This window comes from Somniosus microcephalus, unplaced genomic scaffold (assembly GCF_052327205.1).
Source record: "Somniosus microcephalus isolate GS21.2 unplaced genomic scaffold, FLI_Smic_1.0 unresolved_chr4, whole genome shotgun sequence".
NCBI lineage: Eukaryota > Metazoa > Chordata > Chondrichthyes > Squaliformes > Somniosidae > Somniosus > Somniosus microcephalus.
Window position 1 is genome coordinate 13,471,088 of NW_028225182.1, and position 72,089 is coordinate 13,543,176.

The 72,089-nt window shown below is 43.0% G+C and overlaps 2 protein-coding genes across 2 annotated transcripts; both read left to right on the forward strand.

Moving 5' to 3' along the window:
• The first annotated feature begins 17,033 nt into the window (after positions 1-17,033).
• On the forward strand, positions 17,034-35,307 carry LOC147089683 (hepatic lectin-like). The gene is made up of 4 exons (XM_085977014.1): positions 17,034-17,148; positions 17,645-17,796; positions 29,601-29,707; positions 35,142-35,307. Exons 1-4 carry the CDS (start codon positions 17,034-17,036, stop codon positions 35,305-35,307), a joined length of 540 nt encoding a protein of 179 aa, XP_085833140.1.
• A 19,183-nt stretch (positions 35,308-54,490) lies between these two features.
• On the forward strand, positions 54,491-58,385 carry LOC147089684 (putative G protein-coupled receptor 139). The gene is made up of 2 exons (XM_085977096.1): positions 54,491-54,609; positions 56,300-58,385. The coding sequence occupies exons 1-2, from the start codon at positions 54,528-54,530 to the stop codon at positions 57,202-57,204; spliced, it is 987 nt and encodes a 328-aa protein (XP_085833222.1). The 5' UTR covers positions 54,491-54,527; the 3' UTR covers positions 57,205-58,385.
• Positions 58,386-72,089: the final 13,704 nt, after the last annotated feature.

The window sequence follows — 72,089 nt, forward strand, 5'->3', positions numbered from 1 at the left end:
GCCAAGACATTTATAGAGAGAAAATAGAATATGAGAGTAAACAAGCAAGAGACATAAAAAGCGATTGAAGAAACTTCAATAGGTATGTAAGTAGGAAGAGATTTGAGAAAGCAAATGTGGGTCCCTTACATCCAGATTCAAAATAAATTATAATGGGGAATAGCGAAATGCCAGAGTCATTAAACAGACACTTTGTATTTGTCATTATGGGGCAGGACACAGAAAACATTCCGGAAATAATGGGGAACCAAGTGTCTACTGAGAATGAGGATCTTAACGAAATTAACATTAGTAAAGAAATAGAACTGGAGAAATTAATGGGACTAAATGCCACAAATCCCCTGGAACTACATCGGTGGCTTTTAAAAGAGGTAGCTGCAGAGATAATAGAGGCATTGATTTGGATCTTCCAGAATTCTCTAAACTCTAGAATATTCCCGACATATTGGAAGGTAGCAAATGTAACCCCGCTATTCAAGAAAGGAGGGGGAGAGAAAAGAGCATGATCACCCAGTTAGCATGACAACAAAAGTAGGGAAAATGTTAGAACCTATTATTGGGGACTTGGTAAGAGGGCACTTAGAAATTCATAATATGAGTGGGCAGAGTCAACACGGATTTCTGAAAGGGCGATCATGGTGGACAAAATGATTTTAACTAGCGAGGTAGACAAGTGGAAAACAGTAGATGTAGTGTAATTGGATTCTCATAAAATATACAATAAGATGCCACAGAAGATGTTATTAGACAAAATGAAGGCTCATGGGATTGGGGTAATATAATAGCATGGATTGAGGATTGGTTAACGGATAGAAAACAGAGAGTAGGAACAAAATCTTCAGTTTGTTGTTGGCAGGCTGTAACTAGTTGGATACCGCAAGGATCAGTTCTGGTCTCTCAGCTATTAACAATCTGAATGATTTCGACGAGGGGAGCGAGTGTAATTTATCTAAAATTAAAACAGAAAATGCTGGAAATACTCAGCAGGTCAGGCACCATCTGTAGAGAGAGAAACAGAGTTAACGTATTAGGTCGATGATCCTTCGCCAGTTCTGACAAAGGGTCATCGACCTTAAACGTTAACTTTGTTTATCTCTGTACAGTTCTCTGCCTGACATGCTGAGTATTTCCAGCATTTTCTGTTTTTAGTACAGGTTTGCAGCATCCGCAGTATTTTGCTTTTGTGTGTAATGGAAATTACCGCACTGTCTGTAGTTACAAACTGAATTAACAGCTGCATTTCGAAAGCATAGATAGATATCTAAAAATAAATGATTAAATCTGGATGTGGGCATTGGTACATCTCAGTGCCTTGCTAGGCCAATTCAGTTGGCATTTACGAGCTAACCAGGACAGTCTAGTACTGGAGTCAGATATACACCAGACAGTGTAAGGGCAACGTGTTTCCCTTCTTAAAGGACATCAATGAACGAGTTGGGTTGTTACCACAATTCAACAGCTTTTGTTCACTTTTACTGAAAACAGCCTTTGATTAGCATATATTTTTAAAACTGAATCCAAATTGTGAAACTGTCATGGTGGAATCTGTACTGACATTCTCTGGATTATCGATCTAGACCTTTGAATTATTAGTCTTGTTACATAACTCTCAAATTGCCGCACCATATACATCTAAACCACCATATCCTACAAACTGACCACTATCATACCACATAACTCATACACTACCGTAAACTATAACACTGATACTACCACACCCTTTAACGCCTAAACTGACGTACTCTAAAACCATCCACAATCATACTCTTAAACACCAAAACTAACATTCCACATAACCCGTATACTGACTTAACCTATAGCTCCAATTGTACGGTTCATGATATCCTATGCACAACCATAACCTATAATCCATGCACTTCTTTACTTTATAACCCATACATTAATATACCCAATAACCCTTACACTGCCTACATTATAAGCCCAACATGGTTGCACCCTATAAATGTACATTAGCATACCCTATAATCGCTACACTATCATACATTCTACCTGCTACATCACCGTAGCCTATAACACCTAGAATACCATACTTGGTAAACCCCTGAACTACCGTTCACTGTAACTGCTAAAGTGCAGCGCTCTATAACAGCTACACTATGGTGCTCTATAACGCAGACATTACTTTACCATATAACTTCTGCACATCCGTACCTTATAAACCCTCATTACTGCATCCTATATCAGCAACATTAATGTACCCTATAACGACTACATTATTCACACTACAACCACTGTGCAACCATAGCTATAACAACTACACCACCGTTCATTGTAATCCTTACATTTCCGTACCTGTAACCATTACAATACATTACCTTATAACCCCTACTCTACCGTTCCCTATAACCGCTACACTATCATAGTCAATAACTCCTGCACTACCATACCATATAATCACTAGTCTACCATAAACAATAACCCCTACATTAGCATACCCTATAAAACCTACACTACCATACCCTGTAACCCTTACACAACCGTACCTATAACCCCTACACTGCTGTACTCATTAACACCTACACTAACATATACTATAACCACCACACTGCCATACCCTATAACTACCACACTACCATACCCAATAACCACTACACTACCGTACCATTTAATCCCTACATAACCATACCCTATAAACTTTACACTGCCGTACCCTGTAACCTAAACATTATCGTACACTATAACCCCTACAAAACCATACCCTGCTGTACTCTATAGTTGCTACAACACCATAGCCTACAACACCGCAGCCCACATTATCGTACTCCATAACCCATACAGAACTGTACTATCATACCCTATAACTGATACACCATTGTTCCCTATAACCCCTACACTCTCGTACCCTATAACCCCTACACAACCGTACACTATATCCAGTACACTACCATACACTATAACCTCTACACTACCATACCCTATATCCCCTGCACAAATGTACCATGTATCCCCTACGCTATCGTATAACCACTACACAACCATGCCTATATAACACATACTGCTACATCAACATAGCCTACAGTACTGTACTCAATAACCTGTACCTAACGTTAATCTATAACACGTAAACTACCATATATTATGACTCCTAAAGTAGAGCACCCTATTACCAATTCACTACCGTACCCTATAACCCTTGCAATAGCATACCCTATAAACCATCCACTGCCATACCTTATAAGACTTACAACGGCATGCCTATAACCATTAAAATGCCAGCTGTACCCAATAAATACTGAACTATCGTACCCTATAACCAGTACATTCCGTACCATATAAGCCCTACTCTATCCTACCTATAACCATTCCACTGTCATGTTTTAATAATTCTAATACAGTACACTATGTCCCTCACACTACCGTACACTATAACCCCACACACCACCATGCCCTAAAAGGCCGGCACTACTGTACCAAGAGGAAATGGTAGCTCATATTTGCCGATAATTTATTTTGGGCTTCTACCCATTGGCCTCCAGTAATGTTGGTACAAGTTCGGCAGGAAGCCCCAGATATACGGTAATTGCTCGGAGCTGCTCATGCTTTGCTTCCAGTCATTTTGTGCTACTGTCAATTACGCATTTATATCCCAATGAGATTTGGCAGGATCTGCCCATATGGCACATCAATGAAGGTCCTCTCCTCACCTGTTACATGGCTCACTGACATGTGAGGCTGAAGTTCCTCCTGTCCTGTCCTGCTCTTAACTTTTTGCCATAACTTTGGTGAACGTTCGTTTACTCACTTAGATGGGGTTTCCATCGAAATTCCACGGAAGTTCTGGCAGCGCAGTAGAAGAACCCCGAGAACATTCACCTCAATAGTTTGCAGTAGAGCTCACGTGGCAGCGGTTAGGTTTGTGTTAGGGGTCTGAATCCATTCTGTGCTTAGGAATTATTGAGGCCAAATCCATCAGCTACCACCAACCCTTTCGAATCCGCTAACTTCAGACAAGCCAGCAGTGAAACCCATGGCTTGCTGTGACTGTGCAACATATTAGTGCCTAACAGCCTGAACCTCCTATAGCGCCCAATGACCGGGTTCAGGAGGAGATAAAATTCAATAACTAAGGAATGCTTATGACCCGGATCCCAATCGAAACCAACACATATTAACTATATTTAACTAAAAGGAGCATTTCCCACACACACGTATGCTGATATTAGTTTGACCTGTAAAGATTTTGGAGAAACAAACAACCAGACAATGACAGCGAGTTCAGTGCCCAATGTCAGGTTGAGAACTGCGCTACCGTCAGTTTTGGGGGGGATGGAGTGATGTTTGCTGCGCTACGGATCCGAAGTGGATTTGCGAATGGAAATCAATGGCTTCTGCTGTGCAGTGTTAGATTTGCAGACTTCGCTCTGATTTGAACAAAGTCAGACAAAGAGAAGAACAGCGGAAGTGACTGACTCGCCTGATGATTTTTATACTTTTCTGCATTAATCCCGAAACTGCAAGAAATCTACAGCAGTTCAATCAGGGAGTGAAATATTACTGGAGAGACGGTTCTGCAACATCCTGAGTCAGTCCCTGTCTCCCGCAGACACCGACTGATAAACTCCACATTCTCAAGACACTCTTTTTATGTTATGATGCACAATTCCAAAGCTTTCCCATTGATCGTTTATTTTAGTCACTAGAAACTTTCGATTTTATTAAACCAGATAGGCCCAAAGCCTTCTCCTTATTAGTTGAACATAGAGTGGATGTGAAACATTAATGGAACAAATTTTTAGTTACCATCAGCCTACCCAACGCCCTAGATGATGAATATCAACTGAGCTGGCTTTAATTATCAATGTTTAGAAAAGTGTCTCAGCCTCACATCTTTCAACAATTGAAGCGGTATTGCCAGAACAACATAGCATTGACAGAGTTTCAATAAAACTTTGTTTAATTACTTTAAATCTGAGAGGTTTGTATTTCAAAAAGCATAACGTGCAGCATGCTGTCTGATATAATATGGGTTACTTTATTTTTCTTTTCATTCATGTGATGTGGCTCTGCTGGCAAGGCCAGCATTTATTGCCCATTCCTAGTTGCTCTTGAGAGTGGTGAAAGGCCTTCCCAAGCTGCTGCAGTCCGTGTGGTGAGGGTACTCCCACAGTGTTGTTAGGGAGGGGTTCCATAATTTTGATCCAGCAACGATGAAGGAACGGCGATATGTGTCCAAGTCAGGATGGTGTGTGACCTGGAGTGGAACTTGGAGGTGGTGGCCTTCCCATGCATCTGCTGCCCTTGTCCTTCTAGGTGTTAGAGTTCGCAGGTTTGGGAGGTGCTGCTGAAGAAGCCATGGCAAGCTGCTATGATGCATGTTGTAGATGGTACATACTGCAGCCACGGTATGCCGATGATGTAGGGAGTGAATGTTTAAGTTGGTTGATGGGGTGCCAATCAAGTGGACTGCTTTGTCCTGGATGGTGTTGAGCTTCTTGAGTGTTGTTGGAGCTGCACTCATCCAGTTAAGTGGAGACTATGCCATCACACTCCTTACTTGTGCCTAATGTCCTTTAGGGAAGGAAATCTGCTGTCGTTTACTGATCTGGCCTATATGTGACTCCAGACACAGAGCAATCTGGCTGACTCTTAACTGTGCTCCTCAGTGGCATAGCAAGACACTCAGTTGTAACCAACCGCTACAAGAAACAATAATAGAATAAAATCGGACGGAGCACCCGGCACCAAACTCGGCAAAGGCTATGGACAAGACGTCGACACACCCAGCCCAGTCGACACTGCAAATTCCTCCTCACCAACATCTGGTAACTTTTGCGAAAATTGGAGAGCTCTCCCACTGATTTGTCAAGCAACAACCTGACATAGTCATAACCGCAGAATAATGCTTTTCTGCCAGTGTCCCAATCTCCTCTATCACCATCCCTGGGTACGTCCTGTCCCACGGGCAGGACAGAGCCAGCAGGGGTAGCGGCACAGTGGTATGCAGTCGGGAAGGAGTGGCCCTGGGAGAACTCACATTTGAATCCAGACCCCATGATGTAGCATGGCTTCAGGTCAAGCATGGACAAGGAATCCTCCTGCTGATTAGCACCTTCCGCCCTCCATCAGCTGATGAATCACTATTCCTCCATGTTAAACACAATTTGGAAGAAGCACTGAGAATAGCAAGGACACATCATTTACAGAGGGTGGGGGACTTCAATGTCCATTAACAAGAGTGGCTCGGTAGTACGAATACTGAACGAGCTGGCTGAGTTCTGAACGACATAGCTGGCAGTCTGGGAGAGAACCAACACGAGGGGAAAATCTAATGGACCTCGTCCTCACCAATCTACCTGTCGCGAATGCATCTGTCTATGACAGCATTGTAAAAAGTGACCACAGCACAGTCATTGTTGAGACGAAGTCCCGTCTTCACACTGAGGACAACCTCCATTTTGTTGTTTGGCACTACCACCGTGCTAAATGGGACAGATTCAGAATAGATCTAGCTGCTCAAAACTGGGCATCCATGAAGCGCTGTGAGCCACCAGCAGCAGCAGAAATATATTCCAAATAAAACCGGTAACCTGATGGCCAGGCATAACCTTAACTCTACCATTACCATCAAGCCAGGGGACAAATCCTGGTTCAAAAAGGAGTGTAGAAAATCATGCCAGGTGCAGCACCAGACGTACATAACAAAGAGGTGCCAAAGTGGGGAAGCTGCAACACAGGACTACATGCATTTTAAATAACAGAAGCAGCATTATATTGACAGGGCTATGCGAACCCACGATCAACGAATTAGATCAAAGCTCTGCAGTCCTGCCACATAGAGTTGTGAATGGTGCTGGACCATTAAGCGGCTCACAGGAGGAGGAGGCTGCATGAATATCCCCATCCTCAATGATGGTGGAGCCCAGCACGTAAGTGGAAAAGACAAGCCTGAAGTGTTTGCAAATATCTTCAGCCAGAAACACCAAGTGGATGAAAACATGTGCTCCAGAAGTAGCCGCGCATCTGGCCAAGCTGTCCCAGATCAGCTACAACACTGGCATCTATCCAACAATGTGGAAAACTGCCCAGGTATGTCCTAACATAAGAACATAAGAAACATAAGAAATAGGAGCAGGAGTAGGCCATACGGACCCTCGGGCCTGCTCCGCCATTCATTAGGATTATGGCTGATCTGAATCTAGCCTCACGTCCACTTCCCTGCCCTCTCCCCGTAACCCCTAATTCCCTTATCTGCTGGGAAAATGTCTTTCTCCATTTTAAATGTATTTAATGTAGCAGCTTCCTCAGCTCTCTGGGGTAGCAAATTCGATAGATTTACTACCCTCTGAGTGAAGAAGTTTCTCCTCATCTCAGTTTTGAAAGGGCAGCCCCTTATTCTAAGATTATGCCCCCTCGTTCTAGTCTCACCCATCAGTGGAAACATCCTCACCGCATCCACCCGATCAAGCCCCCTCACAATCTTATATGTTTCGATAAGATCGCCTCTCATTCTTCTGAACTCCAATGAGTAGAGTCCCAACCTACTCAACCTTTCCTTATACATCAACCCCCTCATCTCTGGAATCAACCGAGTGAGCCTTCTCTGAACCGCCTCGAGAGCAAATATATCTTTTCTTAAATATGGAAACCAAAACTGCACGCAGTATTCCAGGTGTGGCCTCACCAATACCCTATATAACTGCAGCAAGACTCCCCTGTTTTTATACTCCATCCCCCTTGCAATAAAAGCCAAGACTCCATTGGCCTTCCTGATCACCTGCTGCACCTGCAGACTAACTTTTTGTGTTGCATGCACCAGGACCCCCCGATCCCTTTGTACTGTAGCACTTTGCAGTTTCTCTCCATTTAGATAATAACTTGCTCTTTGATTATTTTCTGCCAAAGTGCATAACCTCACACTTTCCAACATTATATTGCATCTGCCAAATCTCTGCCCACTCACTTAGCCTGTCTATGTCCTTTTGCAGGTTTGTTATGTCCTCCTCACTCACTGCTGTCCCTCCCATTTTTGTAGCATTGGCAAACTTGGATATTTGCACTAGGTCCCTTCCTCCAAACCGTTAATATAGATTGTAAAGTGTTGGTGTCCCAGCACCGACCCCTGTGGAACACCACTACTTACTGATTGCCAGCCCGAGAATGAACCATTTATCCCAACTCTTTGTTTTCTGTTAGATAGCCAATCATCCACCCATGCCAGTATATTACCCCCAACCCCGTGATTTTTTTATCTTGATCAGTAATCTTTTGTGTGGAATCTTGTCAAATGCATTTTGGAAGTCCAAATACACTACATCTACTGGTTCCCCTTTATCCACCCTGTATGTTACATCCTCAAAGCATTCGAGCAAATTTGTCAAACATGACTTCCCCTTCGTAAAACCATGCTCACTCTGTCCTATTAAATTATGTTTATCCAAATTCTCTGTTACTGTTTCCTTAATAATGGACTCCAACATTTTGCCAACCACAGCTGTTAGGCTAACTGGTCTATAGTTTCCAGAGTTTTGTCTACTTCCCTTCTTAAATAAGGGTGTTACATTAGCAGTTTTCCAATCTACCGGGACCTTTCCTGAATCCAGGGAGTTCTGGAAAATGATCACCAATGCATCCACAATCCCTACCGCCACTTCTCTCAAGACCCTAGGATGTAGGCCATCAGGTCCGGGGGATTTATCCACCTTAAGTCCCATTATTTTACTGAGTACCATCTCCTTAGTGATTTTAATCGTGTTTAGCTCCTCGACCCCCTTTGCCCCCTGTTTGTCCAGTGTTGGGATATTTTTAGTGTCCTCTACTGTAAAGGCTGATACAAAATATTTGTTCAGCATCTTTGCCATCTCCATGATCCCCACCACTAGTTTCCCGGTCCCATGCTCTGAGGGACCAACGTTCACTTTAGCCACCCTTTTTCTTTTTATATAGCTGGAGAAACTCTTGCTATCTGTTTTTATATATTTTGCTAGTTTACTTTCATAATCTATCTTCCCTTTCTTAATTAATCTTTTAGTTATTGTTTGCTGGTTTTTAAATGCTTCCCAATCTTCTATCCTCCCACTAGATTTGGTTATTTATATGCCCTTGTTTTCAGTCGAACACTATCCTTTATTACTTTACTAAGCCACGGATGGCTGTATTTTATTTTACTCCCCTTTGTCCTCAGTGGAATATATTTATCTTGAAAGATGTGAAATATCTCCTTGAATGTAGACCACAGCTCTTGTACCGTCTTACACTTTAATCTGTTTTCCCAGTCCACTTTAGTCAATTCTACTCTCATACCTTCATAGTCTCCTTTATTTAAGCTTAGTACGCTGGTTTGAGATCCAACTCTCTCACCTTCAAACTGAGTTTGGAATTCAACCATATTATGGTCACTCATTCCAAGGGGATCCTTTACTAGGACATTTTTTATTAATCCTGTCTCATTACACAGGACCAGATCTAAGATTGCCTGCCCCCTGGTTGGTTCAGTTACAGACTGCTCAAGGAACCCGTCCCTAATACTCTATGAACTCTTCCTCAATGCTGCCATGCCCAATTTGATCGGTCCAGTCAATATGAAAGTTAAAATCCCCCATGATTATAGCTGTTCACTTATTGCAAGCCCCAACTATTTCCTGATTTATACTCCGACCAACAGAGTTGCAACTGTTAGGAGGCCTATAGACTACGCCCACTAGTGTCTTTTCCCCCTTATTGTTCCTCATCTCCACCCAAACTGTTTCACTATTCTGATCCTTTGACCCAGTATCATATCTGGCTATTGCAGTGATTCCATCCTTGATTAACATAGGAAGCCCACCTCCCTTTCATTCCTGTCTGTCCTTCCTAATTGTCAAATACCCTTGTATGTTTAGGTCCCAATCATTATTATCTTGCAGCCATGTTTCCGTAATGACCACCAGATCATACCCATGTGTAGTTATTTGCACCGTCAACTCTTCAATTTTGTTACAAATGCTGCGTGCATTCAGATAAAGAACTTTCAAATATGTTTTCTGACAATTTATTCCTGCTTTTACCCCTTTTACTACTTTACCTTTATCATTATACATTCTGTCCCTTCCTGACACGCTCTGGTTTTTAATTCCCCCACTGCTACCTTGCTCTATTGCCTTCTCCGCTGTCATTTTTATTTTTCCCTCTCTAAAAACCTCCCCCCCACTAATTAGTTTAAAGCCCCCTCTACAGCCCTAGTTATTCGATTCGCCAGGATTCTAGTCCCAGCACTGTCCAAGTGAAGTCCGTCCCAATGGAACAGCTCTCTCCTGTCCCAATACTGATGCCAGTGTCCCAGGAAGGAAAACCCATTTCTCCCACACCAATCTTTGAGCCACGCATTTAACTCACTAATTTTATTTACCCTAACCAAATTTGCACGTGGCTCAGGTAGTAATCCAGAGGTTATAACCCTTGTGGCTCAGCTTTTTAATTTGGCCCCTAGCACTCAAACTCCCTCAGCAGAACCTCCTTCCTTGTCCAATTTATGTCGTTGGTACCAACATGGACCGCGACAACTGGATCCTCCCCCTCCCACTCCAAGTTTCTCTCCAGCCCAGAGGAGATGTCCTTAACCCTGGCACCGGGCAGGCAACACAACCTTCGGGACTCTCGCTCTCGGCTGCAAAGAACTCTATCTATCCCCCTAACGATACTATCATCTACCACTACAACATTTCTTTTAACTCCCCCCACTTGAATTGCCCCCCACTTGAATTGCCCCCCGCTCCACGTTGCTGTGGCCAGGTTGCTCATCCTCCCCACAGTCCCTTTTCCCATCCTCACAGTAAGTAAGAGCCTCAAACCTGTTGGACAAGAGCAAGGGCTGCGGCTCCTCCAACACTACCTCCTGGATCCCCGTACCTGTCTCACTTCTAGTCACACCATCCTGACCCTGGCCACGGAATACATCTGAATTAATTAATTTAATTGGTGTGACTACCTCCTGATACACAGAGTCTAGGTAACTCTTCCCCTCCCTGAAGTGTCTCCGTGTTTGAAGCTCGGACTCCAGCTCTTCAACACAGAGCCGGAATTCCTCGAGCAGCCAAAACTTACTGCAAATGTGATCACCGTGAGCATCAATGGTGTCCACCGGCCCCCACATATTGCAGCAGCAACACATCACCTGATCTCCCATTCTATGTAATTAATTAAATTTATTAATATTATTTTTAAATACCCTCTGCCCCGATTCTCGATGATGAATATCGCACCTTAGAAACTATAATCCACAGAGTTTAAGCTTAAAAAAGAGAGAAATACTTACCAACCAATCAATTACCCACTTTCTGGTGACGTCACACTTGGATTACTTTTTACCTCTCTCCTTCCCTCAGAGTTCTGAGTTCGGAGACTGGTAGGCCTTACCTGGGTCTCTGGGGCCAATTATAGCCCTGCTCTGCCGCTCGAGTTTCCCACCAATGCTGAGGCCTTACCTGCTCTCTGGGGCCTTTTATGGCCCCGCTCTGCCGCTCCAGATTCCCGCCGATGCTGTGAGGCCTTACCTGGCCTCTGGTGCCTTATATAGCCCCGCTCTGCCGCTCGAGTTTCCCATCGATGCTGTGAGGCCTTACCTGGTCTCTGGGGCCTTTTATAGCCCCGCTCTGCCGCTCGAGTTTACCACCGACGCTGTGAGGCCTTACCTGGTCTCCGGGGCCTTTTATAGCCCCGCTCTGCCGCTCGAGTTTCCCGCCGACGCTGTGAGGCCTTACCTGGTCTCTGGGGCCTTTTATAACCCCGCTCTGCTGCTCGAGTTTCCCGCCGACGCTGTCCACAAAAAGCAGGAGAAATCCAATACAGCTAAGTTCTGCCCCATCAGTCTACTCTCAATCATCAGCAAAGTGATGGAAGGTGTCGACGACAGTGCTATGAAGTGGCACTTATTGACCAATAACCTGCTCACTGATGCACAGTTTGGGTTCTGCCAGGTCCACTTTCTGCAAATGCCGTGTAAGAATATCCTAAACACTCATCAATGTTCTTCTGTAAATGGTTCATCGTCAAATTAGCTGGGAATATTTAATCCACAAACTGGATGATTAATGCTACCGATTGTGAATGAGTGATAGGTAGAGAGAGATAGCCGCAGAGGGTAATAGCGAGAGATATAATTGTGTGGAGCTTGCTTAGAGAGAGAAACTAACAGAGGGAGAAAGAGAGTTATAATTGAGTAGAGTGAGTGAAACAGAGATAGACAGGCTCTGAATTTTAAATCCAGGTGGATTCGCCGCTCAGACCTGAGTTAAAATTACATTCAAATCTCAACGATATCATTGAGCCGCAACATGTATATGTTAAGAAGGACACTGTTGGCTCCGGACACGTGTCTTTGCTGCTTGCTTAGGAGAGCAGCTGAAAATGAATGATGTTGTGATCATGGTGGCTTTCGGACAGGTAGGAGTCAGGGCGCCTTTAACTGCCCTCCTGCCAGGTTTCTGCTGAGCTAGTTGGTTAAAATGACCCCCACGATAACTGAGGGAGATATAGGGAAAAGTAACAGAGTGCAGTGAGTACAGATGGACAATAACAGAGCGAGACAGAGCGTGGTCTAACTGAGTATAATGAGTGAGACAAAGTGACGTGTAAAGTTGAAAATAGAGAAAGCTGTAACTGTGTTGCAACAAGTGTAACTCGAATTACAGCACCTTCAATCACAGATTTAGACAGCGTAATACAAACTCATTCTGTCAGAGGCTGTTCAAAATCTTTTTGAAATTGGGAATAAAGGCAATCTTCCCTCCAGTTGTATTTTGACGCCAACGCACACGGACCAGAGCATTTTCTCCCATGGTGTGAAAATGTAACGCTGGGTATATTGTATTCTGTTTAACCCATAACCTTCAATTCTACATTCCACAAATCAGCAAAGCACGGGAGAAGTCTCCGATTGCCTAAGAGAGGGATCAGTGTATGGCTGGTGGAGGGGCGGTGGCAGTGATGGAGGTCGGCAATTTTGGGGTGTTCACACTGCGCCATTTAACTGCAGAATCCAGTGTGGGGCTGAAGTTTGTTTCACAGCAGATCTTCACAGTCAGCAGAGAGAAGAATTTATCACCCACCAGTCTGATGTGTGTCCATAAACAGGACTCAGATCTCACAAGGTTGTACACTGACCCAGTGATCCAGAGTCTCCGTCAGGACAGGTCCACATTTAGAGAACTAGTACCTGGGATTGGGTGTACACAATTTCAATGCTTGCAGATGAAACGAAACGTGAACAAGTGATAAACAATGGGAAAGATTTCAGACTTCAGGAGGAAATAGGCAGACTGCTGAAATGGGCAGAGCCATGGCAGATGAAACTAAACGTAAAAAAGTGTAACATGAAGCATTTTGGAAAGAGGAATGAGGGGAGACATTATATAATAAATGGTACAATTTTAAAGAGGCGCAGGAACAGGGAGACCTGGGGTGTCCATACAAAATCCTTCCAAGGCGCCAGGGCAAGCAGAAAATGCTGTTACCAATTCATGCACGATTCTTGGCTTGATAATTAGAGTCGTAGAGTAAAACATCAAGAAATGATGCAAAATATTTTCAAATCAGTGGTTAGGCCTCAACTGGAGTATTGTGTCCAACTCTGGGCACCTTACATAAGGAAGAATCTCAAAGCCTTGGTGAGGTTGCAGAAGGCTTTCACTGGAATGGTATGAGGGAGCAGGGAATTCAGTTAGGTGGAGAGAATGTCTTTCATGTTATTAGATCAGAGAAAGTTAAGGGGAAATTTGCTAGATGCTTTCAAAATCATTAATTGCTTTGATAGATTAAATAAGGGAAAAAATCCTGAGGGACAAAATTTGTCTCCACTTGGAGAGGCAAGGATTAATCAGGGATAGTCAACATGGCTTTGTCAAGGGAAGATCATGTCTGACTAATTTGATTGAATTTTTTGAGGGGGTGACTAGGTGTGTGGATGAGGGTAACGCAGTGGATGTGGTATACATGGATTTCAGTAAGGCCTTCGATAAAGTCCCGCACAGGAGACTGGTCAAGAAGGTAAGAGCCCATGGAATCCAGGGTGCCTTGGCACATTGGATACAAAACTGGCTTAGTGGCAGAAGGCAGAGGGTGATGGTCGAAGGTTGTTTTTGTGACTGGAAGCCTGTGGCCAGTGGGGTACCACAGGGATCGGTGCTGGGTCCCTTGCTGTTTGTGGTCTACATTAATGACTTGGATATGAATGTAAAGGGTATGATCAGTAAGTTCGCGGATGATACAAAAATTGGTAGGGTGGTAAATAGCGAGGAGGGTAGCCTCAGTCTGCAGGACGATATAGATGGGTTGGTCAGATGGGCGGAACAGTGGCAAATGGAATTTAACCCGGAAAAGTGCGAGGTGATGCACTTTGGGGGGACTAACAAGGCAAAGGAATACACAATGAATGGAAAGACCCTAGGCAAGACGGAGGGTCAGAGGGATCTGGGTGTGCAAGTACACAGATCCCTGAAGGCGGCGGAACAGGTGGATAAGGTGGTAAAAAAGGCATATGGGATACTTGCCTTCATTAGCCGAGGCATTGAATATAAGAGCAAGGAGGTTATGATGGAGCTGTATAAAACACTGGTTAGGCCACAGCTGGAATATTGTGTGCAGTTCTGGTCGCCACACTACAGGAAGGATGTGATCGCGTTAGAGAGGGTGCAGAGGAGGTTCACCAGGATGTTACCAGGGCTGGAGCGCTTCAGCTATGAAGAGAGACTGGGCAGGTTGGGTTTGTTTTCCTTGGAGCTGAGGAGGCTGAGGGCGGACATGATTGAGGTGTACAAAATTATGAGGGGCATAGATAGGATGGATGCTGAGGAGCTTTTTCCCTTAGTAGAGGGGTCGATAACTAGGGGGCATAGATTCAAGGTAAAGGGCGGGAGGTTTAGAGGGGATTTGAGAAAGAACTTTTTCACCCAGAGGGTGGTTGGAGTCTGGAACTCACTGCCTGAAAGGGTTGTGGAGGCAGAAACCCTCACAACATTTAAGAAGCATTTGGATGTGCACTTGAAATGCCATAGCATACAAGGCTACGGGCCAAATGCTGGAATATGGGATTAGATTAGACAGGGCTTGATGGCCGGCGCGGACACGATGGGCCGAAGGGCCTCTATCCGTGCTGTATTACTCTATGACTCTATGACACTTTCCACTGACAGGATTGCCGGTAATCAGTGGACACCGATTTAAGATAATTGGGCAAAGTGTCAGAAGGGAGTTGGGGGTATAAAAAAATTAAGGAGTGAGTTTTTATGATCTGTAATGGATTGCCTGAAACGATAGTGGATGCAGATTAATAAGTAATTTTCAAAAGTGAATTGGATAAATACAGGAAATGGAGATAGTTGCAGGGCTCGGCTGAAAGAGCAGGATTTGGGTTTACATGAATAGCCTTTTCAAAGAGACTTCACAGGCACGATGGGCAGAATTAGTTATTAAGGAGCTTAGTCATTAGAGATCTTAATGTAGCTTCACCTGAACCCTTCCTATCACCGCCCCCAATTTTTTTAGTTTAATGCCCTCTCTGCAGCCCTCATGATTCGATTCGCCAGGACGCTTTCCCAGCCCTGTTTAAGTGGAGCCAGTCCCGATGGAACAGCTCCCTCTTTCCCCAGTCATGCTGCCAGTGCCCCATGAATTTTCACCTCGTTTCCCACACCACTCTTTGAGCCACGCATTTAGCTCTCTGATCTGCTTGACCCTATGCCAATTTGCACGTGGCTCAGGTAGTAATCTAGAGATTATTACCCTTGCGGCTCTGCTGATTAATTTAGACCCTAGCTCCTCAAACTCCCTCAGCCGAACCTCATTATTAGTTTTACCTATGCCGTTGGTTCCTACATGGACCACGGCAACTGGATCCTCCCCCTTGCAATCTAAGTTCTTCTCCAGCCGTGAGGAGATATCCTTAACCCTGGCACCAGGCAGGCAACACAGCCTTCGGGACTCTCTTTCGCGGTTGCAGAGAACAGTATCTATCCCCACGACTATACTGCTCCCTACTCCTACCACATTCCTTCCATCTCCCCCCACTTGGATGCCCTCTGTAAGGGAGTGCCGTGGTAAGTTTGCCCATCCTTCCTTCAGTCATTTTCTGCATTCATAGAGGTATAAAGTACCTCATACCTTTTGCCAAGGTCGGGGACTGAGTCTCCTCCATCATAAGATCTTGACTCGCAGTCAGAGAGTAAAGCTGCTCCACACTGTCACGTCAAAATTTCTCAGGTAGGTACAACACGGGTAAGGTACTGAGTAAATCCTCATGTGAACAGTCGCCTACGGCAGGTACATCAAAAGTTATATCGAGAATAAAGCTCCTAATAAGCTGTACCCTCAAAAACTCCCGAGGCAAGTACAGCACGGGTTAGAGACAGTTTAAAGCTCTCCATACACTGTCCCATCAAACATCCCTACAGCGCACTTGAGTTGCAAATGCTCCCAGTGGAGCACGTTCCAGATTGATTCACTTCAGATTTAATGTGGAATAAATTTCCTCAACAATATTTGTAAATTATGATGTTTTTGCATGTGCATTACAGTATCCCATAAAGCAGTTTGGATGCAACGTAAAGACTAAATGTCCGTTGTCCCCACAATACTTTCCAACTGTATTGCTATTGCATTATTGATATTCAGAAACAACTATCAATATTTGTGATTTTATATAATTTTCAAAGGATTTCAGAAGCAGTGAAGCAATATATCTTAGAAACAAAGAAACATAGAAGATAGGAGCTGGAGTATGCCATTTGGCCCCTCGTGCCTGCGATATCCATGACGTCCTCAGCATTGCGAATGCTCAAGTATGTATCGATTTGCAGCTCCAGTGCCGCAATGCGGTCTGTCAGTAGTTACAGCTGGATACACTTCCCACACACATGATCGTCATGGACACAGGAAGTGTCCCTCATTTCCCACATAGTGCAGGAGGAGTATGCCACGGGGTTGAGCTGTGCTGACAGGACTTACCCTTCAATTAGTTTCAGCCGTGATTGATAGTTTGTCTTAATTTATCAGATTAATTGATTTTGTAAAAGTTTCACGTATTTTAAGGATATTTTCTTCACATGGAAAATGATGAGCAACTTACGACCCTGGAGAAACTGCACCGTAATGTTACACATCTCCAGGAAAAATACATGGAAGTCTGGAGACGATTTTGTGATCAATGGGTCGCTCCTGGTATGTATAATAAAGATTAAAATTTCAGGAAGATATCCATCCAACCAATTGTTAACATAGCCACCCACTCATACATGTCACAAGCAATTAATTCTGAGATCCATTCGTACACATCTATATCTATCTATCTAGCTATCTATCTAGCTATATATTGATCAATCGATTGATCTATCAGGTAAACTGGCTGTAGCGGATTGGCCGCCAGCCCCTTATTGAAGTGCATTGAAGGACAATTGGGTGGCCGATCATCTGCCGTCAGTTTTGCGGACATGTCAAATTTGAGTTTTAAACCATATGTATCTATATTCTATCTCTAATTATCATGTTTTCTATCCAGTGTCTCATTTATATCTCCATCCATGCACCAAATTATTTATTATTCTCTCTGTTATCTTTCTAGCTGACCATCTATTTAACTATCTATCCATCGATCTACATAATAAATTTATTTCTGTATTTCTACTGAATTATGTGAACAATCCCTTTTGTCTTTCAGAGTGTGATGCTATAATGTGTTCAAACGAATGGAAGTATTTTAATGGAAGTTGTTACTTTTTTTCAACTGTTAAACTGAATTGGACTTCAAGTGCGAACTATTGCATTGGGAAAGAATCCCATCTTGTGGTGATCACTAGTAAACATGAAGAGGTGAGATTTCATACTAGTGTCAAAATCTAAACTCGATATCAATTTAATAAGAGCAAAGAGTATGGGGATAAAATGTCCAACCTGCACTCGTCAGTCAGTGATTTTTGCTCCCATTAAATACATGGAAATAGAATGTTGTGCAGTCGAGCAAAGAAGTGTTTTTAAGGCATGTTCGATCTACACCATAGAATCCCTCGGCATGTTTTTATTCGGTCATGGGGTGAGGGCATCTCTGGCATGGCCAGCATTTATTGCCCATCCCTAATTGCCCTTGAGAAGGTGGTGGTGAGCTGCTTTCTTGAACCACTGCATTCCCTGTAGTGATGGTACCACTACAATGCTGTTAGAGAGGGATTCCCAGGCTTTTGAAACATCGACGATTAATGAACGGCGATAAAGTGCCAAGTCAGGATGGTGTGTGATTTGGAGGGGTAGTTGGAGGTGACCGTGTTCCCAGGCGCCTGCTGCCCTTGTCTGTCTATCTCACGGATTTGTGAGGTGCTGTCGAAGAAGCCTTGGCGATTTTATGCAGTGCATCTTCTAGATGGTACACAGTGCAGCCACGGTGCGTTGCAAGTGTCGGGAGTGAATGTTTAAGGTGGTTTATAGGGTGCCAACCAAGTGGGCTGCTTTGTTCTGGATTGTGTCGAGCTTCTTGAGTGTTGTTGGAGCAAGTGAAGAGCATTGCAGCAAACTCCTAACCTGTGCCTTGTAGATGGTGGAAAGGCTGTGCTGAGTCAGGAGGTGAGATTCCTGCCCCAGAATACCCAGCATCTGACCTGCTCTTGTAGCCACAATATTAACGTGGCTGGTCCAGTTAAGTTTCTCAAAATGCTGACAACCCAGGATGTTGATGGTGCAGGATTCAGTGATGGTAATGCCATTCAATGACTAGCGGCGGTGGTTAGACTCTGTTGTGGGAGAAATTCATTGACTGGTAATTGTGTGGCGGGATTGTTACTTGCCACTTATCAGCCAATGCCTGGATGTTGTCCAGGTTTTGCTGCATTCGGGCATGGACTATATCATTATCTGAGGAATTGCAAATGGAACTGAACACTGTCCAATCATCAGCGAACATCCACACGTCTGCCCTTATGATGGAGGGAAGTTCATTAATGAAGCAGCTGAAGTTGTTTGTGCCTTGAACACTGCCCTTAAGATCTACAGCAGCGTTGTCCTGGGGCTGTGATCATTGGCACATAGTCACAGTCACACACACACTCGCAGTCTCACACAGACATACAAAGACAGAGATGCACAGTCACAGTCACTGTAGTGCATGTACCCGTCTACCTTTAAGAGAACTATTGTATGTAACCGTTCACCTTTAAGAGAACTACTTTAGGTGTGGCACTACTTGTTTGGCTTCTGTATACTGTAATACTGACGGTGACCACACCGGTATATAAGTGTTGTGGCATGATTCCTTGGGCAGATTCGCCCTGACCTTCGATTAGTAAAGACCTGTTTGTTTGTTATTCCTGAGGTCTGTGTCGTTATTAGCTGTACAACCCACAGACTTTACAGTGGCGGCGAGTCTGATCGTACCCTGCGGCAAGACTACCAAAGCAACTAAAGAGCATCGAAGAGAGGCAACCGCCCTCGTCGTTCTGCTGGAAGAAAACACGAGGCTGCAGCAATAGAAAGGAGGAAGACTTAGCAACAAAAGCTTCCATCAGCAACAGGCACTGACTACCCTTCTACCACGGTGCAGAGTGAGCAGATCAGCAGGAAACAAGGCGGCCGCAGAGACTGTGAGTAGGGAAAAGTGTAACGAAATCCGGAGGATAAGGGCTGTGCACTCGGCCACGGTCGAGGGGGAGCAGAGCTGGTCAGGAAGGCGGGTCCAACAGCATCGTGAGATAGCCGGACCGCGATTGGCGGGAAAAGCCGGGCAGCGACCGAAGCCACGAAGCGCTGAGGCCGGTAGCAGGCGCGGGAAGAGAGAAACTCAGCCGCAGCCGGGGAGGGAAGCACCAGACTGCGTGAGGGCTGGGAGGCGAACGGGAGCCGGGTGTGTGGGAGAGGCAGAGCCGACCAAAGGAGGCTGCGTGAGAGCCAGTCCAGTGGCTGAACTGTTCTCCGTGAATGGGGTACCCAGCGCCGGTAGAGCCGTGCGAGCGGGAGAGAAAGACGGAGCCGAGTAAGGGGAGCTGTGCGGAAGCCAGCCAGCGGCTGAACCTGTCCGCTGTGGGGAAAGCGTACCCCTCCCACCAGGGAAGAAACGCGGGAAGCCGCCATTAGGCGGAGAAGACGACAGACGCGGGAGACCGCCATTGAAGGGGCGGGGAGAGAAGGAAAGAGCGGGAAACCGCCATTTTCGCGGGAAAAACCGCCATCTTAGAAATAAATAAATAATAAATAAGAATTTAAAGAAATACTTGTGCTGCTCCCAAGGAAAGGAAGATGCCTAAGCGAGGGAATAGTAACGATTTTAATTCTGAGATGGAAGACTGGGCCACGTACGTGTTGTACGCATCGAGATCTATTGTGAAGCCAACAAAATAGAGGAAGACGACAAAGCGATAACATTGCTAAACTCGATGGGCACAAAGACATACGGGCTCTTGAAGCATCTACTAGCACCAGCTAAACCGGCGGATCAGGCTTTCGAAGGGATTGTGGCTGTTCTGAAGGACCACTTGAACCCCACACCGTTGATGTTGGCTGAACGATTCAAATTCTATGCAAGAACGCAACGGAAAGACGAAAGCAACGCGGAATATTTGGTCGAACTGCGTAGGCTAGCGAAATGCTGCCAGTTCGGAGGGAATCTGACAGAGGCACTGCGAGACAAGTTCGTATGCGGATTGTCCAAGGAAGGGACACAAAAGCGACTACTCGAAGAGAACGACCTCATACTTGACAGGGCTGTCCTTATAGCCGCATCGCACGAAGCCGCAGCGAAAGGAACAGCGGAAATGCAGCTAAAGGCGGCGGCACTCGGGTGGACCAAATTACCTCAAGTACAACAAAATGCTATCGTTGTGGGAAGACAACACACGACCAGAATCAATGCTGGTTTAAGAACCAAGAATGTAGGAAATGTGGCAAACTGGGTCACATCGCTAAGGTATGCCGGTCAGGGAAGAGGACCAACAACCAAAGGAAGCCACCACAAGAAAAGTACAACAAGGTACACAAGGTGGCTGAGAAGATTTCAGACGAACAGAATTCAGACTCAGACCCAAACAGCCAGGAGCTGGGTAGTCTGAGAATTCACAATGTGAGTAAGGAAGCTGACCTACAAACTATCTGGGTCATACTAAAAATAGCTGGAGTCCAAGTAAGAATGGAGTTGGACACTGGATCAGCTCTATCAGTCATAAATCGAAGGGACTACCACCGGCTATTCTCTCACATACCCTTAAGAAATACCAAGTTCGTATTGCAGACATACACGGGGCATAAGGTATACCCCATGGGGAAGTTAAGAGTCAAGGTGAGAGATAGGGGTAAAGAACACCCAAGAATGAACTTGTACGCATTATCTGAGGGAGGACCACCACTTCTAGGACGAGAGTGGATCAAGAAAATAGACATGGAATGGCACTTTCTAAAAGTCATAATGAGTGAGGACTCGGTGCAAGCTATCAGCTCAGATTCTGAAATGGATGACGATAAGACCAACTCAAATATGGAAGACAAGGCTAAAATGAACTTACCGAATATGGTGGAGAAAACGAAGACATGCATAAAGGCTTATGCTACCGAGAAGAATAAAGCTTCAGAGCAGAACTCCAGTTTGACAGAGAATTCTGAGCCTGTTCAAGTTAAGGACTTATCCACGACGGAAGAACACCGAACTCGGACTCAAACTTATTTCAAAGTACGACAACAATTAGAACAGTTGAGTTACCGTCTCGTACAAGAGATGAAAACAATGGAAAAGTTCTGGGACACCGAATGGGAGAACCTGGAAAAACAGCAGAGGCAGCTAGCTCAAGCAAAGAGCGACCATAGAGCCATCGTGACCAATTACCGATCACATCTCCCTTATGATGTTCAGGAGTTAGAATATTTGCATGATCTAGAGATACAGCATAAAGGCAAACCACGCTACACTGAGGATTTTGTTCTGCAATTGGAGACGGAGCTAGTGCAAGCAAGGTTAAGAGAAGCTGAATCGCAGTGTGCACTTAAAGATATGCAGAAAAAAATCTTGGACATGGAAAAGAGAAACGCTTCTTTACCTGATGTGAATAATGTGGCCATGTTGCAAGAGGAGCTTATAGGGGCGAAACTGAAAGAAGCTAAGCAAAGGATGTTGGAACTTGAAACACAGAACCAAATCAGCAGTAACCAGCTATGTCGAGCAGAGAAGGAGTGCTATGGTCTACATGAGAAGGTGCAATATCTCTCAGCCCAGAATAAGGGACTACTCACTCAGTTAAATGAAAGTAATCGGAAAATGGCTGAGATAGACTGCAGGAATAAAGAAGATTTGATGGCAGTGAGACTTCGAGAGGCAGATAGCATAGCAGCCTTGGCTGAACTCCAACAGGAAATTGCGAAAGAAGCAAAGGAAGAGGAATCTTCAGGAAGCCAGGATGTTATTCCAGTTCTTCTCTACGACTCCTTACAAGCAGAGTGTGAGAAGTTGAAAGAACAGTATGAACAGGCCCAGGCTACAATTCTGGAGGGGGTTAACTCGGCAAACTCCGAAAAGCTAGTTTCAGTAGAAGCATATGAACAACTAAAGGTTGAACATGAGCAAGAAGTCCACAGGCTGCAGGAAATTCTTGATGAGCTCAAGGCCAAGACAGACTCATCGGTAGAAGTTCCATCCATAGATGAGAAATTAGAGGTGAAAGACATGGCAGAACATGAAAGACAAGATGTCCAAGAACTCATAAAAATATTGAAGGAAACCCAAGAGAAATATGAGGCGTCAATGTCCGAGGTTCAACAACTTAAAGAACAGATTCAACTGGGAATCCTTTCAGTGGAAGAAAAGGAAACTGTAAGAAACACAGAGACTGTAAGAATGGTCCCTGAACATGAGCTAGAGAGCATCAGGGTGCAACTTTTCCAAGCGCTGAAAGCCAAAGTACAAGAGGAACAGAAGGTGGAAGCATTGGAGGAAAAGGTGGATGAAATGGAGAAGACTCTGATCCACAGTGTTCCCGTGGAAGAGTTAACAGTCAGCCAACTCCTTCATATGCTGAGGGAAAAGACTCTGCAATGGGAACAATCTGAACACGAGCTTCAATCTTCAACGGGAAGGAGTTCGGAGCTCTCAAAAGTTTGGGAAATAGCTGAGGTTGCAAAACAGACTTTACTGGGATGCCAAAAGTACGCTGAATCGCGTCTATGTGAACAACAGAATGTTGAAACAGCTGCTCCAGTAGAAGGATTGAATAGCCCGATCAATCAATCCCCGAGGGAAGGGGAAGTGTTGAAATCACAAATGAGGTCATTAGTGAAGGATTTGCAGGAAACCCAGGAAGAGCGGGATGAAGATGAATGCATGAAGAAGTCTTTTCAAGGAAGATGTCTAGGGAAGGAACCACAGTCAGCTAACGTCCAGATGGGTAAGGAGGAAGTAGAAGGCCCTCTCGCTGGCCTAACTCAGGACGAACCCGAATATTACCATGACCTGTTGAGTGACACTGAATATTACGAGGATGTGGTCTGCCCAGTTTGTGATGAAAACTCCCAAAGTGCCGAAATCAGGATGAAGCACTTAAAGTCGAAGGAACATAGAGAGTTGGTGGCGCTACAGCTGGCAGCTGATAAGGGAGCCCCGAGAGTCTCCAAAAAGCAGAAAAGAAAAAGAAGAAGCAGAAGATGATAACTATCGCAAATATTATCACTTCTACCAGATCATGCGTGGACCCTACGAAAGGAGTTAAATCAGTTGGGAAGTAGGAAAATATCAAGGCAACCCAGTTGTTGTAAAAGTCAGCACTGCTGGTTCAGCAGGATGAAAGTTCAAGCTGTTACGTCAAGAAAAGGATATGGAGGAATCACGCTAGCAATGTGAACCATCTACACCAAAGTGATGTTGTTCGGACTGAGTCAAGATCAGAGACTGAATCTGTGAACTGTTCCCGCAGAGACTGAACCTGTGAACTGTTTCCCACCGAGACTATGTCTGTAAATTGTTTTATATGAAGTTGAAGATATGTTATGTTTAATGGGGACTCTGTATGTAATAAGCTAAAAAGGGAGGATTGTAGTGTATGTACCCGTCTACCTTTAAGAGAATTTTGTATGTAACCGTTCACCTTTAAGAGAATTACTTTAGGTGTGGCACTACTTGTTTGGCTTCTGTATACTGTAATACCGACGGTGACCACACCGGTATATAAGTGTTGTGGCATGATTCCTTGGGCAGATTCGCCCTGACCTTCGAATAGTAAAGACCTGTTTGTTTGTTATTCCTGAAGTCTGTGTCGTTATTAACTGTACAACCCACAGACTTTACAGTCACCAACAAACACACATGCACATGGTGAGAAACAATGTCACAGACAAAACCCACATAGACACAGACACAGACACACACACACTCGCAGACACACAGAAGAATCTCAGAGACAGACAGGCACAGAGACACATGGCTGAATGTAAGCAGCCCCACTGCGTTGGAGTCTGATTAGGAATGAAAATTTAACAATCTGAAACCCCACCACATCCTGCCTCCAACCTACTCACTTCTGTTTTTATCAGAGGCAGGACAAGCGGTGGGAGTTAAGCCCATCTGAGGAGACGGGTACACAATTCAAATATATTAATGAGGTTGCCAACCTGTTTTAACCTACTTTGCAGGTTTTATAAGTGGCTGGCCGGGTTTCCCAGGCCTCGGTAAACCAAGCAGCTGAAGCAGGTGTGGAGAGTTTCTGCCAGTTATGTGCCTTTACAGCACTGCTTGTGGGCCAAGCAGAGCCGGAGTGCTTCCCCGGAGCCCAGGCTGCCCCACCATCAAGACCCCCCCCATAAAATACACACGAGACCAGACACCCTGGAGTCGAATACCCTCAGCGATCGAACTCCACCCACCCAGATTCTCGCTGCCCCTGCGGCCTGCGACAGTGTCCTCCCCGCCCGAATGCAAGCCAATTCGGTCAATCAGGCTGACCTCCTGGTGGGGAACCTGTCAAATACAAAAAACTCACGCTGTGGAGATAATACGCAACATCATGCTGGGAAACCCGGTCTTACGGATTTCCCAACCGATTCTTTCCCCCCGCGATATGTAACCCACCCCAGTTCATGTCCAGGTTATAGAGACATGCCCAGACGCAGGCAAACAGAGGCACTCAGGCACACATACATACAGTCACAGACAATAGTGCAAGTGTCAAGCCCGGAATGACAGATGCAAGTAAAGTGTACAGCAATGTTCATATTCAACTACAAAGCATGTAACAACTTTCACTTGACATTCAATGGCATAACCTTTACCGAATCCCCCACCTTCAATATCTTAGTATCACCACTGACCAGAAAATCTACTGAACAAGCCATATAGATGCCGTGGCGAATAGGGCAGGACATAAACAAGGTATTCTGTGGCGTGTGGCTCACCTCCTAACTCCCCAAGCCTGCATACAAACTGCAAGGCACAAGTCAGGAATGTGTTGTGATTCTCTCCACTCTCTGGGATGGGTGTAGCTCGAACAACGCTCCTAAAGTTCGAAACTGTCGAGGTAAACGTAGCCCATTGACCGGCACCCCATCCATTAGAATATAGATTAACTCCCTCCTCCTCCACCAGCCCACCATGCCTGCAGTGTGTGCACTATCCACAGGAGGCACTGCAGCAGGTCACCAATGTATCTTCAGAAGCATCTCCTGAACCCACGAACTCTACCACCTAGAAGGATCGGGTCAGCAGGCGCATGGGAGCACCATCAGCTCTAATCCTCCCTTTAAGTTACATGCCATTCTGAAATGGACGTACTTCGCTATTCCTTCATTGTCTCGGACGAAATCCTGGAACTTCCTATCTAAGAGAATTGTAGGAGCATCTTCACCGCAAGAACCACAGCAGTTCAAAAAGGCCGCTAACCACCACCTTCTCAAGGAATCTAGCATTGGACAATAAATGTCGGCCCGTCCAGCAAAGCCCTCATCCTGAGAATAAGCACAGAAAAACAATCACACACACATGCACACAAACACACATACAGAAACGTACAGAGACGAACACAGATACACACTCACTCACACAGTCGCAAACACTCACATGCCGGTTTTCTAATAAATGAAGGGGTTTGCAGTAGGCTATTATCTGATAAAGAGGCCATTCGGATGTGAAGTCTCTCTGTCACAGTCTCTTTTTCTGTCTCCTTCGCTATCTCTGTCTATCTCTGTGTTGCTGACTTTCTTTTTTCTTCTACTTTAGCAAACTTTTTTCGAATTTTCAGCATTGGATATTTCATCCCTTGTTCCAATTACCTTACTGCCCTATACATTTTTCTACCTCCGCTCCATGAAACCGCATTGCATTTAAATCCAGTTTCCTCACCACCTTCAATCTATGCTCATTGTCCACAAGATCTAAATCCGTCAATCCCTCAGCTCTCTCCATCTTTTAGTTGCCATGCTTGGTTTAGTGGATTCACACTCGTGGGTTCAAATCCCGCGCCATTGACTTGAGCAGCAATCCAGGCTGGCTATTCTGGGCCCCACTGAGTAAGTTCTGCACTGTCAGAGGTGACGTATTTCGGATAAAATGTTAAACCGAGGATCGTCGGCCCTCTCAGGTGGACTATTTTGAAGAAAAAAAGGATCATTTCTGTATAATATTTATCCCTCAAACAACATCAATAAACTAGATTATCTTGTCACTATCTAATTACGAATATAAATTCGCTTAAGGAATAAAACCACCACGGGAAAAGTGGTCCAATCGTAGCTAACAAGAGATATTAAAGATACTATTCGATTAAAGGAAGAGGCTTATAACGTTGCCAAAATGAATATCAGGCTAAGGATTGGGAGGATGTTAGAATTCAGCGAATGATGATCAGGAAATTGATAAAGAGAGGGAAAAGAGAATACGAGAGTAAACAAGCAAGTGACATAAAAACAGATTGTAGAAAGTTCTGTAGGCATGTAAAAAGAAATAGATTTGCTGAAGTAAATGTGGATCCCTTACAGGCAGAGACAGGATAAATAACGAAGGAAAATAACGAAATGGCAGATTCATTAAACAAATACTTTGTATCTATCATCATGGAGCAGGACACAGCAAATATTCCAGAAATAATGAGGAACCAAGGGCCTAGTGAGAATGAGTAACATAAAGAAATTAGTATCAGTAAAGAAATAGTACTGGAGAAAGGAATGGGCCTAAATGTCAACAAATCCTCTGGACCTGATGACCTGCATTGGTAGCGTTTAAAAGAGTTGGCTACAGAGAAAGTGGAGGCATTGGTTTCGATCTTCCAAAATTCCATAGATTCTGCAAGGGCTTCCATGGATTGTAAGGTACCAATTGTAACCACACCATTTAAGAAAAAAGGGTGAGAGAAAATGGGGAACCAGAAATCAGTTAGCCTGACATCAGTAGTCGGAAAATGCTGGAATGTATTAATAATCACGTGGTAACAGGGCACATAGAAAATCATAATAGGATTGGGCAGAGGCAACACGGATTTATGAAAGGGAAATCGTGTTTGACCACTCTGTTAGAGATTTTTGAGGTTGTAACTAGCAGAATATATAAGGGGGTACCAGTCGATGTGGTGTATTTGGATTTTCAGAAGTCATTCATAAGTTGCCACACATGTGGTTGTTAAACAAAATTAGGGCTAATGGGATTCAAAGTAATATACTAGCATGGATTGAGGAATTGTCAACGGACAGAAAACAGAGATTACGAATGAAAGGTTAATTTTTTGGTTGGCAGTCTGCAAATATTGAGGTACATCAAGCATCAGTTCTTGGGCCTCAGCTATTAACAATCTGTATCAATATCTTAGATGAGAGGACCGAGTGCAATGTATCCAAGCTTGCTTCGGATACAACGCTAGGTCCGTATGTAAGTGGTGAGGATGATGCAAAGTGGCTACAAAGAGATACAGAGAGGTTAAGTAATTGGGAAAGAACATGACAGAAGGAATATAAGTTGTGTACATATAAAGTTATCCACTTTGGTAGGAAAATAGAAAATCAGAATTTGTTTTAAATGGTGGGAGATGGGAAATGATGGTATTCAGAGGGACCTAGGTGCCCTTGTGCATTAATCACCGATAATCAACATGTTGGTACAGCGAGCAAGTTGGAAAGCAAATGGTATATTTGCCTTTATTAGAAATCATTGGAGCATAAGAGTAAAAAAGTCTGCCTGCAATTGTATAAAGCCTTAGTTAAACGACACCTGGAGTACTTTGTGCAATTTTGAAAGAAAAAGAAAGAATTTATATAGCGCCTTTCACGACCACCGGACGTCCCAAAGTGTTTTACAGCCAATTAAGTACTTTTTGAGGTGTAGTCACTGTTGTAATGTAGGAAACGCAGCAGCCAGATTGTTTTTATATGTTAATTGGGGGATAAATATTGGCGAGCTCATAGGGGTTAATTCTTGCTCTTCATCGAAATAGTGCCATAGGATCGTTTACCTTCACATGAGAGAGCAGAGGGGTATTGGTTTAATGCCTCATCCGAAATATGGCACTTCTGACAGTTCAGCGCTCCCTTAGTACTGCCCCTCCGACAGTTCAGTGCTCCCTCAGTACTGCCCCTCCGACAGTTAAGCGCTCCCTCAGTACTGCCCCTCCGACAGTTCAGCGCTCCCACAGTACTGCCCCTCCGACAGTTCAGCGCTCCCTCAGTACTGTACTGGTGTGTCAGCCGAGGTTTGTTGCTCACGTCTCTGGAGTGGGTTCGATGAACCTACAACCTTCTGACTCAGAGGTAAGACTGCTACCAACTGAGTCACAGCTGACAATGTTTTGATCTTCTAACCTAAGGAAGGATATAATTGCCTTAGAGAGAGTGCAACAAAGGTTCATTGCATTCATTCTGGGATTAAGAGAATTGTCCTATGAGGAGAGATTGCTTAAATAGAATTATATTCCCTAGAGTTTAGAAGAATGAGGCGTGATCCCATTGAAACATAAAAAATGCTTAAGGGGCTTGAAAAAGTGAAGCTGGGGGGTTGTTTCATTTGCCTGGGGCGTCTAGAACTAGGGGGGTTACAGTCTCAGAATAAGCGTTCGGCCATTTAGGATTGAGCTGAGGAGAAATTGCTTTACTCTAAAGGCTGTGAATCTTTACAATTCTCTACCTCAGAGAGCTATGGATAGTTAGTCATTGAGCATATTCAAGGCAGCGGTCGATAAATATTTTGACACACAGGGAGTCAATGTATATGGACGGGAAGGTAGAGTTGAGGTAGAAGATCCGCCACGATCTTATTGAGTGGTAGATAAGGCTTGAAGCGCCGAATATTCTTATACTGAGATCCCGCTGTGCTGAAACTGGCTGCTGTGTTTCCACTCATTACATCAGTTGCTAAAGTTCTTCATTGCTGTGAAGCACTTTGAGACGCCCTGATGTAGTGAAATGCGTTAAAAAATGCAAAGCCTTTGTTCCTTTCATTTGTTGTTTCTTACTTTTATCTGTATTTGTTTCATTCTGTTTTTATATCTCTCCCTTCACAATCAACTTACTTCAAACAACTGTTTAACGTCACTGCTTATTATGTTGCCTTGTCTCCTTCCTCACTGTTTATAACCAATGAGCAGTTCTACAGAATCAGCGACGGCCCTGCACCCAGTTTTTTTCAATTAATAAGAGTAACAATAATAATCTTATGAACTTTGTAATATTTTCATTCTATGAAGGATGTTGTTAAGGACAGAGATGATGTTCACTGGATTGGGATGACGGATGAGGGAAACGAAGGTACCTGGCAATGGGCGGATGGTACAGGCCAGCTCTCTGAACCTAATTGAGTACCGAGAGGTGTGAGTGAATGGACGGGATGCAGAAAAATATTCCAAGGAATCTGGGTGATTCAGTGGCCTCGGGTCAGATCGGATTCCCGGAATAAAATCATGTTAGTCTGCACAGTCTGCCTGTACAAGAAACACTATGGAGATCATTTTAACTTACGTCAAAAGCATAAAATCGTCGGTATCTGATCGCCCGTGAATTCTACATCTCGACCAATTTTCCTTTCCTGTTACAATTACCCTCTGGGATGAGGTTGTATCCTTAAAAATATTTCCAGGGTGAATATTCACTTTTACCGCCAGGATAAAGTGGGCTCCGCGGATTGGCCGGTGGTTTTAGTTTCTGTACAATTTTCATTTCAACTGGTTTCAATGTTAACCAATATCGGGCAGGATGTAAGGCGGTGGTCAATCTCTGAGTGCCCGTTTTCCATCGGGCTGGAAGAAGGGAAATGAACTGCACTGCATGTAGATCCATACGGAATTAGCAACTGATGTTAGAAAGCCTAAATATTTATCTAAAAAGAAATTATTCAACTTTGATGTGGCTATATATTGCCTCATGCTAGGCACCCTGAGATGGTGGAGAGCATTCTTTTTCTAATTGTAGCAGTTTGATGCATCTCAGTAGCTTGCTAGGCCAATTTAAAGGACATTTAAGACTCAACCAGCTCAGTGTCGGACTGGAGTCCGATATACACCAGACAGGGTAAGGGCAGCGTGTTTCCTTCCATAAAGGACATCAGTGAACCTGTTGAGTTGTTACCACAATCCAACAGCTTTATGTTCACTTTTTCTAATAACAGCCTGTGACTAGCATACATTTTTCACAGACTTCAAATTCTGAAACTGTCATGGTGTAATCTGAACTCACATTCTCTAGATTATCGATCTATGCCTTTGGATTATTAGTCCAGTCATATAACTCTCAAATTACCGCACCCTAAAACACCAAAATCACCTTATCCTATAACCTGTACACTATCGTATCATCTAGCTCCTAAACTGCAGTAAATTATAACCTATACACTACCTTACCCTCTAACTCCTAAACTGTCATAATGTAAAACCAATACACTACCGTATCTTTTAACACTGACACTAACATACCATATAACTCAGACACTGATATAACCTATATACCCTTAAGTATGGTTTCCAATATCCCATACACTATCATAACCTATAATCCGTGCACTCTTTACCTTATAAGAACATAAGAACATAAGAAATCGGAGCAGGTGTAGGCCAATCGGCCCCTCGAGCCTGCTCCGCCATTCAATAAGATCATGGCTGATCTGATCCTAACCGCCAATCTACTATCACAGAACCATCTCCTGAATCTAACAGAATTAGACACATGAAATGGGAGCAGGATCAGACTACATGGCCTCTGGGCCCGCTCAGCTACCCACAGGGCCATGACCAATCCGAACCTAGACTCATGTCCTAAATCCTGCCCGCTCCCCATAACACTTTATTCCCTTTACTTCTAGGAAACTGTCTATTTCTGTCTTAAATTTATGTAATGATGTAGCTTCTACATCTTTTTGGGGGAGCATATTCCATGGACCTACCACCCTCTGAGTGAAGTAGTTCCTCCTCATCTCAGTTTTGAAAGAGCAGCCACTTATTCTAAGACTATGCCGCTAGTTCTAGTTTCACCCATCATCGGGAACATCCTCCCCGCATCCACCCGATCCAACCCCTCACAATCTTATATGTTTCAATAAGATCGCCTCTCATTCTTCTGAACTCCAATGTGTAGAGTCCCAATCGACTCAACCTCTCCTTATATGTCCATCCCCTCATCCCGGGATTAAAAGAGTGAACCTTCTTTGTACTGACTCGAGAGCAAGTATGTCTTTTCTTAAGTATGGACAGCAAAACTGTATGCAGTTCCAGGTGCGGTCTCACCAATACCTTGTCCAACTGAAGCAATACCTCCCTATTTTTATATTCTATCCCCCTTGCAATGAAAGCCAACATTCCATTGGCCTTCCTAATCACTTGCTGCACCTGCATACTAACCTTTTGAGTTTCGTGCACCAGGACCCCCAGATCGCTTTGTACTTCAGTACTTTAAAGTTTCTTGCCATTAAGATAATAACTTGCTCTACGATTTTTCCTGCCAAAGTGCATAACCTCACACTTTCCAGTATTGTATTCCATCTGCCAAATCTCTGCCCACTTACTTAGCCTGTCTATGTCCCCTTGTAGGTTTTTTATGTCCTCCTCACTCACTACTTTCCCTCCCACCTTAGTATCATCTGCAAACTTTGATATGTTACACTCGGTCCCCTCCTCCAAATCGTTAATATAGATTGTAAAGAGTTGTGGACCCAGCACTGACCCCTGTGGAACACCACCAGTTACTGATTGCCAGTCCGAGAATGAACCATTTATCTCAACTCTCTGCCTTCTTTTATATAGCCAATCCTCTATCCATGCCAGAATATTACCCCAATCCCGTGAATTTTTATCTTAAGCAATAATCTTTTGTGTGGCACCTTGTCAAATGCCTTTTGGAAGTCTAAATTCACTACGTCCACTGGTTCCCCTTTATCCACCCTATATGTTACTTCCTCAAAGAACTCCAGCAAATTTGTCAAACATGACTTCCCCTTCATAAAACCATGCTGAATTTGTCCTATTTAATTTTGATTATCCAAATGTCCTTTTACTGTCTCCTTAATAATGGACTCCAATATTTTACCTACCACAGATGTTAGGCTAACCGGTCTATAGTTTCCAGCCTTCTGTCTACTGCCCTTTTTAAATAAGGGCATTACATTAGCAGTTTTCCAGTCTGCCGGGACCTTTGCTGAGTCCAGAGAGTTTTGGAAAATTATTACCAATGCATCCACAATCCCTACTGCCACTTCCCTCAAGACCCTAGGATGTAAGCCATCAGGTCCAGGTGATTTATCCGCCTTGAGTCCCATTATTTTACCGAATACCACTTCCTTAGTGATTTTGATCGAGTTTAGCTCCTCCCCTCCTATGGCCCCCTGTTTGTCCAGTGTTGGGATATTCTTAGTGTCTTCTACTGTAAAGACTGATACAAAATAGTCATTCAGTATTTTTGCCATCTCCATATTTCCCACCATTAATTTCCCGGTCTCATCCTCTAAGGGACCAACATTTACTTTAGCCACCCTTTTTCTTCTCATATAACTATAAAAACTCTTACTATCTGTTTTTATATTTTTTGCTAATTTACTTTCATAATCTTTCTTCCCTTTCTTAATCAATCTTTTTGTTATTTTTTGCTGTCTTTTAAAGTTTTCCCAATCCTCTGTCCTCCCACTAGATTTGGCTACCTTATATGCCCTTGTTTTTAGTCGAATAACTATCCTTAATTTCTTTACTTCGCCACGGATTGCTGTATTTTCGTTTACATCCTTTCTTCTCCGTGGAATATATATTTTTTGGAAGTTGTAAAATAACTCCTTAAATGTACACCACTGATCATGTATCGTCTTACCCTTTAATCTATTTTCACAATCCACTCTACTCAATTCCGCTCTCATACCTTCATAGTCTCCTTTATTCAAGCTTAGCAACGCTTGTTTGAGATCCAACCTTCTCACCCTCTAATTGAATATGGAATTCAACCATGTTATGGTCACTCATTCCAAGGGGATCCTTTACTAGGACATTTTTAATTAATCCTGTCTCGTTACACAGGATCAGATCTAAGGTTGCTTGCCGCCTGGTCGGTTCAGTTACATACTGCTCAAGAAACCCATCCCTAATACGTTCAATGAACTCATCCTCAAGGCAGCCCTGCCCAATTTGATTTGTCCAAATAATATGAAAGTTAAATTCCCCCATAATTATAGATGCTCCCTTATTACAAGCCTCAACTATTTCCTGATTGATACTCCGTCCAACAGATTTGCAACTGTTCGGAGGCCTATAGGCTACGCCCACTATAACGCATACACTAACGTACCTAATAAGTCGTAGACTATCATACCATAAAAACCCAACAGGGCTGCACCCTATCAGCTGGACATTAGAGCATCTGATAATTGCTACACTAGGATACACTATAATTGCTGCATCACCATACCCTATAACAGCTAAACTACCGTCCTCGATAACCCCCTGAACTACCGTTCACTATAACTGCTAAAGCACAGCACACTATAACCGCAACAATATGGCGTCCTATACCCCCTACACTACTTTACCATACAACCACTACACTGCCGTACTTTATCCCCCTACACCTCTCCATCCTATATCAGTTACACTAACATATCCTATAAGCTCTACGCTATTTATTCTATAAACCCTACACCACTGTACCTATAACCACTACACTACCGTACATTGCAATCCTTACAGAATCTTATCTAAAACCATTAAAATACATTACCTTATACCCCTACACTACCGTACCATTTAACTCCTATTTTATCATGCCCTATAACCCCTACAGTACCGCACCCAGTAACACCTACACTGCCATAATCTATAACTGCCAAAACACATTAGCCTACATTACCAGACTCAATAACGCCTACACAACTGTGCTCTATAACACCTAAAATACTATACTTTATAAATACTGAGGTAGATCACCCTATTACCAGTTAGCTACCATACCCTATAACAACTGCAATACCGTACCCGATAAATAATACACTACCGTACCCTATAAAGCCTACACTATTGTACCAAGAGGAAATGGTAGCTTATATTGACCGGTAATTCCCCCTGGGGTTCCACTCATTGTCCACCAGTAATGTTGGTAGAAGTTTGACAGGAACCCCCAGATATATGGGAATTGCTCGGAGCAGCTCCTGATTTGCTACCAGCCGGTTTCTGTTACTGTCAAGGGCGCATTTTTATCCCAGTGATCTTTGCCAGCCTCTGCCCATAGGGCATATCAGACAAGATCCCCTCCTTGCCTGTTAAATGGTCCACTGATATGAGAGGATGAATGTCCTCCTAGTCTGTCCTGCTCTTCATTTCTTGCCCTAACTTAGATGGGGCTGCCATCGAATTTCCACAGAACTTATGGCAGCGCAGTAGAAGAACCCCGAGAACATTCACCTCAATGGTTTGCAGTAGAGTTCACGTGGCAGCGGTTAGGGTTGGGTAAAAAGTCTGAATCCATTCTGTGCTCAGGAATAACTGAGGCCAAATCCATCACCGGTTCCTACCCTTTCAAATCAGCTAACTTTGGACAAGCCAGCAGTGAAAAACAGGGCCTTCTGTGACTGTGCAGCTTATTAGTGCCTAACCCCCCGAGCCACCTAGAGCTCAGAATGACTGGGTTCAGGAGGAGTTAAATTCTGTAACTAAGGAATGCTGATGACCCGTATTCCAATCGGAAACAACACAATATTAACTTCCATTGAACTAAAACGATATTTCCTGCACACACGTATACTGACATTTGTTTGTTCTGTGTAGATTTTGGAAAGACAAACAACCGGACAACCACAATCACCAGATTGCCCAATGTCAGGCTGAGAACTGCGCTACTGTCAGTAGTTTGGGCTGGAATGACTATTGTTGCGCCATGGATTGCAAGTGGATTTGTGACCGAAAATTAGCCGCTTCTGTTGTGCAGCGTTAGTTTTGCGGACTTCGCTTTCATTTGCACAGAATCAGACAAAGTAAGAAGAGCGGAATTGCCCGACTTGCCTGATGATTTCTGTACATTTCTGCATTAATCCTGAAACTGCAAGGAATCTACAGCAGATCTATCAGGGAGCGGAATGTTACTGGAGAGACCCTTCCAGAACATCCTGAGTCATTCACTTTCTTCCACAGACACCGACTGAAAAACTCCACATTCCCAAGACGCTCTTGTTATGTTATGATGATTGCACAATCCAAAGCTTCCCCTTTGTTTGCTTATTCTAGTTGCTATAAGCTTTCGGGTATATTGAAGCTGATTGACTCAAAGCAGATCACATCTCCTTATCAGTTGAAGATAGGCTGGTTGTGAAAGATTTCAGGAACAATGTTTTAGTTTCCATAAGTCTGCACAACACCTTAGATAATGATATTAATTGACTTCGATTTAATGAACAACGTTGAAAAAAGTGTCTCAGCCTCACTTCATTCAGCGTTTTAAGTGGTATTGCCATAATAACATAGCAGTGACAGAGTTACAATAAATCTTTATTTCATTACACTATAGCTGAGAAGTTTGTATATTCAAGAAGCATAAAGTGCAGCGTGCTGTCCATTAAAATATTGATTACTTTATGCAAACGCATTGTTAGTATGTCCTAAAAGCCCGCGAATGTTCTTCTGTAAATGGTGCATCCGTCAAATTATCAGAGAATATTTAATCTAGATGCTGGTGGATTAATATTGCCAACTGTGAATCTGTGTACTTGATACAGTACCTGATGCAGAGAGACACCGATTGAGGGAGATTGAGCTAGATATAACTGAGCACAGTGAGTAATAGAGAGAGACAGCAGCAGAGGGAGATTGAGAGAGAAATCACTGAGCAGAGTGAGTAATAGAGAGTCAGCAGCAGAAGGTAATAGCGAGATGTATAACTGAGTAGAGCGTGTTTTGCAGAGAGAATCAAACAGAGGGAGCAAGAGAGTTATAATTGAGTACAGCGAATCACTCAGTGGCCCCGATTTTAACTCCAGATGGATTCTCCACTCAGGCATGAGTTAAAATTACAGTCAGACCTCAATGATGTCATCAGGCCACAACAGACATATATAAACAAGGACCCTGTTAGCTCCGGGTGCGTGTCCTTGCTGCCTGCTCAGGACAGCAGGTTAAATTGCAGAAGTTGTGATCAGGGTGGCTTTAGGACAGGTAAGTGGCAGATGGATATTAACTGCCCTCCCGACAGGTTTCTGCTCAGCAAGTAGGGTTGAAATGACCCCCACGCTAACGGGGGAAGATACAGAGACAAGAAATATTGTACATTGAGTATTGAGGGACAACTTGGGGAGATGGAGAGTGGTATAACTGAGCAAAATGAGTGATACAGAGAAACGCCTAAAGCTGAAGATAGAGAAAGATGTAACTGTGTTGTGACAGGTGTAACTCGAATTACAGCACCTTCAACCACAGGTCTAGACTGCGTAATACGACCCCGTTGTTTCAGTGGCTGTTAAATATATTTTCAAAATTGTGAATAAAGTAATTATTCCCTCTAGTTTTATTTCACTGCCGACATACACGGACCACAGCAATTTTCTGCCATGGTGAGAAAGTGTAATGCTGGGGTTACTGTATTCTGTTTAATCCACAATCTTCGATCCTACATTCCCTAAATCAGCAAATCACGGCAGAAATCACCGTTTGTCTAAGAGAAGGATCAGTATTTGGCCAGTGGAGGGGCGTTGGCAGTTTTGGAGGTCGCCGATGTTGGGGTGCTCCATCTGCACCGTTTCACTGTCGATCCCAGAGTGGGACTGAAGTCTGTTTCACAGCAGATCTTCACAGTCAGCAGAGAGAAGGAGTTATCACCCACCAGCTTGATGTGTGTCAATAAACAGGACTCTGATCTCACAAGGTTGTGCACTGAACCAGTGATCCACAATCTGCGTCTGGACATGTCCACATTTAGTAAACTATTTGCTCTGTTTGGGTATACACAATTTCAAAGTTTGAAGATGACAGAAAACACGCACAAGTGATAAACAATGGGAAAGATTTCAGACTTCAGGAGGAAATAGGCAGACTGGTGAAACGGGTAGACACCTGGTAGATGAACGTTAACATAGAAAAATGTAACGTGATGCATTTTGGAAAGAAGAATGAGCGGAGGCAATATAAACTAAATGGTAAAATGTTAAAGGGGCGCAGTAACAGAGAGGCCTGCGGAGTCCATGCAAAAGTCTTTTAAGGTGCCAGGGCAAGTAAAGAACGCTGTTAACAAGTCATGATTCATCCTTGGCTTGATAAAAAGAGGCATAGAGAAAATAATCAAGGAAATTATCGTAAATATTTACAAATCATTTGTTAGGCCTCAACTGGAGTATTGTGTGCAATTCTGTTCACCTTATTTTAGGAAGTATGTCAAGGCCTTGGTGAGGTTGCAGAAGAGTTGCACTGGAATGGTCCGAGGGATCAGGAACTTCAGTTACGTGGAGAGACTGGTGAAGCTGGCATTCATTTCCTTACATCAGTGAAAGTTAAGGGGAGATTTGGTAGTTGCGTCAAAATCATTCATTGTTTACAAGGAGACACACTTTTCACTGACAGGCGTGCCGGTAACCAGAGGACATCAATTTAAAGTAATTGGGAAAACAGTCAGGCAGGAGTTGGGGATAAAGAATAATTATGGATTGACTTTTTATGATCTGTAATGGGCTGGCCAAACGATAATGGACGCAGATTATGTTACAATGTTCAAAAGAGAAATGGATAAATACTTGAAGTGGAGAAAGTTGCAGGGCGGTGCTGAAAGAGCAGGGGAGTGGGTTTAATGGGATAGATTTTTCAAATAGCTGGCACAGGCACGATGGGAAGAATTACTTCCTACTGTGTTTTAATCTTCATCGATTTTATGGTAACAATTTAGACGCATCATTTACTAATGAATAACTAACTCACAGGCAGCTGTCTCTCCCACATGGCAGCTGCCTCTCATTCTGCCAGAACATTTCACACCTAATCGAGAGCCGTCTTTTGTCTCCACCAGTCCTATCACCATCTCGTCTCGTTTTGAATACCTCTTAATGTCTCTTCACTTCTTTTGTTCTCTCACAGCCCTGCTTTTTGATCTATTTCATTTTCTTTCCAGTTTTGAAAAAGGGTTATACCCAAAACGTCGACTCTATTTTCTCTCCATGGATGTAGTCTGGCCTGCAGAGTTTTTCCAGCATTTTCTGTTGTTATTTTGTATTTCCAGCATCTGCAGTATTTTGCTATCGTAACTCACAGGTCTCTGTCAGCTACCAGGACAGCTTTATATTTGTCAACACCAATCACCCGTCGTTTTCTGGGAATACCCCGGATGTTCATCACCTTTTCTCTACCCCACTGACTGGTTAAATTAGTTACTCTTATTTATTTATATATAAATGAATATATTGAAGTAAATACAATGCATTAAAGGTTTCTATTGTATTAGAATAACCAATGGTATATATTATATTGATTATTCGGGCAGATTATTAAGTCAAAAAGACAGTTTCAAAAATAACTTCACTTGGTTTCAGCAATTTATCGGCAACACAATTCCTGGATGGTAAATTAAGCACGATGCAGGGAGAAAGGTTTTTAAGTACTGAGACATTTAAAAAATCACCGATTTAAACTACATCGCCTGGCTGGAACAGAGTTTAATCTTCTTGACATCCTGCCTTACACCAGGCCTGATTTCACTCCGCACTGGGGTAGAAATTCCACGACTCATAAGCGCAAAACAGCCGGCAGCAATTCGTCATCCCGTTTTAAATTCCAGGCGATTCTCCAGTCCATTGAAGACAATGTAAAATTTTATAGGGGTGTGTAGAACGGGTTGTCGATTTGTTATAGCCTGTATTGTGCTGCTGTCCAAGGCGACTTTCACCCCCATTGACCAATTGGAAATAAAAGCGGGCGTGGTGTAAAATGGACGTCCGATCCTAAGTAGCACTGTTCACACCAGCTGGGTTTATTTAAACCGGGGCTTTGAGAGTTGGTCAGAATATCATGACGTATAACTCCGAACAGGCCTAAGAGTGAACTGAATCTACAATCTAATAGAGATCTGCAGCTACACGTGGAATGCTGCCACGTTATTTCTTTCAGATAAAATGGTAGCTGAAGAGAATGACTGACTTTGATTAAGTTTGTACGTTTATATCAACTGTTCTGCATCACCTGATTGCAAGATCAGTTGGAATCAGACTTTGCTGTGGTTTTTGACACATGACTGAAATGATAATTCACATATTGGCCATAATAAAACTCATTGGATGATACAGTGAATTTTAAGTTAAGCAGACGGCGGTTAGCTGACGGGATCGGGTAGAACGATGGGTTTACACCCGCTCGATTTTCCATCACTGGAGAAGTCAGTGGAAAGTAAACTCTGGAGAGTTGTAAAACCAGCATTCAACCCAATCCCGTCGGTTACCCGCCAGGCAGTTTGGGTTAAAATGATCCAGTTATCCCAGCTGTGATTCAGAAAGAGTCTATTGTCTGCGTTACAAGGATGGAAACCACAATGAAACCCGATTTCAGACAGAAACCTCCTGTATACTACAATAAGAATGAGGGATTTATGCACCAAGTTACAGATTTATTCACCCACTGACTAAACTGAACACTGTCTGGTTTTTCGGTGAGAGGCTGTTTGAAGACATTTTCATTAGGATTTGCTCGAAGCACCAAATATTAGATCAAATAGTCGCATCACCAAAAGCAAGTTATGCAGTGGAGTCTCCTGCACATTGTTTGTGGGATCGGGTCTGACATATTAATTTGTGAATCTATAATCAAACATGTTGGTATCTTCTTATTAATATTTCCCACGGAGAGAGACCTGGGGTGTCCACACAAAGGTATTTCAAGGTGCCAGGGCAAGTAGAGAACGCTGTTAACAAGTCATATGCCATCCTTGGCTTGATAAAAGGAGTCATAGAGAAAATAATCAAGGAAATTATCTAAATATTTACAAATCATTGGTTAGTCCTCAACTTTTGTATGGTGTCCAATTCTGTTCACCATATTTTAGCAAGTATGTCAAGGCCTTGGTCAGGTTGCAGAAGAGTTTCACTAGAATGGTCCGAGGGATCAAGGACTTCAGTTATTTAGAGAGACTGGTGAAGCTGGCATTCATTTCCTTATATCAGAGAAAGTTAAGGGGAGATTTGGTAGTTGCGTCAATATCATTCATTGTTAACAAGGAGACACACTTTGAACTGATCGGCGTGCTGGTAACCAGAGGACACCGATTTACAGTAATTGGGAAAAGAGTCAGGGAGGATGTGGGGATACAGAATAATTATGGAGTGAGTTTATATGATCTGTAATGGAATGGTCAAACGATAATGGACGCAAATTAATTTACAATGTTCAAAAGGGAAATGGATAAATACTTGAAGTGGAGAAAGTGGCAGGGCTGTGCTGAAAGAGCAGGGGAGTAGGTTTAATGGGATAGCTTTTTCAAAGAGCCGGCACAAGCACGATGGGAAGAATTACTTCCTATTGTGTTTTAATATTCCTCGATTCTATGGTAACTATTTAGATGCATCATGTACTGGTGAATAACTAACTCACAGGTTTCTGTCAGCTATCAGGACAGTTTTATATTTGTCAACACCAATCACCCGGAATCGTTTTCTGGGAATACCCCGGATGTTCACCACATTTTCTCTACCCCACTGACTGGTTAAACTATTCACTCTGATTTATTTACATATATAAATGAATATATTGAAGTAAATACAATACATCAAATTTTTCTATTGTAGTAGAATAACCAATGGTGTATATTATATTAACTAGTCAGACAGATTACTAAATTAAAAAGACAGGTTCCAAAATAACTTCAGTTGGTTTCAGCAATTTATTGGCAACTCAATTCCTGGATGGTAAATTAGGCATGATGCAGGGAGAAAGTTTTTTATGTTTTGCGACCTTTAAAAATCACCGAGTTAAACTACATCGCTTGGCTGGAACAGGTTAGAAACTTGTTGATAACCTGTCCTACACCAGGCCTGATTTCACTCCTCACTGGGGTTGAAATTCCCCGACTCATGAGCTCAAAACAGGCGGCAGCAAATCGGGAGCCCGTTTTAAATTCCAGGCGATTCTCCATTCCATTGAAGACAATGTAACATTTTATGGGGGAGTGTAGAACGGGTTGTCGATTTGTTATGGCCCGTATTGTGCTACCGCCCAAGGCGACATTTACCCCCATTGACCAATTGGAAATAAATGGGGACATGGTGTAAAATGGGCGTCCGACCCGAAGCAGCACTGTTCACACCAGCTGGGTTTATTTAAATCAGGGCTTTGAGAGGTGGACAGCATATCATCATGATGTATAACTCCAAACAGTCCTAAGAGTGAACTGAATCTACAGTCTAATAGAGATCTGCAGCTGCATGTGGAATGCTGCAATGTTATGTCTTTCAGATAAAACGCAAGCAAAAGAGAATGACCGACTTTGATAAAATTTGCGTTTAAAGCAACAGCTCTGCATCACCTATTGCAAGATCAGTTGGAATCAGACATTACTGTGGTTTTTGACAGCTGACTGAAATGACAATTCACATATGGGCAATAATAAAATTCATTGAATGATACAGTAAATTTTAACCTAAGCAGAAGTAAGATGAAGTGATCGGGTGGAACGATGGGTTTACACCCGCTCGATTTTGTTCACCGGAGAAGTCAGTGGAAAGTAATATCTGGAGAGCTTTAAAACCAGCATTCCTCCGAATCCCGTCAGTTACCCGCCAGGCGGTTTGGGTTAAAATAACCCAGTTATCCGAGCTGTGATTCAGATAGCGTCTGTTGTCTGCTTTACAACGATGGAAACTAAAATTAAAACCGATTTCAGACAGAAACCTCCTGTTTACTACAATAAGGATGAGGGATTTGAAGCACCAAGTCGCAGAGTTATTCTGCCACTGACTAACCTGAACACTGTCTGGTTCTTCGGTGAGAGGCTGTTTGAAGACATTTTCATTATTAGGATTTGCCCGAAGCACCAAATATTAAATCAAATAATCGCATCACCAAAAGCAAGTTACGCAGTGGATTCTCCTGCACATTGTTTGTGGGATCGGGTCTGATGTATTACTTTGTGAATTTAAAATAAAACATGTTGGTATATTGTCATTAATATTTCCCTTGGAAAAAATAGAAATTGCTCCAATTGATGTGATCCCTCTGAATGTGTCTGCTCCAAAATTTCCATGTTTTTATTCATTCACGGATGTTGTCGTCTCTAGCAAAGCCAACATTTAATGACCATCTCTAATTGCCTTTGAGAAGGTGGTGGTGAGCCGCCTTCTTGAACCTCTACAGTCTGTGTGGTGAAGTTACTCCCACAGTGCTGTTAGGTATGGAGTTCCACGACTTTGACCCCCTGACGATGAAGGAACAGCGATATCTTTCCAACTGAGGATTGTGTGTGACTTGGACGGTAACTCGTAGGTGGTGGTGCTCCCAAGCACCTGCTGCACTTGTCCTTCCAGTTGGCAGAGACCGCGGAATTGAAGAATCAATGGCGAGTTGCTGCAGTGCATCATGTTGATGGTACACACTGCAGATACGGTGCACTGATGGCGGAGGGAGTGAATCGTTAAGGTGATGGATGGGGTGCCAATCTTCTCATTGACTCGTACACGACAAGATTAGGGACGTTAGTCTGTTCTGATTAACGTTGCTTTATCTGCTTTTGAACTATGGGAAAATAAACTGCCATCCCCTGCCAGAGCCCACAGCTGGTGACTCAGACATTGGAATGGGTCTTCAGCCTGCCTGAGCTGGATGACGACTCTTTTCCAAATGATAAAGCAGCAATTATCATCACCCAGTCTATTCAACACAAATTTATCATCCTTCGTTTAAAAACTATAACCTCACAATTAAGTTCACGTTATTTGGTTGTGTGTGTGCAATCACAATATGCAGTTTATGCACCGATTGGACTTTCAACTGATGGTCCCACGTCACGTGATTCTTTAACTACATTTTGGACAGTAAAGGTACGCTCCAATTAATGGGGAACACAATGCCAGTGCTGGGACTAGAGTGCTGGCAAATCATATAATTAGGGATGTAGAGAGGGCTTTAAACCATTTAGGTGGGGGGAGGTTTCTAGAGATCAAATAACAGAAATGACAACGGAGAAGGTCATAGACTTAGGTAGCAGTGGGGAAGTTAAAAAACAGAACGTGTCAGGAAGGGACAGAAGGTATGGAGTAAAAGGTAAAGTAGTAAAAGGGGAAAAAACAGGAACTAAGTGTCACAAAACATATTTGAAAGTTCTTTATCTGAATGCACGTAGCATTCGTAACAAAATGAATGAGTTAACGGCACAAATAACTACATATGGGTATGATCTTGTGGCCATTACAGAAACAGGGCTGCAGGGTGACCATGGCTGGGAATTAAATATGCCAGGTTATTTAACAATCAGGAAGGACAGGCAGGAAGGGAGGGGAGGTGGGGTGGCTATGTTAATAAAGGAAGGAATCACTATAATACAGAGAAATTATATTGGTTCAAAGGAACAGGATAGTGAAACAATTTGGGTGGAGATAAGGAATAATAAGGGGAAAAACACTAGTGGGCGTAGTCGGTAGGCCTCTGAACAGTTGCAACTCTGTTGGACGGAGTATTAATCAGGAAAAAGTTGAGGCTTTTAATAAGGGAACAGCTATAATTATGGGGGATTTAACTATCATATTAACTGGACAAATCAAGTTCGGCAGAGCAGCCTTGAGGATGAGTTCATTGACTTTATTAGGGATGGCTTTCTTGAGCAGTATGTAACTGAACCGACCAGGGGGCAAGCAACCTCAGATTTGGTCCTGTGTAATGAGACAGGATTAATTAAAAATGTCCTTGTAAAGGATCCCCTTGGAATGAGTGACCATAACATGGTTGAATTCCATATTCAAGTAGAGGGTGAGAAGTTTGGATCTCAAACAAGCATGATGAGCTTGAATAAAGAAGACTATGAAGGTATGAGAGCGAAATTGATTAAAGTGGACAGGGAAAATAGATTAAAGGGTAAGACGGTACATGATCAGTGGTGTACATTTAAGGAGTTATTTTACAACTTCCAAAAAATATATATTCCACTGAGAAAAAAAGGGTGCAAAAGAAAAGATAGCCATCCGTGGCTAAGTAAAGTAATTAAGGATAGTATCCAACTAAAAACAAGGGCATAAAAGGTAGCCAAATCTAGTGGGAGGATAGAAGAATGGGAAGTCTTTAAAAGACAGCAAAAATAACTAAATGATTGATTAAGGAAGGGAACATAGATTATGAAAGTAAATTAGCAAAAAATATAAAAACAGATAGCAAAAGTTTCTATAGTTATATAAAAAGAAAAATGGTGGCTAAAGTAAATGTTGGTCCCTTAGAGGATGAGACCGGGAAATTAATGGTGGGAAACATGGAGATGGCAAAAACGCTGAACAAATATTTTGTATCAGTCTTTACGGTAGAGGACACTAAGAATAACCCAACACTGGACAAACAGGGTGCTCTAGGGGGAGAGGAGCTAAATACGATTAAAATCACTAAGGAAGTGGTGCTTGGTAAAATAATGACACTCAAGCTGGATAAATCCCCTGGACCTGATGGCTTACATCCGAGAGTCTTGAGGGAAGTGGCGGTAGGGATTGTGGATGCATTGGTAATAATTTTCCAAAAGTTCCTGGACTCAGCAAAGGTCCCGACAGATTGGAAAACTGCTAATGTAACACCCTTATTTAAAAAGGGTAGTAGGCAGAAGGTTGGAAACTATAGACCTGTTAGCCTAACCTCTGTGGTTGGTAAAATGTTAGGATCCATTATTAAGCAGACAGTAACGGGACATTTGGATAAACTTAATTTAATAGGACAAACTCAGCATGGTTTCATGAAGGGGAAATCATGTTTGACAAATTTGATTCAGTTCTTTGAGGAAGTAACATAAAGGGTGGATAAAGGAGTACCAGTGGATGTAGTGTATTTAGACTTCCAAAAGGCATTTGCCAAGGTGCCACAAAAAATATTATTGCTCAAGATAAAAAATCACGGGATTGGGGGGTAATATTCTGGTGTGGTTGGAGGATTGGCTCTCTAACAGAAAGCAGAGAGTTGGGATAAATGGTTAATTCTCAGGCTGGCAATCAGTAACTAGTGGTGTTCCACAGGGGTCAGTGCTGTGTCCCCAATTCTTTACAATCTATATTAACGATTTGGAGGAGGGAACCGAGTGTAACATATCAAAGTTTGCAGATGATACAAAGATGGGAGGGAAAGTAATGAGTGAGGAGGACATAAAAAACCTGCAAAGTGACATAGACAGGCTAATAGGTGGGCAGAGATTTGGCAGATGGAATAGAATACTGGAAAGTGTGAGGTTATGCACTTTGGCAGGAAAAAATCATAGAGAAAGTTATTATCTTAATGGCAAGAAACTAGAAAGTACTGTAGTACAAAGGGATCTGGGGGTCCTGGTGCACGAAACTCAAAAAGTTAGTATGCAGGTGCAGCAAGTGATCAAGAAGGCCAATGGAATGCTGGCTTTTATTGCTAGTGGTATAGAATAAAGAAACAGGGAGGTATTGATGCAGTTATAAAAGGTATTGTTGCAGTTATACTAGGTATTGGTGAGACCGCACCTGGAATACTGCATAGAGTTTTGGTGTCCATACTTAAGAAAAGACATACTTGCTCTCGAGTCAGTACAAAGAAGGTTCACTCGGTTAATCCCGGGGATGAGGCGGTGGTCATATGAGGAGAGGTTGAGTAGATTGGGACTCTACTCATTGGAGTTCAGAAGAATGAGAGGCGAACTTATTGAAACATATAAGATTGTGAAGGGGCTTGATCGGGTGGATGCGGTGAGGATGTTCCCAATGATGGGTGAAACTAGAAATAGGGGGCATAATCTTAGAACAAGGGGCTGCTCTTTCAAAACTGAGATGAGGAGAAACGTTTTCACTCAGAGAGTGGTAGGTTTGTGGAATTTGCTGCCACAGAAAGCTGTGGAAGCTATATCATTAAATAAATTTAAAACAGAAATAGATAGTTTCCTAGAAGTAAAGGGAATTAAGGGTTACGGGGAGCGGGCAGGAAATTGGACATGAGTCTAGGTTCGGAATGGTCCTGGCCCTGTGGATAGTGGAGCTGGTCCAGGGGACATGTAGCCTGCTTCTGCTCTAACTTCTTGTGTTCTAATTCTGTGTTAGATTTCAGGAGATGGTTTTATTCCTGTTCCTGGCTGGGGTGGAGATCGCCTTTACAGAAGGTAAGTACTGTAGAAAATATAGGGGCAGAGTGATCTCCTGGAAGAGTTTTGATCACCTAGATGGGTCGGAGAGGAAGTTCCCAGATTTTTTTTCCCAATTTGGCCATTGGGTTTTTTATCTGGTTTTTTGCCTCTCCCGGGAGATCACATGTGTTCGGGTGGGATGGGGAGTGATAGAAGATTTGAGGTTAGGATCAGATCAGCCATGATCTTATTGAATGGTGGAGCAGGCTTGAGCGGCCCATTGGCCTACTCCTGCTCCTATTTCTTATGTTCTTATGTTCTTATGTCCACTTGAAGGAGTTACCGGTTACACAGAATCTAATGAAAGCTTTAGAGAACACAAAAATTACACATTGAAATAAATATAAGTCAGCACACGGTAAAATCAGGATGCAAAATCGTTATGGGTGGAGCTAAGAAACAACAAACAGGGGAAAACACATTTGAGTTTAGATTATAGGCCACCGAAGAGTAATCATAGTGTTTGATTGGGTATAACTGAGGAAATTAGAGGAGCATATAACAAGTCAATACAATAATCGTTGGGGACTTTAATCTTCAAATACACTGGGCAAAATAAATTGACAAAAATAGTTTGGAGGACGAGTTCCTGCAATGCGTTCGAGACAGTTTGTTTGAACAATATTTCGAGGAACCAACTCGGGAACAGATTTTATTAGATATAGTATTGTGTAATGTAACAATGTTAATTTGTAATGTTTCAGTAAAAGATCCTCTGGGGTGAATGATCATAATGCAGCAAGAATCATATTAAGTTTGAGAGTGAGGTGTTTAAGTTCCAAACTAGGGTCTTAACTAAACAAGCCAATTATTGTCGAATGGTTGGGGAGGAGTTGGCTGAGGTAGATTGGGAAATTTGATTTAATATATCATGGTAGATAAGCAATCGCAAACTTTTTTGAAAAATCATAATTCTCGACGAATATACACACCCTTTAGGAATAAAAATGCCGTTGGAAAAGTGGTACAAACGTGGCTAACTAAAGACGTTAGCGATAGTATTAGATTAAAATAGGTGCTTACATTGTTGCCAAAATAGTAGTAAGCCTGGGGATTTGGAAGGTTCTAAAAATCTGCAAAGGATTACCAGGAAATTGATGAAGAGGGCGAAAATAGAATAAGAGAGTAAACTAGCAAAAAATATAAAAAGTGATAATTAGAGTTTTACAAGTATGTAATAAAAAAGAGTTGAGTGAAAGTAAATGCGGGTCCCTTAAGAGGCAGAGACAGGATAAATTGTAATGGAGAATAAGGAAACGGCTGAGACGTTAAACAAATATTTTGTATCTGTCTACACATTAGAAGGGACAAAGAACATACAGGAAATATCGAGGGACCAAGGGTCTAATGAGAGTGAGGAATTTAAAGTTAATAATATTATGAAAGATAAAACACTAGAGAAATTAATGGAAATAAAAGCCAACAAATCACCTGGATCTGATGGCCTACATCTTAGGGTTTTAAAAGAGGTGGCTATAGAGAGAGTTTATACATTGGATTTGATCTTCCAGAATTCCTCGAATCTAGAACGGTCCCGTGGATTGGGCAGTAGCAAATGTAACCCCGCTGTTCACGAAAGGAGGGAGGGACAAATAAGGAAACTGTAGGCCAGTTTCCCTGATTGTAGGGAAAATATTAGCATCAATTTGTAAGCACGTGGTAATATCACATTTGGAAAATCACAATATGATTAGCCAGAATCAACACAGTTTTATGAAATGGAAACCGTGTTTCACAAATCTGTTGGAAGCTATTGAGGGTTTATCGAGCAGGGTAGATCGGGGGGACCAGAGGATGCATAATATTTGGATATTCAGAAGGCATTCTATAAGATGCCACACAAGAGGTAGTGACAAAATATTAGAGCTCGTGGGATTGGCGGTAATATATTAGCACATATTGGCAATTGGTTAACGGACAGAAAACAGAAAGTGGGGACAAACGGGTCACTTTACGGATGGCAGAATGTAACTAGTAGATTGCCACGAGGATCAGTGCTTGGGGCTCAGCTGTTTACAATCTATATCAATGACTTGGTGGGAATGTAAGCTGTGAGGAAAAAGCAAAGGGGCTGCATAGGCATATAGGCTGGTTAAGTGATTGGGCAGGAAGTTGGCAGCTGGGGTATAATGAGGGGAAGTGTGAAGTCACCCACTTTTGTACGAAGAATGGAAAGCAGATTTTATTTAAATAGGGGAGAGACTAGTAACTGTTTTTATTCAAAGGGATTTGTTTGTTCCTGTACACGAATCACAGAAAATTAGCATGCAGCTATAGCAGGCGATTTATGTGGCAAATGTTATGTTAGCCTTTATTCCAATGTGGTTAGAGAATAAGAATAATGAAGTATTGCTGAAGTTATAGAGGGCTTTGATTAGACCACACCTGGAGTACTGTGTACAATTTGGATCTGCTTAACTAAGGAAGGTTGTATTTGCCTTAGAGCGTGTGCAGCAAATGTTCACTAGAATGATTCCTGGTATGAGAGGGATGTCCTATGAGGAGAGATTGCATAGAATGGACCTATACTCTCTGGAATTTAGAAGAATGAGAGGTGATCTCACTGAAACGTGTAAACTTCGTAGATGGCTTGACAGGGTAAATGCTGAGAGGCTGCTTACACTGGCGGGAGAGTCTAAAACTAAGGCTCATAGTCTCAGGATAAGGGATGGACAATTAGGACTGAGATTAGGAGAAATTTCTTTACTCAAAGGGTTGTGAGTATTTGGAATTTGCTACCCCAGATGGACGTGGATGCTCAGTCGATGGTTATGTTCAAGATTGAGATCGATGGATTTTTGCACACTAAATGAACCAAGTGATATGGGATCTGGCAGGAAAGGGGAGTCGAGGTGCGTATTTTGCTATGGTCTTATTGAACGGTGTAGCATCATTGAGAGCCCATATTACCTACTTCAGCTTCTATTTCTTATGTTTTTTGACATTCGGCACAACCCAGTCACTATTGGTGTTCACTCTCCACGCGAGAAAACAGTTTTAATCACATCTTATGACCCATTTCGCACATTCCTTCACCCAGTTTCCTCCATATACCACCCGATCTAATCTGGAGAATTAAAGGCAGTTTACTCCCCAAACATTAGCCTTGGAAATGTATTAAAGTTTTAGGGAGAGATATTCAACCTCAGAGGGAACGGGCCGAAGCGCGTCAGTTATTTTTACATGAACACCTCTTTACAGTTACTGGCCGCTCCATTTCAAGAACTCCGTAATCACCGCCTCCTCAAAGAACCCATTTTATCTCCACCGTACTTCCAAACTACCATGACATATTCATCCTCCGTGACTACATGACTCCCTGGATTCTCTATCCAATGCTAGCCCAATAGTCTCCTCTAAAGGCACCACCTCTGGAGACTCCCAATGGTCTATCATTGGCCACTCCTATTCCTCAGTTACATCATCTCCTTCTACACCACTTTTCTCCACTGCCTCTGCTTTGTCAGCTTATTTGTTCAACAAGCAGTAGTGGATGAGATGCATCCCCCCAGCACCCCTCGGTAAGCAGAGGGCAAACTCTTCTAAACTTGTACTATGGCCTCGTACACTATTCTGCTCCCTGGCCACTGTATCATGCTGAACATGGTTTTGGTACTTAACACCCGAGCAGATGCTTGAGACAAAATATCCGGTTCATCAGTCCATCAGAATCTATTCCACCTTCATTCCCCTCTCTTTTCCATCGTTCTCCCCTTTCTTCATCCCTTCTAGTATTTCTTCTGCATTAAAACTGAATGAAAATGAAAGATTGTGCTATGCACCTGAAGTTAATATTCATAATAATACTGTCAAGAAGGGTATTGAACCATTTGGATGTCCCCAGAGGATCGGTTGCTCATCCGAGTTTCATTTCTTGAGCGGATCTGCAGACGTGGCAGTTTCACCGATCAGAAAAGATTTGAGAAATTTCAATCTTCGAGGCTTAAAAGTTGATATTATTCAGGTATAAAAGATAGCCAATAGAATATAAATTGTAAATCCGGAATATTATTTTCAACAGAATTTCAAGTGTATGAGCTGGGCTCACAAGTTCAAACTAGTTATAGCAAATTTAACATTGCTATCAGGAAAATGTTCTTCACGATGAAGGTTCGATTTTAACTTCCATGGCCTGCCATTTATCATCATCAACAGAAGCAGCTTTATTTATATAGTGCCTTTAACGTAGTAAAACGACCCAAGGTGCTTCACACGAGAGATATAAAATAATTATTTTCACCAAGCCACATAAGGAGATATTAGGGGAGATGACCAAAAGCTTGATTTAAGAGGCAGGTGTTGAGGAGCTTCTTAAAGGAGGGAAGGGATGTGGAGAGGTGGAGACGTTTAGGGAGATAATTCCTGTTTTCAGGGACATGGCAGCTGATGCATTAGCACGGTGGCATAGTGGTTAGCACTGTTGCCTCACAGCGCCAGGAACCCGGGTTCAAATCTGGCCTCGGGCGACTGTCTGTGTGGAGTTTGCACATTCTCCCTGTGTTTGCGTGGGTTTCCTCCGGGTGCTCCGGTTTCCTCCCACAGTCCAAAGATGTATGGGTTAGGTTGATTTGGCTATGATAAATTGACCCTTAGTGTTAGGGGATTAAATACGTGGGGTTACGGGGATAGGGTGGGGTATGTGTCGGTGCAGGCTCGATGGGCTGAAATGGCCTCTATCTGCACTGTGGGGATTCTGTGATTCTGTGATAATGGTGCAGCGAATAAAATAGGGTTTGCTCAAGAGGCTAGAGTTAGAGGAGTGCAAATACCTCAGAGGGTCCATGCGTTTACAGATTGTGCTGAAATACAATTCTGCTGATGATGATGATCCACAGTGCCTCTTGAATGCCCAGTTATGAGCTGGTTGATAGGTTATCAGTTTATCCGACTTAGTACTTTGGTAGGGCCACACAACACGATGGAGGATGTCCTCAGTGTGAAGAGGAGAATTCAGCCTAGAAATTCATCTCGGGCGGTTGGGCAAAACAGGCGATATCGGGTCGGCCATCTGCTATACGCAGCGCCTGATATTCAGTTCCATTGATTGTAATAGCGTCTGTTTTGCGCCATCACCCGAAATTAATTTCTAGGCCCTAGTATTCACAATGCTTTGCGGTGGTCACTGCTACCAATATTGCCATGAACGAGTGCTTCTGCGAGAGGTAGATTGGTGTGGACGAGGCTAATTAGATTGTTTTTTCATGCTGGTTCTCTTGCTACCACGCATAAGCCTATTCTGACAACTTTGGCATTCAGGATACAACTAGTTCGTTCACTTGTGATTCTACCGAGTGATTCTCAGTGATCGACATTGAATTGATATTGAGGAAGAGAGTTCCAAAGATTCACGACACTCAGTGAGAAATAATTTCGCCTCCTCTATGTCTTAAAAGGCGACCCCGTATTTTTAATCAGTGACCCCTAGTTCTAGATACTCCCACAAGAGGAAACATCCTCTCCACATCCAACCTGTCCTGACCCCTCAGGATCTTATATGCTTCAATCAAGTCACCTCTTACTATTCTAAACTCCAGCAGATACCAGCCTAGCCTGTCCAACCTTTCCTCATAAGACAACCCGCCCATTCCAGGTATTAGTCTAGTAAACCTTTTGCTTCCAACACATTTACACCCTTCGTTAAATAAGGAGACCAAGCAATCTTGATGTGGCCTCACCAATGCCCTTCATACAGAAACATAGCCACCCCACTTTTGTATTCAATTCCCCTCGCAATAAACGGTTAGCTTTCCTAATTACCTGCTGTACCTGCATAAGTAACCTTTTGAGATTCATGCACTTGCACACACAGATCCCTCTGCATCTCGGAGCACTGCAATCTATCAACGTTTATATAATATGCTTCTTTTTTTATTCTTCCTTCCAAAATGGACAACTTCACGTTTTCCCATATTATATTCAATTTGCCAGTTCTTTGCCCACTCACTTAACCTATCTATATCCCATTGTCGGATAGGTTTGCACGGTCTACTGGATTTGCTGCACTAAGAGGGCAGATAAGAATCACATGTAGACCAAATTGGGCAAGGATGGCGGCTTTCCTTCCCTAAGCATTAGTTAACCAGCTACTACAATACAACAGCTTCAGTGTCACGTTTTATACCTGAGGTTTCGTTTTCTAATAGTTAATATGAATTCAAATTCGCTAATTGCCACGGTGTGGTTTGAATTCAGATTCTCCGGATTTGTATCGTAAACCTTTGGATTACTTTTAACATAGGCACTCTGCTATTGTAGCCATGATTTTAAAAAGAACATATAAATGAACAATATCAATGAGAAAAGATTGAATATACAGCACGTTCCCAACTTTAATATTGTTCACACACCGGATTAAAAACAATTGTTAATCTCCTTTTCTGCCAGTTCAATGGAATTTACATAGCCGTCTGGCTTATATTCGCACGTCAGATAAAGACAAAGATAGACATATTCTGGAAGGCATTGGTCCGCCTCATCTGCCTGCTGCTATGGTTTGCATCCTTCACAATACACCTCAAAACAGTGACGTTTCTTTCCCTGATAGATCTCTAAACAAACGTCGAAAATGTAAACCAGATGTTCACTTCCTAGGCTCCCTTCAATTTCGGACTTATGTTTTTCCAGTTAATGACCAGAAAGTGTGATGAGCAAAGTAAAGCGCAGCTCAAGAAGAAGCCAGATTGCAAATGCAGGTCCACAGAAGTGTCTCCTAAAAATGTCCACGAAGTGTGAATGGTCTTGGCCTCACGAGAAGACTCATATATGTCTTCACCCAGTCACAGCTGCAAACACATATTTGGGAGGTAAGATCCATGGAGGTGTTGAAATTGATCGAAAAGGCCGTATAGTTGGAGAAATCTGCCACATCCACACACCACAGCAGCAAAGAGATGACGAGTAGCAAAGATTTCGAGACGATGTCTCTCTCTGCCTTTCTCTGAGGTGCAAAGATGAGCCAGAATGTGAACTCGCACAAATAGTAAGAGAAACAACTCTGTTAAAATCATTTGCACGTTCTTTATAGTTGGCAACAGCTTACCCTGAGTGTGACCTATTGCCAACAGTAAAGATAATGCAAATTATCTTAACATAGTAACAGAATTGGGTCATTCAGCCCCTCGAGCCTGTTCAGCCTTTCAGTCAGATCATGGCTTCTGCAACTGACCTCCATTTAGCCATCTGTGTTCCTTATCCATTGATACACTAACCAAACGCAAATCTCTCAATCTCAGTCTCTAAAATTATTTTGTGTCAAATAACCTCAAACAGAAAGAGAGGAAACCAGAAAGAAAATTGAGAATGAAACACAGAGTGAATGAAGAGGGAGATTGAAAGACAGGGAGGATTGGGCACTAAAAGTTGAATGAAGTTTTAGGGAGAGAGTTCTGGACATTGAGCGAGACAGAAAGGGAGAAGGTCTGAAACGATGTAGCAGGGATTGTGATAAAATGCCTAGTAAGTTGATAGCGGGAAGAGCATGACCAGCCTGAGAATGGGACTGGAGGGGACGCAGTTAAAAATGTCACATTGATGAACTAGGTTTTGATATTTCTTGTAAGGTGTGCTTGTGGTTGCATTTTGTGCTTAAACTTCGAAATTGTGGCTCTGTCATTGCACGATTCATTGTTCCAAAAGGTTGCTCAGCTGCTCGATGTGTAATGTTTCGTCACCTTAATGAGTGTAATAGTTAAACGTCACATGGGACCAAAACTTGTTTGTTCAAGTGTCTGTAAGTAATGTCAGTAGGGATGCGCTCTGATTGTCCCACTAAGGGTTTACTTACACTATAAGTAACCCGCGACTTTAACTTCTTTATCTGATTGTTGAAGTCCAAATTCTTTTGCAGCAACGAATTAAATCGTCTCCACGTAGAAATGCACGGTTTACGAATTGCGAGAATAGAAGCCGTTTATTACCCGATTCTGGCAGCAGTTGGAGTGCCTGTCAGCACCTATGGTACAAGCAACAGAATGTTTAACTATGTTGTTGTTTGTACTGGAAAGTTCGTTAAAGTTGTATGTTATTCTTCCCCGTTTTCAGATACACTTAGAACATTTCATTCTTGTCTCGCTGGTAAATGCACCGGGAAACTCATCCTTGCGATGTGCTGAACGGTCGAGTCTGGGCAATGGATAGGTCCTTGTGGCTACATCACCAGGCAGCGGAAAAACAGGCACATTTCACTCCTGATTGTAATCCACTGACTCCTGCTGGAATCCGCGCCTGTTGTGTAGATCAGATTAGGAAAGATCGGGTGTGATTGTCATGTTTCCCAGGGACCTATTCGGCATGAGTCAGTGCCTTCAAGATAGAAGGACAGGGGAGAAATGGAACATGCATCAGGAAGTAACACGTGACAGAAACTCGCTTCCTCCTTTGAAAGTATAAGCTTGTTTTGCTGCCAATGTTTATCTCCAATCTTAATTAATATTTATTAAAAATGGCTTTACCAGGACGTTTTATGTATTTCATGTTTGTAGAAAAATCTAGATTCAGTGCATGTGTGTTCTTGTAGGCAATGAGACAAATCAATCTTCGAAACTCCGATGTATTACCAAATAATTTAAAAAGTGTATGAACTATGTTATTCTGTCAAGGTATACTTATTCTCGACTGAGAGATTGCGCAGTGCGTCAAATTTTCACTTTTACCACCGAGCAGAAAACGGGCGAGGTCTAAACTTCGCCCGATTCTCGTTACACTGATACCGGTGGTGGATCCGGTACTGTCGTTTCCGCGTATGCACACCCCATTAAAAGTTAACAGGCCTTTATTGTTTTAATTTAATAATTCACACTCGCGGGCTTCAACCAGAGACTTGTCTGTTTATACAACTGAGCCACTCGGGCCAGAACACCCAGATTAACCATTGGCTGCCGATTCTTATTGATTCTTTCCCTGAACGCGGTTTCCATACATGGACTGGCCTTATTTCGGTTAAGGGGGGAAGATTAAATGTAGAACATGTGTGGAATTTAGTGGTGATTTGTTCTTATATAGTGCAGTGTTTCGTATCGATCTCTTATCCCGCGATTCTACTGACCTTTGCTTGGCTCATGCCTTGTGCTGCGGTATAAAGACTTTACCTAGTTATACTGGAGCACGTTACAGAATTACATTCCTTGACGTATTGTGTCATGCTTCATTCACAACACACCACTGGAAACCTCATCCAACTAATTACTTACAGATGACGTACAGCAACTCAATACCGTGCTCTTGTTTCCAATGTATTTTCAAAACTGGAAGTATTTGACATTGTGTGGGTCAATCATTCGATTATGTCCCGTGTTCTGGTTGAAGCTAGATTTAATGTCCTAATCTGTACTAGCTGATTTAACTCACCTTGTAGCCTTTTTGCTTTCAAAGTTGGTGACGTCCTGCCCCGCGGACCTCGCAATGTCAGAATCGACTCAGTAAATTTAATTCTAAGGATCTCAACTGAAGACTCAGCAGTCGGGTGAGGGGTCACGGGGCACCCTCACAGACAATCAACCTCCAGCATGAGCTGCCCCTTCGACAGCGGAGCCAAGAGGCGAAATAGCTAATTAAAAACATTCACCGTCTGTGTACATCGACTAAACGAATCGGTTATTTCTCAGTCTGGTTAGTGATTTGACTGTTGTTTTATCTCTCCTTCTCACAGTGAACTTGTTGGCGATTGTGATCCTGTCCCGTGGAAAGTGCGGTCTCTCCAAATGCATCACTCGATATCTGGTGGCCATGGCGACGGCTGATCTCATGGTGATTGTCTTTAATGTGATGTTACATCGGATCGCTGATCTTTATTGGTGGTACACTTTCCTGTACTACACTCCTGTGTGTAGAATCATTCTCTACCTGTCTCCGACTGCCATCGATAGCTCTGTTTGGTTAACGGTCGCTTTTACCTTTGATCGCTTTGTAGCCATTTGCTGTCAGAAGCTGAAAACAAAATATTGCACAGAGAAAACCGCGGCTGTGATTATAGTTACTGTGAGCACGCTGATCTGTTTAAAGAACATTCCCTGGCCCTTCGTGTATACTTCCTATGATGCAGCTAACAACGTACCGCGGGGTTGCCTTGTATCGGCACAGTTTTATATTGTACCCACGTGGAGAGCTTTTTCTTGGATTGAACAGCTGTTTACCCCATTGCTTCCATTCTGTTTAATATTGCTGTTTAACGCTCTCACCGTCAGACGCATTTTAGTGGCCAGTCGGTCCCGAAGGAGACTGCAAGACCGCAGCAATGGTGAGAATGACAAGGACTCTGAGATGAGGAACCGCAGAAGGTCCATCCTTTTACTTTTTGCTATATCCGGCAGTTTTATCCTGCTCTGGATGACAGCGGTCGCCTATTTCTTATATTATCGAATTAGTTCCGCCTTTTACTACAAATCATTGCTTAGACGTTTTGCAACATTCCGACAAGCGGGAATTATGCTGCAGCTTCTGAGTTCCTGCACGAACACGGCCATTTACACCGTGACCCAGAGTAAGTTCAGAGAGGAGCTGCTCAATGCGCTGAAATGGCCGTTTACTCGAACTGGTAACTTAGTTAAATTATGAGAACGATTGAACTGAAGCAAGAACTGACTTCAAAACATCACAACTGAACTCCATATCATAATTATCCACTACAGTTAGCAGCGGGACTCAGTAACGATTCCAACAATCTGTCCTTAAACGCATTTGTTGACAGAATTTAAATCGAAATTAAATTTACCAGCAAGAGACAGAATGAACAAATATAGCAGAGAGTAATATTATCAGAACATGGTCCTGTTTTCTGATCACATTGGTTGCCGTCATCAAGCGAGAGGCGACAATGTGTTTGTAGATCTTGTAGCGAAAGGCAAGTTTAAAGATGGCAAATTGGAAGAAAGTATTCAAAGAATTGGGTACGGTTTTTGAGCATTGGGACCGTGTATAATAAATACCTGATACTATACAACTACAACTGACCAACTACAGCTACTACATTATTTGCACAATTCCACCTCCGACACCCTGTAGTTAGTTAACAGTAAATATCTTTGTTTTGTGGAGAAATATCACAGAAATGTTGCACAGATTCTCCAGTGTTTGTTACAGCAACAGTCATGGTGCTCCAGACCCATTTCACTGCCACACTTGGAACACTGCTAGATGGCCAATCTTTTAGCAATGATATAAGACGATCCATTCTTTCTACAGTTCACAGATTTAAATGTCTAACTCCTGAAAATCCAGCAAGGCCCTTAAGCATAAGTACAGGAAGTGACTGGGAAATCCATATTACTCCTTGCCGATTGGTTAATTTTGTCACAATCTCGCCTTTGATGAGAAGCATCAAAAGATTCGCAAGTCCTGAGTCCTTGTCACCTCACAATGGGATCGTTTTTTCTTTAAAATGAACTTACTGATTAGAATCCATTAAATTTATCCATGCATTGCGTGGTTTGATCTGGTTCCGAAATGATTTTTTTTGCGTTTTCAAGCAGTATGATTGTTGCATCTTGGCAATATTTCACCTTTCATTCTTGTGCTCTCTCTATTTTTATGACTGCGATGTAATACGGCGATTTGTTTCTATATTGACATTTGTTAAATTCAAAATTCAATCTGCCTGTCGGTTTAAGGAAATTGTTTAACTAAAGTTGATGAAAAATGCATTTGTGATCTGGTTTCACACAGCAGAATATTAAATATTTCCCCATATAACTGAGAAACTTGTTCAAATTTGCACCGTATAAAGTTGATTGTTTCGCTGTTTTGTTTGACTGTTAAGACTCAGTTTTGCTGAAATAAAATGGAGAAGATAATTTTGAGTGTCCATGTTTAATTCGATCCACCGATGGATCAAGATTTACTCTGGTCGCAATTGTTAGAAATAGATCAGTTCATCTATTTTACGTGTCAGTTGAGGGATAAATATTGGCCAGAACAGGGGGAAGAACTCCCCTTCTCTTCTTCAAATAATGTCATGATAGTTTTACATACAGCTGACAGGGCAGACGGGGTCTCAGTTTCACGTCTCTCCAAAATGTGTTCAACAGAGCGCAGGACATTTTCAACAGATTGCAGGAAAATATATTCCGCTAAAAGGAAAGAACAGACTAAACAATAATGAAACTCCTTAGATGATCAAACCCATAAGGGAGCAATTGAAGGCAAGGAAAGAGTCACACATTAAGTACAGAGACAGCAGAGGAGTGCATTATAAGAGAGAATAGAAAAAATTAGGAGAGAAGTCAAAAAAAATTAGGGAGGCAAAGAGGAACTATGAAAGTATATGATCAAGGAACATAAAAGAAAATAGTAAAATATTTCATGGACACATCAATAAAAAATGAACGCTGGGATGGGAATAGGACCATTAAGGGATAGCTAGGATAATACCACAGATAACGATACAGAGATGGTAGAAATATAAAATAATTATTTTGCTTCAGTAGTTACCAGGGAGATAGGACATGTGGACATGACATTTTATGATGAGATTAGTAATGAGAAAAGTACATTTAAAGTAAAAAAAGGGGACATTTTAAATAAACTAATCAAACTCAAAGAGGATAAATCCCCTGGTCCGGATGGAATTCATCCACTCACTTTAAAATAATCCCACCAAGAGATAGCAGAGGCATTACTACACATATTTAATAATTCGTTAGAAAAAGGACTGGTGGATTAATAACATAATACCGATATTTAAAGAGGGGGGTAGGACAGGGAATTATAGACCAGTCAGCTTAACATCAGTGGTAGGAAAAATAAAGCAATCGCTACTAATGGAGAAAACAGAAGAAGATCGAGAAACCAAAATATAATAATGAATAGTCAGCATGGATTTCAAAAGGGAAAGACTGCTTGACCAACCTTGTTGAATGTTTTGAAGAGGAAACAGAGAGAGTAGACAATGGTAATGCAGTAGATGCAATTTAGCTGGATTTTCAAAAGGACTTCGATAAGGTACCCCATTATAGACAGATGAACAAGGTTAGGGAATGCGGAGTCAGGGGACAAGTAGCAGAATGGATTGCTGGCTAGCTTCAGGATAGACAGCAGAGATAAGGTGTAAAGGGTAGCTATTCAAGGCGGCAGAAGGTGGGTAGTGGTGTTCCACAAGGATCCGTGCTGGGACCACTGCTGTTCATAATTGACATTAACGATTTAGAATTAGGAATCAAAAACACAATTTATGAATTTGCAGATGACATTAAAGTGTGGGGGGATAGTCAATACTGAGTGGGACTGCAAACATTTACAGGAGGACATGAATATACTTGCAGAATGGGAATTTAATTGGAAAATTAATTTCAACACGGATAACTATGCGGTATTACATTTTGGTAGGAAGAATAAGGAGGACATTTATCACTTGGAGGGTGCGAGTCTAGGTGGAGTAAAGGCACAAAGAGATCTCGGAGTACAAATATACAAATCACTAAAAATTGTGACACAGGTTAGCAAGGCCATAAATAAGCAAACCAAACACTAGGGTTTATTCTAGAGGTATAGAATTGAAAAGTAGGAAATGTATGTTAAACACTTGGATACGAGTGATGATCGTGTCATAAGGCTTAGATTAACAATGGGGAGGAGCAAGGAACAATCCAGAGTGAAACTTCAAAGCAGGAAAGGGGCTAATTCAATTGGATGCGAAAGGCTCTAGCCAGGTTAAAATGGAACCATAGTCTGACAGGAAAAACTGTAACGGATCAATGGGTGATCTTTAAGGAGTAGATGTTCCAAGTACAGGCTAGGTAAATTTCAACAAGAGAGAAGGTTAAGGGAACCAAAGCAAGGGCTCCTTCGATGACGAGGGAGATAGAGAAGATGATGAAACAAAAAAAGTGTGTAGGATGCATGTCAGCTGAAGTCTTCAAGGGAGAACCAGACCAAATACAATACTTTGAGAGGGAATGTGAAGATGAAAATAAGTTTGACAAAGAGAGAATATGAGAATGGAACGCTGGTTAACATAAAAGGGAACCTAAAAATCTTATACTAGCACATAAACAGGAAGCGGGTATTAAAAGGGTGGGGGGCGCTGCTATTGGAGACAAAGAAGGTGGTATATACTTAGAGTCGCAGGGCAAGGCTAGAATACTCAATGAGTACTTGGTATTGGTGTTTACTAAGAAGGTGGATGCTGAAAAAATATCGGTAGAAGTGAAAAGGTAGAAGCAATGGAAGGAGTGAAATTTGATAGCCATGATATCCTAGAAAGGCTGGGTATGTTTAGAGTGGACAATGCACCTGGCGAGATGGCTTGCAACACAGGTTGATAAAGGAATTGGGGACGGAGATAGCAGAAGCGATTGCCATAATTTTCCAATATTCCCTAGATGTGGGGGAGGTGCCTGAGGATTGGAAATTTGCTAATGTGACAAAATTGTTCAAGAAAGTGTATAAGGACAATCCTAGTAACTACAGGCCTGTCAGTTTAACACCATTGGTGGGTAACGTTTCTTAAACAATAAACAAGGAAATAAAGAGCGGACATTTGGATTGTTTTAAGCTAATTAAGGAGAGCCAACACTGATTTGTAAAAGGCAGAACGTGATTGACTAAACTAATTGAATTCTTTGATGAAGTAACAGAGAGGATTGATGAAGGGATGTTGTCTACATATGTTTTCGGAAGGCGCATGACAAAGTACCACATAGAAGGCTTGTTAGCAAAATTGAGGTTCATGGGATGGGTGCTTCAATGGCACCTTGGATAAGGAATGAGCTTAAGTACAGAAAGCAGCGAATTGTGGCAAGTGGCTGTTTTTCAGAATGGAGGATGGTGTACAGTAAAGTTCCCCAAGGGTTAGTGCTGGTATCACTGCTTTTTTGATATGTATAACTGACCTTGATATTGGAATACAGAGTAGAATTCCTAAAATGGCCGATGATACCAAACTTGGGGGTTTGGCAAAAAGTGATGGTCATACCAATCGTCTGTAACAGGACATAGAAAGGCTAGCGGAATGGCAGACAAGTGGCAGATGGAATTTAATACTGAGAAGTGTGAGGTGATGCATTTTGGCAGAAGGAACATGGAGAGGCAACATACACTTAATGGCACAGTTTTAAAGAGTGTGCAGGGATAGAGAGACGTGGAAGTTAATGTGCATTGTTCCCTGAAGGTAGCAGGACATACTGAGAGAGTGGTTAACAAAACCTATGGGATCTTGGGCTTCATAAATAGAGGTAATGGCCCAGAAATTCGGGTCGGGGGCTTCCCACGGGTGCAAGTCCCCGACCTGCACTTACCTAGCGCACCGGCCGTTGAGGCCTAGGCCTGCGTGCATTTCCAGTCTGTGGCCCGCTCCAGCTCCCGGTGCACTGTGCTTGCGTGATCCAGCGGCGTAGTTAGTGTGATGCGTCGGCTGGGATCACGTGAACACTGGGCAACCAATCGGAGGAGGTAAAAGTCCATTCATGAGTTTGACAGAAAGAACTGTCAAACTCATGAAAACTCCGGGCGCACAAAACAGTACTTAACCTTAAATTAAATTTGAAAAAAATCACACTATCTAAAACAACTATAAATAACATTAAATAACTATTTTAAACAATAATTTAAATTTTTGAATAAAATAATTTTTTTTTAAATCGGGGCTAAAAATACACTTACCTTACTGTAAAGTATTTAAAAATAATAAACCTGTGGAAAAAAAATTCTAATCTTAATTAATTGACCACTTACCTTTTAAAATGAAGTCCTTACATCTGGTTTTTAAATGTGCAAAAAGTAGAGGCCTTCACGCACGGTGAAACCTGTAACAAAAGAGGAAGTTCAATGCGCAGACTCCTGCATGCACGCATTCGACCTCTGAACACCTTCGTTCAGAGGATCAGAAATGCCGGTTTCTTGCATGCACTCCGTCCGTACTCACGCGTTGGGACCCGAATTTCTGGGCCGTTAAATTCAAAAGTAGAGAAGTTATGCTAAACATTTTTAAAGCTCTGGTTAGACCACAACTGGAGTGTTCCGTCTAGTTCTGGTCACCACAGTTTAGGAAGGATGTGTAGGTCCTTGAAAGGGTGCAGAGGAGATTTACCAGAATGGTTCTGGGGATGAGGGCTCTTAGCTACAAAGACAGTTTGGATAAGCTGGATTTGTTTTCATTAGAGCAAAAGAAGTTGAGGGGTGATTTGATAGAGGTGTACAAGATTATGACACATTTGAATCGTCTAGACGGGGAAAGGCTGTTCCCGCTAATGATGGTACAACTACCAGGTGACACAGATTTAAGGTTTTGCGCAATAGATACAAGCAGAACGTGAGGAAAAACGTTTTTACGCAGCGAGTGCGGATGACCTGGAATTGGCTGCCGACGGAAGTGGTGGAAGCAGAGACACTCAATGTTTTCAAGGGGTGACTAGATAGGCACATGAGGGAAATAAACCTGCAGGGCTATGCAGATGGAACGGGGGAATGTAACGGACTGCATTGATTTACAGAGAGCCGGCACAGACTCGATGGGCCGAACTGCCTCCTTCTTTGCTGTTGTGACTCTATCACTCTACGACTATGACCTGTATCGAACCTTGGTTAGACCACACATAGTGAACAGCGTACATTTCTGCTCGCAATATTTTTAAAAATGATAAAGTAGCACTGGAGAGCGTGCAGATTAGGTTTATAAGAATGATACCACAAATGCGATGTTATATATATTAGGAATAGTTGAACAGGTTTGGTCATCCTTGTTACACAATTACAAATTGAATTACATTTAATTAAATAAATCAAGGCCATATAGGGATGGCAGTCCAGGTGGTGTGCCGCATCTGAAGCATGTGGGAGGTTGTGGAGAGCAATGTGATTCCAGACAAAAAGGTTTGCAGTAAGTGCCTGCATATTGAGGAACTTAAGCTTGGAGTTTTAAAGCTGGAGTCTGAGATGCAGACATTGCAGGGTTTCAGAGATGGGGAGATTTACCTTGACACTTTGATCCAGGGGGCAATCACTACCCTTAGGTTAGGTAGTGGTACAGTGCTGGTTAGTGGTCAGGGACAGGAGGTTATGACTGCAACTCAGACAGGTAAGGTGACACCAGGTACAGTGCTGGAGCAGCCTCAGCCTTTGCCCTTGCTGGCTGTGTGGATGAGGGAAAAACCTGCAGGATGGATGAGCAGGCTGACAATGGCACCATTGTGCAGGAGGCCAATCAAGTTGGGGGAGTGAAAGGGAAAGTAGCGTGGTACGGGACAATATAATCATGGGGATATATACTGCTCTCTGCAGCTGCGGCCGAAGTTTCGAAGGTTGTGTTGCCTTGCTGGTGTCAGGTTTAAAGACAGCTCCTCGAGGTTGCAGAAGAAATTGGAGTGGGAGGGGTGGATCCTATTGTTGTGGTCGACGTAGGAACCAACGACATACGTAGAGCTAGGAATGAGGTTCTGCTGAGGGACTTTGAGGAGCTAGGATCCAAATTAAAATGCAGAAACTGAAAGGTAATAATCTCTACATTTAGGGACTGTAATCTGCATATAGATTGAACAAATCAAATTGTTTCCTGGAACAATATTTATGGGAACCAACCAGGGAAGAGGGTATTTTAGATCTCGTATTGTGTAATGAGACAGGGTTAATTAGCATTCTCATAGTAAAGGATCCTCTGGTGCAAAGTGATCATAATATGATAGAATTTCACTTTAATTTTGTGAGTGACTTGCCTAAGTCCGAAAATAGAGTCTTAAACTTAAATAAAGCTAATTACATAGGTATGAGGGGCATGTTGGCTAATATAGATAGGAAAAATAGATCAAAAGTCATAGCGGTAGATAAGCAGTGGTAGCACTTAAAGAAATATTACATAATTTCAAAAGTTGGTGTTCAGAGAGATTTGGTCCCTCGTGCAAGAAGCGCAGAAAGCTAGCATGCAGGTACAGCAAGCAATAAGGAAGGTGAATAGCACGCTTGCAATGGTTTGGAGTATAAGAGTAAGGAAGTCTTGCTACAATTGTACAGGGCCTTGCTGAGACCACACCTGGAGTACTGTGCACAGTTTTGGTTTCCTTATCTAAAGTAGGATATACTTGCCTTGGAGGCGGTGCATTGACGGGTCACTAGACTGATTCTTGTGATGAGAGGGCTATCCTATGTTGAGAGATGTATAGAATTGGCAAAAACTCTCTGGAGTTTAGAAGATTGAGAGGTGATCTCATTGAACCATAAAAGATTCTGAAGGGGATTGACAGGGTAGATGCTGAGAGGTTAATTCCCCTGGCTGGTGGGTCTAGAACTAGGGGGCATAATCTCAGGATAAGGGGTAGGCAATTTGAGACAGAGTAGAGGAGGAATTTCTTCTCTCAGAGGTTTGTGAATCTATGGGATTCTCTGCCCCAGACGGCTGTGAACGCTCAGTCTTTCAATATATTCAAGGCTGAATTAGATAGGTTTTTGGATTCTAGCGGAATTAAGGGATAAGGCGATTGGGCGGGAAAGTTGAGTTGAGGTCGAAGATCAGCCATGATCTTAATGAATGATGGAGCAGGCTCGAGGGGCCATTTGGGCTACTCCTGCTCTTATTTATTATGTTCTTATATTTGTAACTTGCCTGTGAGATAATGTAATTTGTTATATTGAGCCAGAAATTTGACTGATTGATAGCCATGCCTGTGATAAGGTAAGTTTGTTAGCGCGATGCAGTGGGCAAGAGGATACATGGAAGACTGATAATAACCATGACTGCCCTGACAAATGGAGATGCAGTTAAATGTTGGCAACATTTAAAGTCAGCCGGTCTAACTGTTGATAGAAAGGAGGAATCAATTCCTGCTGACTTTAAAACAGCAAGCATTTTACAGAAATCAAGGAAGCGTATTTTGTATCACTGTATAAAGAATGATGTTCCACCCGGGGTCAGAAAATCCTCCAAAAGAATAACAGAACAGTGGAGTTGCTGCGAAGCCAAATAGTTCAGTTGTGAGAGCGTTAGACTGAAAATCTAAAGGGCCTTGTGAAGTAAACAAATTACTATTATACTTTAGTTTTATAGGTTAGGATATGTATAATGTAGCACCAATGTACAAGGTGGAGATAATGGGTTAAATTCTACCCTGAGTTAAACGATATATAGGTCTGTATATTGCTTTTATCCAGCTAAGCTTAAAAAACATGATTAAGTGACTTTGAATGCTGACAAATTAAACTGCAGAGCAGCTCGTGGGAAGATTGGGGAGGATGTCTGCTCGGCCAGGCGAGGCAACACATACAATATAACATACCTAAGAATTCGTTTGTTGCAAACTCACAACAGGGTTCCATTACATCAAAGTACGGTGGGACTAATCAGAATGTGCTTGCTTTGCAGAAGTAACCCGAAACAAGGTCAGAATCTGTGCTTTGCAGACATTGAACGAGGACTGTTATCTTAAAAAAACATGTAACGAGCAAAGCATCTGACCAGAAAACAAACGGACGGTTGTAAAGCACTAGATTAAAACGAGGCCACAGCCACTGATAACAGGCATGTGCATTTTTAGGTGGCAAGGAGGATTAAATGTCACGGTTTATAATTACCATTCAGCAATAACTCTGTAAATGCTGATAAGCTTTGCACCCGCCCCTAGGGCAGGGGTTTGATTTTTCTTTAATTGTGAATGTTGCTGGGATATCGGTGGAGTCAGATTCAGACAGTGTCCTGAAAGGTTCTCCCAGGCCTGCGAGTAAAGACCGTTTTGAACCATAACTCTGAGTCTGTCATCTTTTCTGGGGATGGTGTGAGCATTGACCTTGCATATCACTTGGTCCGCAAAAAAACACGCATCAATTGGCGTAGTTGGCAGGATCACCAACCCTCTCTGAGTCGCAGTATCGTCGGGCTGAGAAGGGTGAGTATATTTTACCTTACCACCCCTCGGTAGAGTTCAGACGTGCTGTAAGATTCGGAAATGTGGTGAAATAAGAACTAAAAGAAACAGACTAGGAGGAACTGGTACGGTCTCGGAAAAGGTCAGCGGGGGCGGCAAAATCCCCTAACCCAGAGGGAGGTGAATCCTCTTAAGCCGGGAGGAAGCAAATCCTCAGTAAAGGAATGAATGATTGTACAATCGTGAGTGAATGAAATAACCCAATAGTCACAAAGATACAGTATTAGAATCTCGTGACTAAAGGGTTGGTGTGTGTGTTCAACCAAAAGGAGTGATTGACAGGAAGTAAAGACGGAAAACTGGGAAGAGATATATAAAGTGAGACGGGTGAATTTAGAATCATGGAAACAACAGGAGATGGAAAGAAGGATTCTCCATCAAGGGGGGGGCCTGGATTCTATAACCCGATTCCTGGTAGGTAAAAATATAAAATTAATTGAATCAATGAAAAGGAAAGGATGGGACCCGGAAGACAGTGCCAGAAAGCAAAGGGCTTGGTGGAAAGGACAAACGAAGGATAAGGAAGAGAAGGGGGGCATGATAATTTTTGCATGTTAGCAGAAGTTAGCCAAAGAAAAACTGAATGGAGAAGAGCGATAGGATCAAGATCCAACAAATGTATGATAGCAGCCACCAAAACTTTAACAGATTACAAACCCCTAGATCCTAGCGTCCCGGACAATGAACACATTTGGGAAAAATTAGAAGAAGAAGCGTCAAAATATAACGAGGAAAAAAATTGGCCAGAGTGGTCGGAACCCGCATCCGGCCTAAAGGCCTCTGACAGACCCCCACCATATGCCCAGGCAGGACAAGAAGTTAAGGCAGCTCCCGTAAAAATCGAGGTAATTCCTGGAACCCCTGCCGTTGCGGCTATCCCACCACAAGGGGGAAACCCAGGCACTGCCGTAGTCCCGGCAGGAGCACCAGCTCTTCGTACTGCTTATAAAGCATTTAAGCCAGTAGAAAGACAAATGTTGGTAGATAAAATACGCCAGTTAAAGCCCCTTGAGAATAACTACTCGTTCTGGCAAATACTGAGACAGTTAAAAATGAGCCATAATTTGCATAATAAAGATATAGACCAACTGGTAAAGGCAAAAATGAGTGATAGCGACTGGGACCAATTACCACTGGTTAAAAGAAACGGACAATGGTGCGACCCAATCAACATAACCACACAAGAAAGCAATATAGATTACCTGGCCTTCAAACTGGCAGTTGACACAGTGATGGGACTGGTTCCCGTGACCTGGGCAGCCATCACCAATGTCATAAAGGAGAAAGGGGAATCGGCAGTAGACTATGCCGAGTGAAAATGGGTAAGATTTGTCGGAAATTCAGGGATTATAAATCCAACAAGGGAAAACCAGAGTTATTTGCAGACTTTCAAAGCAGGACTGAGTGACACACATCAGCAAGCTATATGGATGGGACTCGTCTTATGAATACCTATGATGAGTTAATTAGATGGCCATCAGAAGTAGACAATAAGCAAAGGACTAAAATAGCAGCAGCAGAATTGGAGGAAAGTATAAGGGAAGAATCCATAGGGGCCGTAAGTTGCTTTAATTGTCGGGAAGAAGGACCTATGGCCAAAAATTGTACTCAAAAAACAGGGAATGATAAATTAACTTCAAAGGGATCCAAAGTGGTTTCAAACCCGGGCATCGGAAATCAGAGTGTTGGAGGACAGGAGGAGGAAAGGAGGGCCAAGGACCCAGACAAGGGAGGCCCACAGGAGGACAGCGGAAAGAAGATGTTGGGAAAGAGGATGTGAGGAGATGGATGAGAGAAGAAAAGGAGGATGGGGAGAAACAAGATAGAGAGTGGAGAGCTAGACGAGACAGAGAGGAGCGAGAAGATAGGGAATACAGAAGGACGAGGGAAACTTGTAGGGAAAGACGATACGGGTACGACTCAGAATACGAAGGGGACACAGTGGACTCCATCCGGCAAATGAAGGAGATACTGTAAAAATTGGAAAAATGAAAGATAGCGGCCCTCAGTTCAGATGGAGATGATAGGGATCCTAGAATGTTTATTAATGCATTGGTAGGGGGCCGGCAATGCAAAATGTTAATAGACACGGGTGTGAGCATCTCTTTGACAAATTTACCATTACCCTGGACTAAACTCTCCGTCAACATAATGGGAATCGGGGGGAAAAGAATGAGAGCTTATAAAAGCAAACGGTAGTATTAGAAATTGGAGGAATAATAATCCCCACGAATTTTTGGATATGCAGTGAAATTGATGGAAATTGTATACGGAGGTAAGGGCAATTGTGAATCCCAGTGAAAATCGAGTAATCTGGCAACCAGGCTATAAAAGTGACGGGCAGCGACCCCTAGGGGACAAAGCCAACCAGATAGGGGCAGTCAAGCTTATTAAGTCAGAATTGGAAAAGAAGGAATACCCTAGAGTATGGGCCACACACAAACAAGATTGCGGGCTAACACAGACTTCGCCTGTAAGTGTCACGGGACTCATGCACCGCCCACACAAGCAATACCCGCTTAAGGAGGAGGCAAGGGCAGCCGTAAGAGATATAGGCCTAGATTTTCAGTATAGCCAGTTTTGGGGTGCTAACGTTAGTGGCCACCCGAAGTTAGCGCCTGCCCCAAAGTTGCGCCCCCTTGCCGGAAATTCAGTCGCTTCACCCTAAGAGGTTGCTGGAGCGCTAAAACAGGCGTTGCACGACTATCTTCAGGCGCTAAGCCGTCAGGCCGGAGCGCAACACCCGAGCTCGGGTGCAGCGCAGGTGCGGGGAGCTGGTGATTGACGGCAGACACTCTGGTGCCAGTGAGCTCTTAAAGGGGAAGGGTGCATGTGTTTTTTGCAAAGGCCGAGTCTGGGGGGGGAAAGAAGAAAGAGGGAACAGGAACAGGAGGAGGAACAGGAGGAGGAACAGGAAGAGGAGGTGGTGGTGGTGGTGGTGGTGGTGGCCGGAAACAGAAATACACCGTTCACCACAACAACACACTGGACCCTTCCACACAACACATGCAGAGTGCCTTTTATAGTGCAGGAGGAGTGCCCTTTAATTTGCACTCCCCAGGGCATGCGTCGGCTGTGTTGCGTTCCATTTTACAAACGCTGTGGACGCCAGCCACACAATGGGGTGGTCCGACTGAAGTTTGGAATCGGGGCGCGCAAAGGGCGTTGCACGAGGATGTGACGTCATTTTCTGCGCGCACAGCCGGGCGGGCGCTAAACTTTGCGCCGGCGCTAAGTGTCAACTTAATTTGGGGCGAGGCGCAAACTGCGCTGCGCCCAGGCGCTACACGCATAGCGCCCGAAATTCACTTCTCTTAAGGCGCTAACTGCTGGTGCAACCAACTGAATTTCTAGGCCATAGTGTCCGATTTAATAAAACAGGGAATTTTGAGGGAAACAATATCTGAGACCAACTCCCCGATGTGGCCGGTAAAGAAACCTGATGGAACCTATAGGCTAACGATAGACTACACAGCCTTAAACAAAGTGTGCCCGAAAGAATACCCAATTGTAGCCAGCCCGGCTACTACCTTTAATGGACTAACACCAGAGCAGAAGATATTCACAGTATTAGACATCGCAAACGGATTTAGGTCCATCCCTTTGGATAAAGAATCACAAGATGAATTTGCCTTTACCCTAGATGGAAAGCAGGACACGTGGACTAGGGTACCACAGGGCTTTCACAACAGTCCGGCCATATTTCACAGACATATGGCATAGGCTTTAGAAACAGTAGAAGTAGGGGAAGATAGTACAGTACTACAGTATGTAGATGATCTCTTGATCGCCTCCAGGATGAACACATGGGAGTACGATATTGTGGCTATCACGGAGACATGGTTGAGGGAGGGTCAGGACTGGCAGCTGAATATTCCGGGGTATAGAATCTTCAGGCGAGACAGAGGGGGGGGGTAAAAGGGGAGGGGGTGTTGCAATATTAATTAAGGAGTCTATTACTGCTGTAAGGAGGGATGATATATTAGCGGGTTCCTCTAATGAGGCCATATGGGTAGAACTTAAAAACAAAAAGGGGGCAAGCACCTTGCTGGGAGTGTACTATAGGCCCCCAAACAGCCAGGGGGAGATAGAGGAACAGATATGCAGGCAAATCTCAGAGAAGTGCGAAAATAATAGGGTAATAATAGTGGGGGATTTCAACTTCCCCAACATAAATTGGGATAGTCAGAGTGTGAAAGGCTTGGAGGGTGAAAAATTCTTAAAGTGCATTCAGGAAAGCTTTTTGAGCCAACATGTAGAAGGTCCTACAAGAGAGGGAGCGGTGCTGGACCTAATTCTAGGGAATGGAGACGGGCAGGTGGTGGACGTGTCTGTAGGAGAGCATTTTGGCGATAGTGACCACAATTCGGTGAGATTTAAAGTGGTCATGGAAAAAGACAAAGACGGCCCGGAAATAAGGGTTCTAAATTGGGGGAAGGCAGATTTTAATAAGATAAGACAGGATCTGGCCAAAGTGGACTGGGAGCAGCTACTTATAGGAAAATCCACATCAAAACAGTGGGAGGCTTTCAGAAGGGAAATAGAGAGAGTACAACACCAACATGTTCCTGTAAGGGTCAAGGGTGGGACCAACAAGCAAAGGGAACCTTGGATGACAAAGGACATACAAAAATGCATTAGGAAAAAAAGGGGGGCTTTTGGCAGTTACAAAAGACAAAAGACGGTGGAAGCCCTAGAGGAGTATAAGAGGTGCAGGGGCATACTTAAAAAGGAAATTAGGAGGGCGAGGAGGGGCCATGAAATAACACTGGCGAGCAAGATAAAGGAAAATCCTAAGATGTTTTATAAGTATATTAAGGGCAAGAGGATAACCAGGGAAAGGGTAGGGCCCATTAGGGACCAAAGTGGCAAGCTGTGTGTAGAGCCAGAAGAAGTAGGTGGGGTTTTAAATGAATTTTTTGCCTCCGTGTTCACTGTGGAGAAAGATGATGTAGGCATAGAAATCGGACAAGGGGACTGTGACATACTTGAACATATTAGCATCGAGAGGGAGGAGGTACTAGCGGTTTTAGCAGGCCAAAAAGTGGATAAATCCCCAGGCCCGGACGAGGTGTATCCCAGGCTGTTGTGTGAGGCAAGGGAGGAGATTGCGGGGGCTCTGACACAAATTTTCAGAACCTCTCTGGCCACAGGGGATGTACCAGAGGACTGGAGAACAGCTAACGTAGTACCATTATTCAAGAAGGGTAGCAGGGATAAACCAGGGAATTACAGGCCAGTGAGCCTAACATCTGTGGTAGGGAACTTATTGGAAAAAATTCTGAGGGACAGAATTAGTCTCCACTTGGAGAGGCAAGGATTAATCGGGGATAGTCAGCATGGCTTTGTCAAGGGTAAATCATGTCTGACCAATCTGATTGAATTTTTCGAGGGGGTGACTAGCTGTGTAGATGAGGGAAATGCTGTGGATGTGGTTTACATGGACTTCAGTAAAGCTTTTGACAAAGTCCCGCATAGGAGACTGGTCAAGAAGGTAAGAGCCCATGGGATCCAGGGGGCCTTGGCGCGTTGGATCCTAAACTGGCTGAGTGGCGGGAGGCAGAGGGTGATGGTCGAAGGTTGCTTTTGTGACTGGAA

Excerpts from the sequence above, each read along its gene's own strand:
- LOC147089683 (XM_085977014.1), top strand. The coding sequence starts at position 17,034 with ATGGAAAATGATGAGCAACTTACGACCCTGGAGAAACTGCACCGTAAT. Across the intron at positions 17,149-17,644 it reads TGATCAATGGGTCGCTCCTG|AGTGTGATGCTATAATGTGT; the intron begins GTATGTATAATA and ends TTTGTCTTTCAG. Across the intron at positions 29,708-35,141 it reads GGCCAGCTCTCTGAACCTAA|ATTTTGGAAAGACAAACAAC; the intron begins TTGAGTACCGAG and ends TGTTCTGTGTAG.
- LOC147089684 (XM_085977096.1), top strand. The coding sequence starts at position 54,528 with ATGCACGGTTTACGAATTGCGAGAATAGAAGCCGTTTATTACCCGATT. Across the intron at positions 54,610-56,299 it reads AGTGCCTGTCAGCACCTATG|TGAACTTGTTGGCGATTGTG; the intron begins GTACAAGCAACA and ends TCCTTCTCACAG.